Source organism: Micropterus salmoides, unplaced genomic scaffold, assembly GCF_014851395.1.
Source record: "Micropterus salmoides isolate LMB-PRFRI ecotype aquatic unplaced genomic scaffold, ASM1485139v1 Ms_hic_scaffold_1710, whole genome shotgun sequence".
In the NCBI taxonomy this organism is placed as follows: Eukaryota; Metazoa; Chordata; class Actinopteri; order Centrarchiformes; family Centrarchidae; genus Micropterus; species Micropterus salmoides.
Window position 1 is genome coordinate 1 of NW_024040830.1, and position 52,282 is coordinate 52,282.

At 38.2% G+C, this 52,282-nt stretch overlaps 2 protein-coding genes and 3 long non-coding RNA genes across 5 annotated transcripts; all 5 read right to left on the reverse strand.

Annotated features, from left to right (window-relative positions):
* Positions 1 to 2,704: 2,704 nt before the first annotated feature.
* On the reverse strand, positions 2,705 to 4,185 carry LOC119908254. Its single transcript, XR_005445249.1, has 4 exons — positions 3,878 to 4,185; positions 3,729 to 3,791; positions 3,560 to 3,622; positions 2,705 to 2,907 (listed from the first exon to the last, which is right to left on the reverse strand). It is a non-coding gene; the product is annotated as an uncharacterized LOC119908254 (long non-coding RNA).
* A 160-nt stretch (positions 4,186 to 4,345) lies between these two features.
* LOC119908252 lies at positions 4,346 to 8,757 on the reverse strand. The gene is made up of 7 exons (XM_038725970.1): positions 8,636 to 8,757; positions 8,161 to 8,196; positions 7,311 to 7,616; positions 6,589 to 6,852; positions 4,725 to 4,829; positions 4,596 to 4,611; positions 4,346 to 4,478 (listed from the first exon to the last, which is right to left on the reverse strand). The coding sequence occupies exons 1-7, from the start codon at positions 8,670 to 8,672 to the stop codon at positions 4,346 to 4,348; spliced, it is 897 nt and encodes a 298-aa protein (XP_038581898.1). The 5' UTR covers positions 8,673 to 8,757.
* Positions 8,758 to 19,804: 11,047 nt separating this feature from the next.
* LOC119908253 lies at positions 19,805 to 51,682 on the reverse strand. Its single transcript, XM_038725971.1, has 24 exons — positions 51,581 to 51,682; positions 51,381 to 51,416; positions 49,939 to 50,013; positions 48,046 to 48,320; positions 47,652 to 47,900; positions 47,230 to 47,529; positions 45,252 to 45,518; positions 41,287 to 41,391; positions 40,137 to 40,185; positions 31,603 to 31,778; positions 31,479 to 31,514; positions 31,080 to 31,349; positions 29,571 to 29,831; positions 29,153 to 29,428; positions 28,666 to 28,965; positions 26,450 to 26,716; positions 23,483 to 23,743; positions 22,833 to 22,940; positions 22,682 to 22,697; positions 22,491 to 22,582; positions 22,293 to 22,343; positions 22,120 to 22,176; positions 20,358 to 20,411; positions 19,805 to 19,965 (listed from the first exon to the last, which is right to left on the reverse strand). Exons 4-24 carry the CDS (start codon positions 48,047 to 48,049, stop codon positions 19,895 to 19,897), a joined length of 3,270 nt encoding a protein of 1,089 aa, XP_038581899.1. The 5' UTR covers positions 48,050 to 48,320; positions 49,939 to 50,013; positions 51,381 to 51,416; positions 51,581 to 51,682; the 3' UTR covers positions 19,805 to 19,894.
* LOC119908255 lies at positions 37,133 to 40,277 on the reverse strand. Its single transcript, XR_005445250.1, has 5 exons — positions 40,088 to 40,277; positions 39,885 to 39,935; positions 39,711 to 39,788; positions 39,477 to 39,539; positions 37,133 to 39,110 (listed from the first exon to the last, which is right to left on the reverse strand). It is a non-coding gene; the product is annotated as an uncharacterized LOC119908255 (long non-coding RNA).
* Positions 40,873 to 41,567, reverse strand: LOC119908256. The gene is made up of 3 exons (XR_005445251.1): positions 41,287 to 41,567; positions 41,133 to 41,148; positions 40,873 to 41,033 (listed from the first exon to the last, which is right to left on the reverse strand). It is a non-coding gene; the product is annotated as an uncharacterized LOC119908256 (long non-coding RNA).
* Positions 51,683 to 52,282: the final 600 nt, after the last annotated feature.

Genomic DNA, 52,282 nt, shown 5'->3' on the forward strand with positions numbered 1-52,282 from the left:
CAGATAGGCACCAAACCTCAGCCTTTTTTCGATGACACTTCACAGTCTTTTACAACTGCTTACACCAAAATCTTTACATCACATGTGGTTAAAACTTCTCACTCAAAGTGATTTTCAACTGCATAAAACTTTTATCAAAACACACACAATTCTCTATCTAAGACACAAAAAGTTGACCTTCTTCCTTTTCCAAACACAACCAAAGAAAATGCAACACTTAGTCACAAGATCAAACAGCCACTCCTCACATGTGCAAACACTAACTTCTGATCACAACTGCGTAGTATACAGCAGAACTATACATAGGTCAAAGGTCAAATTACCTGTTTTGAACATGGATGCCAACAATGGCAGAGAGCAAGGGGAGAAGGAGGGAGAGGCAGGGGCGACAACGAGGACAAGTTCGACACAACCGGAGGAGCCAGGGATTGAACCGCCGACTTCTGATTAATGGCCAACCCGCTCTACCTCCTGAGCCACAGCCGCCCCTATCATGTGATCAACCACAGGCTGACAGTGAGAGAAGCTGGACTGAGAGTCAAGCCCAATTTGAGTTGCTTTACAGTGGTGACCGTAATTTGAACCTAAAGAAATTAGAACAGGTTGCAACAATGTAATGGTTAATGTAAAATAAAAATTATTGTTTGGCAATAAAAGGATGATACAACACTGTGCAACTGTTACAACTGTAAGTTTTGCCAAATAAATATTTGCTGTTTTAACATTGCATTGGTGTTTACAGTGTATGTTTCAACCACTCTTAGCAGATTACTTTTACACTAGAACATTGTATGGAAATGTGAAAAAGAGCTTTAGATTTAGAAACAGTGTGTAAATGGTAATCCAATAATTACTGCCATCTGCTGCAGGTGCTTCATTTGGTTTTTATGTCATTTTTAATGCAGTGTTTCATTTTGAAGGAGATTTGAGGCATTTTGCATTTTATGTGAGCAGAATTGTGAGTACATTTGAAAAGGGAGACAAAGTATTGAAACGTGTGTAAGCAGTAGTAAAAAACAACAACTGTAAAAAACCAACCAATATAAACACTGGATGCTTATGGTGGACCAGCCCAAAATGTAACCAGTTCTTAACTGGTTAATATCATAAAACATACAACATACTGTTTACAAATAGACAAGCCATGACAATGCTTGTAAATTTGAGATAATTAAACTCACTTTCACTTCCTTTTCACACCTACAGAATGTGTTGCTGGATATATTTTAGGCAGTGTCATCATATGACACCAGATCTTATCTTTCAACACAACAAATTACTTTAGAAGAGACAGCAATGAAATAAATATCTAGTTATGCTGTCAGTTACAGTACACATCGTCAAGTGAAATAAAAACCGCACACATTATTGTGGTTTTAAATGCAACTATCTCTGGTGGAGTCAGTTTAAATGAATGAGGATGACGATGGCTAAAATCAATTACACTCTCTGTGGTTATATCCATACACCAGTACAGTACATTTATGAATATAAATCTCCATAGTAAACATATAGTAGTAGTTAGCATTCAATAAATTCATTTATTTACCATTTATACTAACCTAATTTCTGCCAAACATGAGCCTAACAACATCAATGAAGCAGCAACTTTGTCCCAAATCCACACTACATCATCATCATCAATTCTAAGCAGATGTGTTCACACTTGAAAAATGAAGAGATCAATTAAACTCAAAGCGGTTAGAAACCATATTAAAAAAACCTCAGTGTTTGTGTGAAGAACAATGCAGTGCACAAAGGAAATTGATGAGCTGCTCTCTGCTGGAAGTCAACCTGTGGATTGTGGAAGGTGACGAAACAGCTCCAGAATCAAAACGTTGCGTCAGAGGGCTTTGCAATCTGTACAACATACAAACTCTGTTACCTTAGACCGTGTTAGATCCCGAGTTACCCCTGTTCAGGAGGTACTGGACCAGCTCTCCATCTTAAAGGGTCCGATCCTCTAGGCCTATGGGTATTACCCTATAGGTATAACTGAGGACTGTTTAAGCTGGTGTCGAAGAGATTCGCCCTGCTTACTCTGAAATGGCACCTGACTGAATAGCCCTAGAGCCAAATACCAACACAGCCACGCCCGTTTACGACAGCTCTCTTCTCATTGATCAGTGCACTTGGTATAGCTGCTAGGATTGTATTTAGTGGCCAGGAAAATATGCCCCAAGGATAAGTTAATTTTAATGCTAAAACTCAGTTAGGAAAACTACCCAAAAAAATCTTCAACAGGAAAAAGGAATAAAACCTCAGAAACCAAAAAAACCCACAACAACTATTCACTGGCATCATCATTTAAAAGTTACAGTTTGGTTAACATCTGACAGAAGAATTGCATAATTGCCTATTTAAAAAAAGTAAAGAGGGTTGATTTCCTGTATACTCCAAAAATGAAAAAACTCCAAAAACAGAACAACAGATTACTTATAATACTTAATGTTTTGACATTTCTGGTTTTATGTCTGTCCATTTGTTTTCCCCAGCTGTGTAGCTATGAGCCACAAAAGTGTGCAGAGGAGATCACATAAAAATGACTAAAAAGCAATAAAGGACACAACATTTGGCTGCTGAAAAAGTTTTATTGCTGCATAAAATGATAAAATGTGACATAGCTTTCAAAACGGCAAAATAACATCCAGGTACAAATAAAGTACATACAGTATCAGTCCATTTTTAAAGGAATAAAGGTCATTACACATGAAAAAGTAATACTATTCTCGTTATGGAACTGGAAGAAAACCAGCAAAAGCAGAGATAAAAGGATATTTAAGATGTAGTCGCTTTAAAGACACAAATCACAACATGCACATTACATGGGAGCATTATTACCAAGAGCCGTTCCTATTTTGACTTCTGAATAAACAGTTTCCTCTGTTGCTGCAGGAGATGATCTTCCTATGAACGGAGAGATGATTAGTTTGTTTGTTTAATTTGTTTAAATGTTTAACAATAATAGATTTAATATACATTGAACTGCAGACAGATTATCTAGGTAAAGGTTAAATGACAGTATTGCAAAGCCCAAAGGTCAAACCAACACACAGCAGAGTATTGTGTTTTTCTTTATAGAATTTAATGATACATGAAAACTGTTTTCGTCAGAAATGCATATTTGCAGTATACATGCATAATAAAGACTATGCATGCATAATACAACAGGAGGAAAATAGTTACAGGTTACAACAATAGAGGGGATATCAATTAAGCAAGTTTAATTAGAATCAATAAAAATAAATATTAAAAAAATAAGAATGTTGTGCATTGTTAAGATTATTTAAAATCTTTTGAGTCAGAGAACAAACTCAAACCCAAGCAACAAACCAACAGCAATCATTTTACAGCAAAAATCAACAGTATTTTGTATTTTTTTTCTCTAGAACAGAATTTCCATTTACAGGCTAGTCTGCAACAACATGACCAGAGATTAAAAAACAAACAAAAATATAACAGGAAGTAAAATTAGAGTGATTTGAACTAGAGTTACTTTCAATAATATTTTGCATATTTCAAAACAAACTATTGGACAAACTGTTGCAAGTGACTGTACCTGCAGCTGATCTTGTCTTCACATTCGAGTAAAGGGAGCTCTCCTCTGGTTCATTATGCTGCCCTGTAAAGATGAGCAGATGCATCAAAAGATGAGTTAATACTGTCTTTTATTTAGAAATCACTGGCCTGATGAATATTTTGACTATAATATTTGTTTGTATACTCACCTTTATTACTACTGTGTTTAAGCTGAATCAACGAGTATGTGACATAGCTGGATTCATCTGCATCTGAAATATACATGTTCTTAACTTACAGGATTGTCAACTCTTTTCTAATATTCTTCTGTGTGTAAATAAATAAAAAATGTACCTACCATTTTCAGCATTTTCTGAGCCTCTGATTGATTCAGAGAGACAAGCATCACCTGAAAATCAAGTCACGGTAAAATTGATCATTTCAACTTTAGGATACAAACTAAGCTGCTTCTTTTCTGATGAATATACTCAAATATATTGTAAGATTGTCTTAAAGATATAAATATGGGCAAAAGACATTGATGTTTAGACTCTTTGAGTTATTTGAATTGGGTAATGTCAAAGGTGTAACTCAAATTGCATTAAATGTATTTTATACCATAAATTAATGATACTCTCTGTCTCATAGTTTAACATAATTTCAGCTAGAGACAATGTAAACAATGACTATAACCAATTTTCAGTTCTGATCTTTTCTGGTTGTAGTAGATGAGTTTATTATATTCCAATTGACTAACTGAAAAGTTCATTTGGTTTAAGTCTTGAAAATAAGCCTACCAGAAAGCAAGTGTTGTGATATGATAATGTCATAAACATGAAATGATAAATGGATCTGGATCATTTTTAAGGCTGACCATGCAGATGAGAGAGTGCACTGTAGTTTCATTCTGGTAAACCACTTGATCTGGAGCAGAGCCCGGATTGGTTCTCTGTGGGGTCCTAAAATATAATAAAATAAAACATATATATATAAACAATATATATATAAAATATAGTAAATTCAGTAAATTGAATAAGGAACATTTAGTGCCTAAGAGAGAAGAGAAGTCTACCCACCTGGCAAAATTTGAATCTGTAAAACAAAAATAAAATGTTGTTACATTATTTTGTTTTGGCACTGAATTCAATAATGACTTTGAATAGTCAGATTATAAACCATCAAGTATCAGCAGGAAAAGGTCTCACCCTTTGACTTTCTGTAGCAACACAACAGCAGCAGGAGAATAATCAGTAAACTTCCACAAACTGGCCCAACAATCAACTGCAGAAGAAATGAAGAGTCTTCAGGTCCTAATAAAAGGTAAGTATTAATAAATGTTATTTGTAGTTGAGTGCTTTCACAAACAAAAGAGGTCACAAGTTAGTAAATCTAAATTAGAAGAAACCATGTAAAAGACTTCACAAGTGAACCCACATCCAGGATCAAGTGGGCCACATGTTCAAAAACAGACCAGTTGCAGAAATTATATGTGGAAGGAAAAAAAAACTACACACACTATACACATGTGCGTACACATACATTAACACCTTATAGTTCACAAATAAATAATAATAATAAAAAACATACATGTACACATAACTATACAAGTGTATACTTAAGAGCACACATGCTTACACACAGTATACACATAGTATATATAGTATAAATTGTTCATAAATGAATGTTCAAATCAAATGTCCAAATGTACATCCATGCAAGTGCAGTACACAATTAACACTTATTGTACATACCTGCGCACATACGTAATTATTGTTAGACTGTGTGATATTAGACATTCACAGTACATTAGAACCTCCTGTTTTAGTTTTCTAATTAGAGTATTTGTATTAAGTAAGTATTTGACAACCTCTTTTTATCTCAGATTGTGACATAGCTTCTGAAAAAGGAAGTTTTAAAGAAACAGATGTGGTGACACATTTCCTGAGTATTTCCACTAAGCCTTCGTCTGACTTTGACACTGCAGCAATATTCAGCCCCTCTCCTGTCATTTTGGATGAGACATCCATTTCGGTAGAAAAATATATTAGAATCTGATGTCCCTGTCCTCAGTTTGCAGCCAAGACCAACAGACTGTCCCTCAGTCACAGGATGGACAGGATTCACCATCTTTATCTGTGAAACAGTCAAATAATATCAAGTCGTTGCAAACCTTTTCATCGCTCATACACTTCTGCTGTTACTCTTACATAACCAAAGGTGATGGAGGTTTATAGTCACTGTGGCGTCAATTAATGAAGTTGCAACTGATGCTCTGATCAGATCAGGTAAAATTGCAATATTAATTCATCATTTCAGATATTTACAAATAAGCAGCAATTGCTCTTTATTATTTGGTGTGCAATTCTGGAGAAATCCAACACCATGACACATCCATGCAATAGAGCGAACCATTACAAAGCAAGTAATGTAACTAATGTTAGCTTAGTTGTGGGTTAGCAAACTGTCGCTACAACTGCTGCTATGAAGCTAACGTGCACAGAGGACGAGGCAGTCCCAGAGCCAGCACAATAACTCCAGACAGATACAGCTAACATCACACCAACAGCTATGTTGGTGTACTAGAGAGTAAGTTGAATGTCCGTGGGCAGTTCAGAAATCATGGCTGGAACAGCTGGAAAAGTCTTGTGTGGCTCGGTCCAAGTCATTTTATTTGTTTCCCATTTACAGAACCTGGGCTGGGTACAAACACCAGGTTGTTTTTCAGCACACACATAGAACCGACAGCTAGTGGACCGTGAGGAGATATTTGTTGAATTTGACAAAAAGACTTGTATTGGATTAGAATCACATACCCAAAATTTAATTGGTTAATTTACACAAATGCCATTGAGGATCAATATGTCCTAATTCTTTGATAATAAGAGGTCTAATAATAAACACTGTGAAGGGCAGAAAAACTGATTTCATGGCGGGTTCCATGTCTCTCCTTAACGTTTCACTGCATTGGTTATATAATATAACCAAAAAATATAATCACCTATAAAATCTGAATATAAGATGTTAAATTATGTAATTGTGAAATAAGAATTAAAACAAAAAAGCAATTACTTTGTACGGTGATGTTGACCGCGTTACTGAATTGAGCTGATTCAGACTCACACCAGTACACTGCAGTTTTGTTTGGAAGTTCGTTGATGTTGCATGTGGATCCAGTCATTGTTCCCCACTTAGAACAGTTTGACAGATGGCCGGCTTTAGTGAACCTCCTCACTCTCCACTTAGAAGAGTTTCCCTCACAGCTCAGTGAGACAGGCTCAGAGGAAAAGTGCTGCTCTCTGTCAGGACTCACTCTGACTGTTGCTGGATGAAAATCTGAAAAAGAACTAATGAGGTGTCAAAACAAACACAGAGATATCATGACATTAACAGCAGCACAGTGGAAATCATCTTTTGACTGTCTTAATATTAATTACAGTGGTTGCTCTCCATCTTTTAACACATAGTTTCCTTTTAACTATCAGTTATTTTAATCTCCTAGTTGTACCCATATCTTGTCTCTTTACATGCCTGTTTATTTGTTGCAGGCGCCACATTTGCCACCTGTCCATGTGCCTGTCTGACCACAAATCAGTGTCTTTTAAACCTGCAGTGCAGAACTTTTGTTTTTCCTTTCCAGCAGTGAGAGTAACCCAAACACTGTTGATGAATGATGATGACGTATGCCTCTGCTATACTCTGTAACCTACTCCTTCGCTAGGTAGCTACATGACTAATTGTGGGGGCAGAATAGAGGAAAGAAAAGGAAGAAAGAAAGGCACTAACACACTGACCTTTAGACCAGACAAACATAGTGTTACTATAATTAGTGTAGTTCACTGGATCTCCTCTTCCAGCTCTGCACTTATATCCTGCTGTGTGTGTCTGTTCACGAACAATGAAGGAATCCTGTTCAGTCCCGTTGCTTCTGCCAGGTAGCAGCTCTTGGTCGTAGTAGTTGCCTGATAGTTTGGGAACAGCTTTATACCAGAAGAACCTCCATCCTGCAGATGGATCTTTAACACTGCAGCTCAGAGTTACTGAGGCTCCAGGACTCAGCCAGGATGGAGACACAGTGAGGACAGGTTTGGTTTTATTTGCTGGAAATAGATATCCCAGAATTAAAACTCTTTTCTTGTTTATGGATTGAGTGCAGTTTGGATCCTGCACATTTAACACATTTACCTCGAAACATTAAATGCATTCTTCATGTCCATTTACCCTCCTGGTTTACATCATTATCTGCGTGATAGAGTTTAGTTCCTTTTTTAACTTAGCCAGACTAGTTATCATGAGCAAAATGGGTGGCAATAAACCACTGCTAAATGTAATGTTTTCAAAGTATGAAATCATAATCACTACCACAATTAACACTGAGTTTAGAAAAAGTCTCACTTAATAATAATTTATATGTTTGCTAAATAAGTACATTTCCACATAATTTAAAAGCAGATCTATACTCACTAGCCTGTGTGTTTGCTACGTTGCTGGAATATGAAAGTTAACACTCTCAAGCACTTTATAGTCATATTCTCCTTTTTGTTGATACAAATGCACTAAAATGATGCACATGTTGATAATAAATGAATAAAGACAGATGATGTGATTCAGAGTGATGCAGAAAAAGGGAGATTGTGCAATCACCTTCAGCATGTCCAGAGTGGAGGAGTGTATTCAGCACTAAAATAAAGATTGATATTTCATCAGATATTTTCACACTCAAACTGTCAAAATGAGAATAAACAAAGTCATTTAAAACAAAAAACAACTGTGGTTAGATAATGTCTAATATCAAATCTCAATCAACATTATCACAACACAGTCTTCCACTTTAAAGTCAGTCACCAGCCAAGAAACAAAAAGACAAGACAATATTTAAAATATGTGTAGGTCTATAGTAAGCTAGAGTAACCAAATTTGCCCGCTGGAGATCAATAAAGGTTTATCTCATCTTATAAATACAGTATTAAATCATCATTGCTGACGAAACAACAGTGTCACAACTTTCCCCTGGCACATTAAAAAGAAACCTACAGTTTCTAGACAACCCGTGATGCTGTGAATGCAACATAAAGTGTTTTTAGTAAGCACGAAAAGAGTAAGTCAGTGATGTACTCACAGAATAACCCCAGCACACAGAACAAAGTATGTCCCATCTTCACATCCAAAACTGAAACACCACTTTAAAGCTTGAAAGCATACATTATGAGGAAGACTAAGAGGAAGCTGTGCCAGTAAAGAAGTTACAGCTCATATCAATATGATCTCACAGGCTGACAACAAATAATTTTTCTAAGAATAATCCACTCCTCCTTCCTTCCCCTTTTCACAAAGCTCACAGAAGTACAACCACTTCCTGCTCAGGCAAGACAATTTAACTTGAGTCTTGTACATAGCCCCTGCTAAAAATAGAACAGTCACTTTGCACTTTTCATATCATATTAAACAGAAAACAATGTTGGAATTGCACAGCTATATTTTATGAATGGCAGTATCATATTTTTGAATAAACAATAAAATGTATATATATAACTATGGATGTAAACACTCCGACGTACAGCTGATCACCTTCTGCCACATCATACAAATATACAGCCAATCACGTTATGTGACGTTACCAGCAGGCCCAGGCCCCCGTGCAGTTCTGACCACCCGATCACATCTGGTACCTACACCGGCTCCATCTAGCTCCGTGTGTCGTACAACATAGCTGCTGGTAGAAAAAGCTGTTCAAAATAGAGTGTTCAAAACAGGAGGAAATCTGATGTTCTCTCTCACACAGGCAACCAACATTGGAAACAGAGGCAGAGCCAGAGGAGGAAGAGGACGAGGACGAGGACGACAACGAGGACGGGGACGAGGACGAGGACAAGGAAGGCCAAGGACCGTAATCTCTGATGAGATACGAGCCACTTTGGTTGATCATGTGGTCAACCATGGTCTAACAATGAGGGAGGCTGGGCAAAGAGTACAGCCCAATCTGAGCAGGTACACTGTAGCATCCATCATCCGGACTTTCCGAAATGAGAACAGGTAAGAAATCTACTCTCACTAGCAAAATGCAGTAATGCATATCAATACAGTACTCAATGAGTACATTAGTACAGTATTGCCTGTGGACTGTTCTGTAGGACTGTAAAAATACTGTAAAGTATGTTTCAAGTATTTAGGAAATGTATACCCACTTTGTATTTACAGTATTTTACTATTTGTTTGGCAGAACTGAAAGATTACCAACACAAGGTGGTCGGGAACGTCTTCTGTCTTCTGAACAGGAAACTGAAATCATAAACATGGTCCTAGAAAACAACACCATAACATAACAAATAATGTTTCTAAGAATAATCCACTCCTCCTTCCTTCCCCTTTTCACAAAGCTCACAGAAGTACAACCACTTCCTTTGCTCAGGCAAGGCAATTTAACTTGCGTCTTGTACATAGTCCCTGCTAAAAATAGAACAGTCACTTTGCACTTTTCATATCATATTAAGCAGAAAACAATGTTGGAATTGCACAGCTATATTTTATGAATGGCAGTATCATATTTTTGAATAAACAATAAAATGTATATATATAACTATGGATGTAAACACTCCGACGTACAGCTGATCACCTTCTGCCACATCATACAAATATACAGCCAATCACGTTATGTGATTACCTGCAGGCCCAGGCCCCCGTGCAGTTCTGACCACCCGATCACATCTGGTACCTACACCGGCTCCATCTAGCTCCGTGTGTCGTACAACATAGCTGCTGGTAGAAAAAGCTGTTCAAAACAGGAGGAAATCTGATGTTCTCTCTCACACAGGCAACCAACATTGGAAACAGAGGCAGAGCCAGAGGAGGAAGAGGACGAGGACGAGGACGAGGACGGGGACGAGGACGAGGACAAGGAAGGCCAAGGACCGTAATCTCTGATGAGATACGAGCCACTTTGGTTGATCATGTGGTCAACCATGGTCTAACAATGAGGGAGGCTGGGCAAAGAGTACAGCCCAATATGAGCAGGTACACTGTAGCATCCATCATCCGGACTTTCCGAAATGAGAACAGGTAAGAAATCTACTCTCACTAGCAAATTGCAGTACTGCGTATCAATACAGTACTCAATGAGTACAGTAGTACAGTATTGCCTGTGGACTGTTCTGTAGGACTGTAAAAATACTGTAAAGTATGTTTCAAGTATTTAGGAAATGTATACCTACTTTGTATTTACAGTATTTTACTATTTGTTTGGCAGAACTGAAAGATTACCAACACAAGGTGGTCGGGAACGTCTTCTGTCTTCTGAACAGGAAACTGAAATCATAAACATGGTCCTAGAAAACAACACCATAACATTACAGCAAATACAAAGAAAAATAATAGAAAACAATGACATATTTCAAAATATTGATAGGGTAAGCTTATCAACACTGGACCGTGTCTTGCGCAGAAATCATCTCAGGATGAAGCAGGTCTACAGGGTGCCATTTGAACACAATTCAGAAAGAGTCAAAGATTTGCGATATAACTATGTGCAAGTGAGTCCCACAATTGATGCATACACTCAAAACTGTATACAGTAAATTATACATATTTCAATATTGTAATCATAATGATTGTGCTTCACAATAGTGACCACTCCATGTCTATTTCTGATATTGTCATGTGTGTTTCAGAGTCCTTGAGCTAGAGGTGGCTGCAGTGGAGCACCAGTTCATCTTCATTGATGAGGTTGGGTTCAACCACAAAAGATGAAAGAGGGAAGGAATGTCATCGGCCAGCGTGCCATTGTTGAAGTCCCTGGCCAGCGCGGAGGGAACATCACAATGTGTGCAGCGATTACCCACATCAGCCCATCTGATCACATTCCTGGACACCCTACACAACACACTCATTCCACCAGATCAGGTAGACGGCCCAGAGTAGCTCAGGTACGTTGTCATTTGGGACAACGTAAGATTCCACAGGGCTGCTTTGGTTCGTAACTGGTTCACTGTCCACCCACGCTTTTTAGTTTATCTCCCTCCATATTCTCCATTCCTCAATCCTATTGAGGAATTTTTTCCTGACTGGAGATGGAAAGTGTGTGACCGAAATCCACAAACACGTATACCTCTTCTCCAAGCTGTGGAGATACAGCAGCTGATGCTTTTCATGGCTGGAATCGCTATGCTAGGCGATATTTCCTGCGCTGCTTGGCCAGGGAAAACATTGCTTGTGATGTGGATGAGGTGCTGTGGCCAGACCGCAACAGAAGAGAGGATGCAGCATAGTTTGGTTTTTAGGTTGTTTTTTTTATACTGTAACTGTGTACAGTAAATTCTTCTTCTGTTGTTTTGTATGTAGTGTATGTGCAACTTTGTGTTGGTTGGGAATGGGATGTACACTGTGTACATTGTTTTTGTGGGACAAATAAAATATATTTGTTACCGTGTATTTGTGTGTTCTGAGTATAAAAACAATATTCTCAAATATTTTACAACACACTTGTGTACACGTGTAACACTGAACAAAAAAAAAGCCTAAGTCATTATGATGAATGGAGAAGAAGTGTTTTCCATTCATCATAGTGTTTTACATTGAGCACATCAGTGTTCAACTGGTTCTTATGAATGTCTATTCATATGATTTGTGTGTCATTTGAAAACAAAATACCATTTTGAGAAGAAAAAACATTGTTTTGAATGTAAAGTTTCATTTTGCAGGAGAATTGAGGGGTTTTGCCCATTGTGTGTTTTTTGATTTGTGTGTAGAGTTCTGAGAATATGAGGCATTCTTTCAGAAAATGTGTGTAAACAATCAGAAAAACTGTAAGTATATAACAATTAAGAAACAATTAACCTTCTAGTGTTTAATCTTGTTCTACTTGTTTTTATCTAAATGTTTAGAACTAAGTATTTTTCTAATGTTATATGTAATATTAGAGAGAGAGATTAAATGGAAAATACGCGCAATATATTTTTTCTTTATCCCACTAAAAGTTAACACTTTTGAGGCCAAAGGGTGACTCCCCTAGGGATACCCACTCCCAAAATGACGTCACCACGTCCCAAAAAAGGGGAACAGATGAAGACCTTGTTGTCTTTTGTTTCACTGTCTTGAAACTAAAACTCTTGTACTCTCTTGTATCTTTTTTTCTTTAAACTTCCTTCAGACGAACTGAGAAAGCTTCATGTTCTTGAAACCCCATTTTTCTTAGTGGGAGATTTTGACTTTTGTTTGGAGCTGCCTGGGATCAAACTATCCCCAGACTTTGTTTAAACTCAGCAACATTAAATAGCCTATATTCCCGGGTCCTCGCGAATCTATGTGTCTTATTTGATTTTGTTGTTTTAACGCTATTCGATCGTTCTAAGCAACTTTTGACCCAGATACCCAGAAGCCCTTTCAATTCTCGTCTCGAGTTGAACGAAGTCATGGCTCCAACGAGAGAGTCTGGAGTGTGTTCCGCCGAGCTATAGATGAGGGCCAACTAGAGGACACCAACGAGTCACAGCATGTGGTTTGTTTTGCCTTACTTTTGCCGAGTTTGGTGTCGCCAGTTGGCCGTTGCTGCAAGCGTTTTCCCGCAAAGGACTCCGGAGCAATTCCATCGGTTTGAACCCAACTTGAGACGCCACCGGGGTGCCACCCAACCTGGCCAGGACAACATCCACGAGCCCAACCGGCAGTGAGCCTTTGCTACGGGGAATTACGACATAAGTAAGGCAAAACAAACCACATGCTGTGACTCGTTGGTGTCCTCTAGTTGGCCCTCATCTATAGTTAAGAAACCCCTAGGTTATTCAAAATAAATTTGCAACATAATTTCCGAGCATTAGTGCCCTCATTCTCGTAGAATCCTCTCCCTCTACAATATCAAACTGAAATCCCATCGAGCCCAGTGTACTGATCTTGGCTTATTACATATTCTGTTCATTACCTTCTGTTTTTTTTCATGTTGACTGTTATTCCTGTAATATTCCCATATTTACTCCCACTGTTGTACTCCCTTTAGTTAGTCAGTAAATTTCACCTTGATCATAGTGATTTGTGTGTGTGTATTGTTTAAGCGTCCGGGGTCCCTGTATAGAGGATTCTCCCTCAGATTTGAGACTGACTGATTGATTGATTAAAATAAATGATTTTAGAATAACTGAACCATTAACAACTATCGAATTACCAAAAATTTGTTTAATTACTAAGCTATACTCAAGGACCTAAAGCCTCGACTGCAAATCTTAAGGTCGTGCCCGTAAAGTTTAATAAAAATCATACGCAGACCTGCTACAACCCTAAGGGCTCTAGCTTTGTGTCAGGTGCGGTAAAAATTACAAAAGGCACCTCTACATCCCAGTCCTTACACTTCTCATGACAGTGGTTCTTGAGCATGGATTTTAAGGTTTGGTGCCAGCGCTTCAGAACTCCCTGTGACTCGGGGTGACAGGCGCTAGACACCGAGTTGCCCAACAAGCTAAGGGTTTGTTTGAATACTTTGGAAAGGAAATTAGATCCCTGATTGGTTTGTGCTATCTTTGGCAAACCATATGTAGTAAAAAACTTGACTTGTGCTTTGGTTACTGACACGGCAGTGGTTCAACAGAAAGGAATGGCTTCTTTTAATCGATAGCAACACACATCATTGTAAGTGGGAACTGATTACCAACGTTGGTTTTAGGTAACCTGCCAACACAGTCAACCAGGATCTCTTCGACACACACCCCGCAGATAAAGGGTCGTAGACACTTCCACACTGGAATGGGTACGCACAGCTAATGGTGGGTCTGTTCCCGCCCCTGTCCAGGCTTGGGAGATTCACTCACAAAGCCAGCTGGCCTGGCTCTTCTCACTGAAACAAACGAACAGCCGACCAGTGCATCGAATGGGGGCTGTGTGCTCTACATAGGACATTAGCCTAGCACACATGGACACAACAGATGCACTCTCATCTCCCTGCACCCTAAGTGGGGTAGGGGGATAGAAAGCATCCAGATTTATTGTCCTGGACCTGAACATGCTCCTTATGTTCTAAAGAACAATGGAGGTGTGTTGTCTCAATCTGGCTGCACTGTGGGCACCAAGAACCAGCATGCAGCTGGGGTGAACCGACAGGCACACAGCTCACTCAACTTCGTAGAAGAGGTGGGAGCAAGGCGCAGGACTGTTCAAGAGATAGCAGGACTGCTCCAGGGGCTCATAAGGTGCAGATATTAGAGCCACCAACACAAGCAGCAAGTCCTACTGAGGCGCAGAGAGACACGTCACCGGTAGATGTCTTCTCACACCCTGCAGAAAGCGTATCACTAGGGAGTTGGTGAAGACTGTTCTGTCACCAAACCCCCTGTGACAGGGGAGATAGCTGCAGCACGACAGCCCCTTCTCCATCAGACCTTGCAGGAAAAACAGAAAACGGATCCCACCACACAGGTAGGCAGATCCGTCTCCTTCTCAATGCATCAACGCTGAAAGCCCAAACACGTAGCTTTGCAGCAAGATGGATGGTCTGTGCGACCTCAGCGAACAGACCAAGGAGGAACAGTTTACTCATTTTAACCTCTCTCCTATAAAGTAAAATAATCATCAAATTTCTACAAATGGCTCATCAGGCTACAAAAGGAGTGAACATTGGCCTTCTCATTGTTACAGAGGAAGTTGAAAGCAAGCAGGAGTTGCTGGTAAAAGAAATTGCGGATGTCGCTGTTGCCCTGGAGGAGCACATCATTATGTACAACCTCAAAGATGTTGCTAATACCTTTGCAATAGCATAGACTATCCCAAATAAGTATACATTTGCTTATACAAAAACCTTTCATGAACATCAGTTGCCGCAATTGTTCAGCCAAAGTTCAAGGAAACTAGATGCTTCAAGGAAAGTGCAGTGACAACTTGGCCAAGTTAATGGCAGCTATCACTGTTCTGTTTGTCTGCTTTGAACTTGTTTATACACTAAAACTACATCACACTCAATCTCACAAACCAAACATACCGCCATGCCCACATACACATCAAATCGTTAAATACTCAGCACAAGGCCTATTCTGACAAGACAAGGGCCTGTAAAACTCACACAAAAAATTAATACGATGTCAAAATATTATGAACAAGGTTGTATTATGTTTTGTTCGGTAAATAGTCTATATAATCTGCAATTTAACTACAGCACTTCAAGTTAGTTCAAAATTTCTGCTTATAGTCTAGTGTTTTTGTAGCACATTACATAAGGTTGGACCTCGTCTTTTATCAGGCAGCAAAAACTCAATTAATTGTGGGGTTTACCTATTTAAATATTACACTGAGTGTGTTTTTACATTTATGTAGACTATGTAGACTATGTAGACTATGGCTAAAACTTCAAAAATATAACTGGTAATATTTGGAATTTAATTGACTGGCCAATAGGCCATGAAATTATGTTACACTTCTGCATTATAGATATCATAGACAACTTGAACTTGAAGTTCAAGCTTCCCATCCTTCAATTGTTAACTGGGATATATTTCCACATATTTGATGTTACCAAAAATGTTTTGTTTTCAAATGTTAATTACAAAGACAGTGAGAGGCCCATTAACTGGCAGAGGGGTGGCGCTGCAAATTAAATCATGAGAACAAATGAAAACGCATCACAACAGCATCAGACTTTACTAAACAACTGTAGCTGGAAATGGCAATGGAAGACATCTCCACATAAAAAACACGCAATGCAACAAAATAAATATTATTCAACATATAGCTGAGCGACGGCAGGGAAGACTGCTCCTTCTCCTTCTCCTGGTAATCCTTGCTTTGGCACTATCCACTCACCATATACCAAGCAGGCTGTGTGATCCTGTGGTGAAGAAAGGTCTACCTGTGGAATGAAGACCCGCCTACTTCCTGGTTTCTGTGGAGCTCTGTCAGGCTGACTTCAGTCCACCCATTGGTCCCCTCTGTTCCAGGTCTAACAATCGCTCGTCACCACCTCAGCATTACCTCCTGCTCTTAAGGAGAGCCCTCCAGTAGCTCTTGGCAGCTTGTCACAGCCAGTTGACTTGTGTGCCTCATGTGTGTTGATTGTGTGCCATATTAGTGAAGTAAGTACTTTGTTAGTTAGCCTCTGCAGTTGTGTTTAGTGGAGTGATTCACTTGAGTTTGTCATTGCCACAGTACCTTTTGAGTGTTTGATTTTTATGTGCATTTACCAGCGTGTGGCTGGTAAGAAAACCTGCAATGCAATGTACATATAGAAGAAGCCTCCGCGTTGTTCAAAAGAATTTACTGAACAAAAAAGAGCTACTGATTATTGCATTATATTTATTTTTATATTGTGAAGTGCACCTGCAACCTGAATTTTGTGCTTTCCTTTACTGGTTTAAGCGGGATCTGAACGACTGAAGGTGAAAACAAACTACAACCTTTATGCTGGTTTGATTATTATGGAAGATTTATTTGGACTTTAATATTTGTAACCCACAGAAGACAAGCTACAAATGTGTACAATGATGCGCAATTGTGTAATTTTACACTGGTGATGTGTAAAATCATATCCACAAAAATACAGTGTGATTTGCAAATACACACAATTTAATCTGTACAAAGATCTTTTTATTTCACATGCCAATTTGTAGGTCACGTAGCATTTGTAACTTCCTTTTTACACATTTGTGGAATTTTGGTCCAGCTGCAGCCCACAGACAAATGTGACGGAAGTTGATGGAAGTTGAACTTCCATATATGGTTTGTCCCAGAAGCCACCACGCACAAAACGTGACGGGGTGACCCCCCCCACCACCCCGCTGTCATTCTGTGGGAAACACTGGAAAGTAATATAGTAACATAACTAGTTACTTTTATCACCCAGTAATAAGTGAAGTAATAATATTAATTTTTTAAGGAGTAATAAGTAACTGGTAATATATTACAATTTCTGAGTAACTTTCCCAACACTGGATGTCACTGCACTATGTTTCTGTTGTATGATTACGGGATTGACATGAAGAGGATTTCCTACAATAAATCACTGAGCATTTCCCTTTCTGTTTCCCCATTTTCTCAGCAGCACCTTGGCCCCCTCCTCTCCGAGCTGCTACTGGACTGCCAGCCTGCAGCACTGCTTTCTGAGCTACTTCTGCTGGCCCACTGGACACTACTACATCCAAACTTTTCTGTACAAGTGTACATATTTTATTGCTCTGACTACAATATCGTGAATCCAGATTCAACTGAAGGTACAAATATCAACACAGGCTATTTTCATTATAATTATTTTGTTTATTTAACATTGTTTTACATCATTATTCAATACACTAGAGGTAAATATAAGTGTAGGTCAGTATGCAGTTCAAATCTGACTGAAGTTATAGGGTTAATGTGTCATGTACATATTATTCACTTTCACGTATTTATTTTGTTTACCAGGTCCATAAAGAGAAGTGCTTCATCAACAATTACAATTCTAATATGTTGGATTTAATTCCCTGTTGAATGTACTTCTGTATTTATACTTCTGTATATTTTTATTGCAATTATTTAGTTATTCTGTAGGTGTGATGGCATAGGTCTATATATGTGTCTTTTCATGTCAGCATGGAGTTCTGCAGGGTGGTTTGTTGTCTCCAGTCTTTTTAAACTGGCAGTTAAATGTTTGTAACTAAAGTAGCATTTTTGGTAATGTCATTAATCTTTGTTTTATTTTGTCCCTGCAGTTCTGGGCTTCATCACTGAGTATGTTCACCATACTGTGCGTGCACTGAACTCATCTCTGCAGCTCACTTCATCTGCTGTTATCGAGACATAATCTATCTAGATGAGTAGCCTATATATTGGGACAAACTGACACAATGTTTTGACACAAGAATAAATAATTTGATGTATTATAGTTAATGCCGAATCTTTAAGCAGAGCATGAAGTTTGTTGTAGACAGTGTTACACAAAGTTTTCCAACGAAAGTTAAAGTCCAAGGGACTTCTTCAGTTCTGACTGACTGGTAGGGAAACTCAGCTATTTAACCTCAGTGGGGTCGTTTGCCAACATCGTCCATACTGCTGGTTCGGTAGTGTTCCTGGTTGTTGTAACGACAGTCGTTACGGTCGTTAGGACTACCCGTAGCCATGAACGACCATCGTTGTTAATAAATATTCTCCCAACTCACAAAACTGCAAAAAAAATTAATGAATGAAAATTTTACATATTTACTGCCAAGAAAATGCTGTCTTCTTTCATGAATTTGACCCTGCTCTGAATGCCTGCTACTTACTAACCCCAAACACCTGTTTTCCTAAAAAGCACACATACTTATAGATAAAAACTAAAGTATATATAATTTAGATATAAACATAAGCCTACATGGTCAGATTAGTGTTTTAGAGGCAATGCATCCCTCATGAAAAAAAATCACAACCATGGACAGCTACAGGAGGGGATCGAGAGAAAGAGTTTCTTTACTTAGTGCACCCAGTGTTCTGAAATTATCATTTCTTCACAAAGCCAACATCATACTTCCACACAAATGAGGAGAAACATCCCTAGTTATCAGGCTAAATTGTGGGTTAATTGTGTCTAAAATTCAAATAAAATAAAAGTGTCCATTAGGTGGGCTGGTGTGTTTTTTGTTTTGAATATCTTACTTAGTGGTAACATGATATTGCATATAACTTCAATGAAGAGCTGGAACGAGCTGATACACAATATATATGATATATATATGTCAGACACAACTTCAAAGTCATTAAGGTGGAATCTGAGGGTAAAATTAGGGTTTGTGCTGAATAATAACTATTGACAACTAGACGATTTCATTGATTTCAATTTCAGAAGTCTTAGAAACATATTGTCCAAACTACAGCCTAAACTGAGACACGTGACTGCAGTGTCATGTGTGAATGTGTTTTTGTGAAGGAAGCGCCATCTCATAGTGTCACTCTTCACTTAAATGAACAGCTGTGTTTACAGTAGAATGTAGTTGTCAGACTGCTTTATCACATCTAATAAATTAAATATTACTAATGTGCTTTTTTATCTTAAACTGAAAAGAAGTCGTCTACAGGAGCTTTAACAAAAAATGTGACCGTGTATTATAATATATTATATTATATATATAAATATAGGACATAAACACTCAGTGGGAACATGTAAATAATTATATGAGATAATCTGTAGTCATTTCACCAAGTTTCTTTTAAATTGTGTGCTATAAGTTGAAATTTACAAAATACTGCCTGACATTTGAAAGTCCGAGGTGCACCCACTGTTCCACTGGTTTTGTTGGTACAGATCTCTTTATTGATGTGGAGGAAAACCATAGGAGAAAGAGATTTAGGGTTATTTAAGAATTAAGGCTGCTTTATGGCATTTTACACCCATTTATAACCAATGTGACCATCTGTAAAATAAATCACTAAAGTGACTAATAACAATATGTACATTATAATGTCACTGAACAGTCGTTCCCAGTTTGACTTCAGAATAAACGGTTTCATCCGCTGCTGCAGGACTTGAGTTTCCTGTAAAAGGAGTCGTACCAGTTTGAAATGTCAATGTACTGATATATGTTTCTATACAGTTTTTTGCTTCAGCAATGCCTACATCCATAATGTAAAATAAATGTAGTGTACAAAAACAAAACACAAGAGAAAACATGTTACAATAGTACTCACAACAAAGATAGTTGAACACTGATAGTTGATAGAAAATCAAGGAAGGATTTAAGAATACGTAAAATAAATAACTAAATACAAAAATTATACAGAAAACAGAAAACATTTAAATTACGTCAAATCAGTAACAGCTACCATTGTATTGAAACATATTTGTGTTGGATGGACACAGAACTCACTGTGTCCAAGACAAACCTGTTGGACAGTAACAGCTGCAGGTGGATGTAAGCTTTACTTACCTTTGTCTTTCTTGGCTTTATCATAGGAGTGAACCTCTGCATACATCAGATTGTCTAAAACAGAAGCCACGTTTCAGGTTTAATTTGTACAGTAGTTATGAACTGATGGAAAAATTAAGATAAAAGGACTATGTCACGACCTGATGTTCATTCCATGACCTCATAACCTCAGATGTGTTCTGTTTGTTTTTTGAGTAAATCTTTTGTTTCCCGTCTTTGAGAATTTGGTCTGGGATAAGAACCATTGATGCTGTGTGCCTGTAAAGCCCACTGAGACATTGTACGTGATGCAGAGCGATACAAATAAACTATGCTTAAAGGAGTGGTTCATACCTTTTTTGAGATGTGTCTTAAAACAATAGTCACACGCCCATATGAACAGTAAACTGCTATAATCATCCCCCGTGGTCATGCTGGCCCTGATAACATCCCTTCCTTATTTGCTTTTAGTGGAAGTGATGGGGGACAAAATCCCCTAATAATAAATACATTTTTGCAAGAAGGAGGGAAGTGGATTACGTAGACAGACAATTTTTTTTAAATACAACTATCTATGGTGGAACCAACTCATTTGTCACCTATTAATTCTTTTTCAACAACGTGAGAGATTACATATCATATTTATTTAATCAAACATATACTATATGGACAAAAGTACCAGACACCCCTGTCCCAATACTTTTGGTAGGGATTGTTTTTTCATGGTGTGGTCTTTCTTACAATTTTCACAAACAGTTTGTTTTTTGTCTTTTCCTCTTTCAATATGGCAATGCCCCCGTGCACAAAGCCAGCTCCATAAAGAAATGGTTTTCCCCGTTTGGTGTGGAAGAACTTGACTGGCCCGCTCAGAGCACCTGACCTCTACCCTATCCAGCACTTTAGGGATAAACTAGAGCGGAGACTGCGAGCCAGGCCGTCGTGTCCAACATCAGTGTCTGACCTCACAAATGCTCTTCTGGATGAACAGGCAACAATTCCCACAGATAAACTCTAAAATCTTGTACAAAGCCTTCATAGAAGAGTGGAAGGTGTTATAGCTGCAAAGGGAGGACCATCTCTGTATTAATTCCTATGGAGTTAGAATGGGATGTTATAAATGTAATGTTTAGGTGTCCTAGTACTTTTTTCCATATAGAGTATCTGAAAATCAACATACCGCAAATCCAACAAGCCCTAAAGGTTCAGTGTGTAATATTTAAGAGGATCTATTGACAGAAAAGCAAAATAATATAATATAATGAATGGTTATGTTTTTATTACCTTAGAATCAGTGATTGAAGTGGGAAAAAATTCTGAGTAGAGAATCCCAGAACCTCACAACGTGTGTGATATTAACGCACACGAAGTCGAAATTAAAACTTCACAACTCAGGAAATGGGACCATCTGAGGAACACGTGAATGCCGCTGGTTGCAATTTGCACCCCTCACCACAAGATGCCACTAAATCACTGACCCTTTAAAGCTCTTATATATACAGTACATGGGGTTATAATATGACCACTGCTGCTCTTTAGTGGAAGTATTAAAATATTACACTGTGTCAGGTAGCAGCACCCAACAAAAACTTCAAAATGTCTGTTGTACTTGTCTACCTGCTGCTGATCCTGTCTTGCCATTTGAATAAACAGGGCTCACCTCTGGTGTATTACCAGATGGATGCATGAAAAGACAATTTACTGGGCTTAATTTAGGCAATGCTGTATACAAAAGCCATCTCACCTAATTGCTTGTAATTCTCACGACATAAAATAAACTACTCACCCTTCTTAGCAATGTTTTTCAGCTCAATCAAAGCATATGTGACCTCGCTGAATTCCTCTGAAATATACATATTGTTTAAAATTCAGGGGTTTTCCATCATTTCTATTTACCTTATATCATCTTATTCTAGTATTTCTAACTGCTCCGTGTTAAACAAAAAGTATATACTGTACCATTTTCAATTTCTTCAGGGCCTTTGATTGATTCATAGAGACGAGCATCATCTAAAGAGCAGAGAAAATAAAGCTAATGTCATATTAATCAGTGTTTCAATTACATTATATGAATTCCGTAATCTTCTAAAACAGATAACGTGAAATGTAAACATTAAGTTTAATGTAAGTGATTAGTTATAAAGGATTAAGGCTGACCATGGAGAGGAGAAGAGTATTTTTTGTGTTGAGTTTCATCCTGGTTGATCATGTGATCTGTAGCAGAGCCCTGATTGGTGCTCTGAGACCTGCTGGACCCCAAAACACAAAGTAAATACAGCAGATTTGATAAGGAACATGTGATGTACTGCTGTTGGATTCAGACGCAGAGGAGAGAGCGTTGTACCAACCTGATAAAGCATGAATCTGTAAAAAAAAAAAAAAAACAGACATTTGCTGTTACATGGTTTTATTACAGTGCAGGTAATGACATCAGACTACATCTGTGAGTTTGACTAATCAGTGTGAAATCAATCTAATATCAGAAGGAGAAGAACTGACCTTTTGACTTTCTGCAGCGATGCAGAAACAGCAGCAGGAGAATAATCAGTAAAACTCCACAAACCAGCCCAACAATCAACAACACAGGAAATGGAGAGCTTTCAGGCGCTGCCATGATAAATAATCTATATTAATATTAATTATATGACACTTTTCTTAAATACATTTACAAAAACAGAGTTATGGTCTCATCAAGCCTCACAAATGGTGACTTTCACCCTGGCCAGAGAAGAACAATAGAAAAATATATATAACAAACAAAATATATCACATACACACAAATGCAAATACACTTACACAGTAAATAAATGTATAAGATCAAATACACTTAAATAAACCCCTGATCATGTATCATTTATGTCTAGATATCACAGTATCACAATAAATCATCCTCCTGTTGCTTGATGAAACGTTTCTTCAGCTCAAAATAAATACTACTTTGTAATATAAACTAACACACCTTTCACTGCTAATCACATATTTACTTTTGTATTTTTATGTTTCATTATTGAATAACCAATGTAGAAAACATCTCTTACACAAACTAATAGGTTAAGTCTGCTGAAACAAGGCCAACTTACTTTTACTTTACTTTTTTACACTTACCTGTGATACAACTTACAAGAAAATTCTGTTTTAATCACACTCACATTTTACTGACATCCAACTCTCTGGTGATGATCGACTCAGCTGACCTTGTGACTCTCTTCCTTCACATTTATAAAAGCCTTCATCTGACTTTGACACTGCAGGGAGAGTCAGCTCCTTTCTGGTTTTATTTTGGATGAGTTTTCCATTTTTATAGAAATCTACATTAGAAAGAACATTTTCTGTCTTTAACTTGCAGCTCAGAGTAACAGACTCTCCCTCAGCCACAGGATGGACAGGGCTCACCAGGATCAAATCACTGCCTGTAAAAAGATCAAGGAATATGTGATCAGCTGGTGAAGGTTGAACAAGTTGATGTACAAAGATAAAAATGAATTAAATATTTTTAAACAAATGTTATAGATGCGTACAGTCGCTGAACAAATACCTGACATTTGGCTTGTGTGTTTGAAACTTTAACACGTCTTAATGTAAATATTCTTTTTGTTGAGAAATATTGTGAGCCAGGTTCAGGTGTGAAGAAGTTTCGGAGACTGATGAAGACTTAACATTGCTTGGTTTATTGAGCCCAACCGAGGAGATACAGTGCCAGCATACAACATGTGAACACGTCAAATGCCAACACCAAATCTGAAGGATAACATCTTGTGGTCCCTTTTATGTTTCTGTCTTCCCCCTAGTGCCTGTAGGTTTCTCTATTAGGTCACCTTACACCCAGAACTATCTATCTGATGTTTAGACTCCAATGCTGCGTCATATTGGAATCTCTCACTATCCATGAGTTAAACTCTAATCTGTGGAGCCAGTAAGTTCTTGTAAACATTCTTGCAGGATTCAACCTTCCCAGAGAACACTGATATCTGCTAGCCTGATGCCTGAGCTACTGTCTCTAACTAATCAGTCTATTGTTGTCTCCCTGACAAGGACAAGTACATGTGAGAAATACCTAAAGCTAGAATGTCAGAAAACACTTATGGGGTCAGCTAAATTATTCTAAGCTATACCTGATATACCTTTCCCTGTTACATCAACAAAGCCTCTTAAGAAATATTCTCAGAAACAGAATCAGAAGAAGCTTTATTGCCAAGTAGTGTTTTACACATACGAGGAATTTGCTGTGGTGATAAGGTGCTACACGTAGACAAACATACAGTCAACATAAATAAATGTGGAAATATATAAATATGGAATAGAAGAACGTTGCATTATTCTGGGTCTGTGCCGTGCAGAAGTAACGTAACGGAAGAGAATATTGTGTACATATAAATATATAAACTGACAACATAAAAATATACAACAACAAAGATCAACAATCAACAACAAATATGTGCGACGTGCCGGGTCTGTGCCCGACACAAGATGAAATAGTATTTACATGTGCAGAGACATTTGGGGGAGTGTCAGTGGGGGACCTGGGCCTTGTAAATGAGGCTAGTTGCAGAGGCGAGAGGTTTTGGTCCCGCAGCCTCCTGCCAGAGGGGAGGGTCTGAAACAGTTTGTAAATGCTCCGTATTTGTATAGCGCCTTTCTAGTCTTTTCGACCACTCAAAGCGCTTTTACACTACATCTGCATTCACCAGTCACACACATTCATACACTGAGCCTAAGTGCTCAAACGGAAACTAACATTCACACTCATTCATACACTGGCGGAACAGCCACTTCGACACGGAACCAGGGGGGAGCCAGGGATTGAACCGCCGACCTTCCGATTAACGGCCAACCCGCTCTAACTCCTGAGCCACAGCCACAGACCCCGACCCCGACCCCGACCCCACCCTGTGTCCGGGGTGGGAGGAGTCAGCTACAATCTTTCCTGCTCGCCTCAGAGTCCTCGAGGCGTACAGGTCCAGAAGAGAAGGAAGCTTGCAGCCAATCACCTTCTCTGCAGAGCGAATGATGCGCTGCAGCCTGCTCTTGTCCCTGGCAGTGGCAGCAGCGTACCAGATGGTGAAGGAGGAGGTGAGGACGGACTCAATGATGGCGGTGTAGAAGTGCACCAACATTGTCTTTGGCGGGCTGAACTTCTTCAGCTGCTGCAGGAAGTACATCCACTTCTAGGCCTTCTTGGTGAGGGAGGTGATGTTAAAAGCAGAGCGGAAATCCACAAACAGGATCCTGGGGAGTCCAGGTGCTGGAGGATGTAGTGAAGGGCCATGTTTACTGCATCATCTACAGACCTGTTGGCTCTGTAGTTGAACTGCAGGGGGTCCAGGAGTGGGTCTGTGATGAATTTTAGGTGGAACAACACAAGGCGTTCAAAGGACTTCATAACCACAGAGGTCAGGGCGACGGATCTGTAGTCGTTTAGTCCAGTGGTCCTTGGTTTCTTGGGGACAGGGATGATGGTGGAGGCTTTGAAGCAGGCTGGCACATGGCATGACTCTGACCCCCTCCAGACAGAAGTGGCGTCGTTTGCAGAGAACTTCTTTAGTCTCTCTGCATACAGTCGTTTAGCTTCTCGCACCTCCTTGCTAAACCTGTACTTTAACACCCTGCACCACTTTTTATCTTTCTGTCATGTTTACAGTGTGTACAAAGGTTGTAGTTTGTATCACCTTCACTTGTACAGCTCCCCCCTGAGGGAAAACTGTTCATTTTGATTGCAGGTTTAGCTGAGCAGCCAACCTTCATCATGTGTCACTATTTATATGGCACCTTGGTGGTGCACATGGGTAAATTTGAATGGTGAATGGGTTTACACATTAAGAACTATTATATTTGTTGTCAGCTAATGTGAACTTTGTGTTAGTGTGCTTGTTAGAAGAAATGTCAAGTTTAACTCTTTTTGAAATTAAAAAATCTGACAGGCAACAGAAATGAGTAATGCCACCATTCCTTTAAAAAGAATACACTATTCAATACTACTGATAATAGTCAAAACATAGACTGGATATAGTTTTATTTACAGGATGTTAAATAAATCAGTTTGGTCAACTTCAAATTTCTGATTGATTTAATGGAGTATTAAAATCATTCATGTTCAATAAAATGCAATGAAAACTCACCCTGCCCAGTGATGTTGACTGCATTGCTGAACTGTCCTGTTTCAGACTCACACCAGACCACTCCATCAATGTACTGTGATTTATTGGTGTTGCATGTGGATCCAGTCATTGTCCCCCAGGAAGAACAGTGTGGCAGGTGGCCAGATTTAGAAAACCTCCTCACTCTCCACTTAGTAGAGTTTCCTTCACAGCTCAGTGACACGGACTCTTCGGTGAAGTGCTGCACTCTGTCAGGACTCACTGTGAGAGACGCTGCTGGATGAAAATCTGAAAAACAAAAACATGTAATGAGGGCACAAACTAGGCATATGAAGTGATAAATGAGAAAATAGAAAATACCATAATTTTAATCAATCTTGTCTGATTTGTTTTTAATCTTTTTGATTGTTTGGTGAATAGAAACACAATATCACACATATAGAGGTTTATAATGAGATTAAAAACACCACATTGGAAATAAAGCTATGGGTTTTATTTATGTGCCTCTGATTAGTCCACTGACAGAGACATCTAGTTTGTAAAAGGTATGATTGGTTAGGGGGCGGGACTAGTAGTCAGAGGAACTGGAGGAGCAGGAAAACAAGGGAGACGTGCGACTGTATTTTGAGTGGCCAATAGCTACGAACCAAGACGAATATTAGAGGGTAGAGACCTTTATATACAGTCTATGTGTCTACAGTGTTAGCCTGACTCATTTAAGATAAGTGTGTTTTTGGCTAAGAGTCTGCTGTGGACATTACTGTGTATCTCTGAGCTGACCTTGGCCGGTAGGATAATTAGCATAGTATCTCACGGCTCGCTTGCCGTGTGTGTGTATGTGGACTTTGAGGCCCGGACAGAACTCACTGGTACCCTGCTCAGGGAGCGAAGGGACCATCCGCTCTACTGTAAACTGTCATTCAGCGCGCTCAAGCTGCAATCAGGCCTGCAACGGGGGTTGTTTATTTTAATGCCGGGTTTTATTTTTTTGGGCCCATTAGAGTAACTGAGTAGAGTGCTGTGGTTATCGATATATATGATTATTGTTTTATATGAAGTTATCTGAGGTATTTGCTGCTGAATGTTCATTAGCAGTTGAAATGTGAACAATATTGTTTGCTAAGGTACACTCAGATATTTGCAGCGGTTAGTGCAGAGAACTTTTAAGTTTCCATCAAGAGTTATAAAGGTACAGACTGACCTTGATCAGTTTTACAATATCTGGGGAACAAGTGGACGGTTGTATACTTTGATTGGTTAAGGTAATTGAGGGGACATCTCTCTTAACCCTAAAGGTCACTTTATTTAATAAAATTTTATTATTTTTAATTTTAAAAAAAAGTAAATAAATACTGCCTTGTCATAAGATTTACCTCTTTGTCATTGTTATAAATATACACATTTGAAGCAGAGGATTTTCAGTTTAAAAAGAGTTAAAAACTACACATCTGCACCATCTTTTGTAAAAATAGTTCTGTCAGAGTGTTCCTAAAGTAGTTAGTGGTTAAAAGTTGCAACTGACGCTATAGGGTGCAGATTACTGAAAAGAACCCAAGGTGCTGTAACTCATGCTAGATGATACTGAGAAAGCACTACATCAGCAATACCAGAATAGATAAAAAAACTAATTACAACTAAAGGTTCTGCATTTACATGTTTAGGGGAAAGAGAGAAAAAAAACAAGAAACACAGACTTTAATTTAAAAGAAATTAAGAAAGAAGGCCAGGTAAATGGAAAATTAAGGAAGAAGTGGACGGCAGGAAAGAAGACAAACAAAAAAGAAAGTACCAGTGCCTCAACCTTATATGCTACTAAAGTACATACACTTACTGAATGAATTTGTTATTTATATCCAGATTTGGGCATTAGTGGTTAGTTAAATGTGTCTTTAGCTGATTTTCGCTGAAATAAAACTCTTTCAAAAAGCATTTATGGTATCTAGTTAAACACGCAATGTACAGTAGTGGCCTTACACAGTGAGGTTATATGTTTCCAAAGTCAAAGGACACAGGTAGCTGCTGATTCCACTATTTGAGAAATTGTGTGTCAGGATGAAAGGGGGGTGAGGAGATTTTCTCATGTTAAAATTGAGTCCAGTCCAGAAGAAGAATCAAACAACTGTTTTAGAGAAGAGTTTGGAAAACTGAACATTTGACCTGAGTTAAAAAAAAAAAGGTCACAACAGTAAATACATTTCTTCTATTGTGTGAACATGGAAAGGTCTAATCAAACTGACCTCCAGACCAGACAAACTTTGCTATACTGTAAGAAGTGTAATACACTGGATCTCCTCTTCCAGCTCTGCACTTATATCCTGCTGTGTGTGTCTGTCCATGAACGATGTAGGAATCCTGTTCAGTCCCGTTGCTGCTGCCAGGTAGCAGCTCTTGGTCGTAGTAGTTGGCTGATAGTTTGGGAACAGCCTTAAACCAGAAGAACCTCCATCCTGCAGATGGATCTTTAACTCTGCAGCTCAGAGTTACTGAGGCTCCAGGACTCAGCCAGGATGGAGACACAGTGAGGACAGGCTGGGGCTCTGTTGGAGGGGGATTTTAAGAATAAAAACATGTTATGGTGGTGAATTACATGCACTGCTCGCATCCTACATATTTTCTCCATCTTTCTTCAAATATACAATACAAATATCAAGGTGCTTAATATATAGTAACCAAAATAGCAATTTTAATATCTTTTAGATTCAGCAAACTGATGACATGACTTACTGTAAGATAGTGTCAATGTGAAAGCATCACTCCAGTCTGTTGAAAACTTTCCACTTTTCATTCTGCCCAGACACCTGTACTCTCCAATGTGTGATGATGAAGCAGATCTGATGATGTATTGATTCTGTTTTTGAGGTTTGTATGAGCTCGTAGTTTTCCACTCATACTCCCACTCAGTGTCTCCTCCATCCTTGATCTCACATCTCAGAGTGATCGTCTCTCCTGAGTATATCTCAGGCCAGTTGGGTTGCAGAGTCACTACAGCCCTGTTTGTGACTGTTCAAAAAACAATAAATAATAAAATAACAAAAGCTTAAATGTTTTTAACCTTATTCGTAATTATTAATCATGTATGTACATTGTTTTCCTGCATTTTGTATTTTATTCTGTAATTCTAAATTGTCAGTTTTGTCAATACCGATTGCATCACTGTCCTCTGTGTAGTAAACTGGGTCTCCTCTTCCTCCTCTGCACCAGTAGAGTCGTCCCTGTGAGACACTGATTTGTCCATCTGAGATGAAGACAGCATCTTGTGTGTTCAGGGGTTCAGAGGTTTTCTCTCCTCTGTACCAGAAGTATTTCCAACCAGATGACGGGTTCACAGAGCAGCTCAGGGTCACACTGCCCCCTGCTGGAAAGTCTCTCCTGACAGCTCTCAGTTTGGCCTTTGGTCTCTGTGCTGTTTGATTTAGAACAAAGACATGATTAATGTAAAAAGATTATTAAAATGAGAAATATATAATCCAGCATTGTTGGTGGTGCAACAACTAATTGTTGATTGAAATCATTAGAAGATATTTTTATGTTTCACACTTATTAACGACTGAAGCTGTTGGCCACATTAACATAACAATGGTTAAAGTTCAAACACATCTTTAAAAATGAATGACCATTTAGACACAGCCTTCTCTTTGTGTCCAGTGTCTCTAAGATCATCACTCTGCTTCACTCTGGGAATGCTACATGTCTGCAGCTCATTCTGGCAAAATGTCCCTGAATGTTGAGACTTTAGTTTGAAAACTACTTACGTTCAGCTTTCAGTTAAAACAATCAGTTTTATTGGTTCTGATTCTTCGTCCTCATCAAATTTACACATGTAAGAGCTCCCGTCTGACAGTAGCTGAATGGTCATTTCAACTGTATTTGGTGATATTATTGATGACTGATGGTTTGTGTCCCTCTCAATAAGTGATCCGTTTTTATAGAAGACAGCGTTCTTCTCTTCTGTCTGAGTCCGATGTCTACAGCGCAGAGTCACTGATTCTCCTTCAGTGGATGCAGGATTTTCCAGGATCACATTCTTGTCTTAGTAACACATGTGGTTCTTTGTTTTACTAAGTCAGCTCAAATAAATGAACATATCAATAATATGAATAAATGTTGCAATGTATCAGTGATTTATGTTTCTCACATATTTTGAATTTAACAGTAAGTTGGAGACAGAAGAAAAGCTGCTGAAGTCACTCTCACTGGAATCAACAATAACAGCTTTAATAATTATGAATAAATAAAATCCCCCCTCCCATGAAAGAGGCTACACACTCAACAGCCCTGTATAATACATTACTGTTAATACATCACTTATAAACACTAAAAAGGGCTAATTTCTAAAATTTGTTCATTTTTCACAAAGAAAAAAAATGGGTTTGTTGGTAAATCCTTATGATCATTATGCAAATCTTTTAATGTGAACAGCTGAACCCAGCCCATCTTTCTTGTTCTGCTTTTAGTTGTCATAATTATGTGATAACAGTTCTACAGCTGCATAAACAGCATTAGTGGAGCTGGACAAACTTTAAGTTTTTTGAATCTTAAACTAGTTTTTACACTAAAATCCAAAGACATTTATACTTTATATTATCAACATGACTCATAAATCAGTGCTTTTATGTAACTTGGTCATCATAGTAAAACATTCATCACTTACCTGATACAGTTAGAGAGACTTTATTACTTTCCTTTGGCAAATATGTTGAGACCTTGAGACTTCCAAAGCACTGGTATTCACCACTGTGGCCTGTATCTAGTGGTTGTAATGTGTAGTTTTTATTTGTGTTGTAGTGGAGAAATTCTCGACCATCCTTGTTCATTCTGTAATACCAGTCAGTGTCTTTTCCTTCCCTCATGTCACATATGAAGGTCACAGACTCTCCAGTAAATAAAGGGGACCAGTTTGGCTCAATGGTTAGCAGAGAATCTAGAAACCAACGCAAGATTCATGGAGTGAAATGAGAAATACACTGACAGACAGAAAAAGGATGCGTTCAAGAGTGATGCGGATTCATCTCAAGTGAATACATGACAAGAAAGAAACTTGTTTAATTACCTTGAGCATGTCCACAGTAGAGGAGGATATTCAGCACTACAATAGAGTTTGAAACCTCATGAAACACATCAAACTGAAGATTCAAGAGTTAATAGATGAAATAAAGGAAGTCAGTGATACTCACAGAAAACCCCCAGCAAACAGAGCAAAGTGTGTCCCATACTCATATCCGGCACCGACTCTGTGACTCTGTTTCTGAGAAATCCTTCTAACTGTCTAAAGAAAAACCAGGAACAGAAGACACATTTCACTAAACCTATTCTTCTTCTGAGTTTAGAGTCTGTGTTTCCTTCCCCTTTACTAAAAACACACAACTAGACTGGGTTTGGCCACCGCATATTTTTGTCATATAAGACAAAGACTACTTTGTTGAATAATTTCGTCTCATAAACACATAAACCTGTAAGACTTTATGTTGTGTTTAGTTGTTTATTTAATACTTTATATGTCCACTGCTGTTAGAAACATAGTGAATGTTTTGTGGTGTGTGTGGTGTAGCCTGGCCAGAGTGGTTAGGAAGGTGGTAGGTAGGCAGACTCCAACATCATATGTTTGCAGAAGTGATTATTTTATTGACCATGGTCGGCAGTACATGGATAATTCAATCCAAAATAACAAAAGAAAAATAACACATCAAACTTATAGCAACACTAACACAAGGCACGTGTTCACAGCAGCACACCCTCACCTCCTTTTTTTTTTTTTTCCCCTGTTTATATAGGGTGGTCAATTCCCACCCAACTGCTTCAGCCCATCCCATTCTGATGCAGGTTGATACTCCACAACATCTATATCTAGAAATCTCTTAATATTTGGAACTTCGTTATCAGTTCACTCTGCTCCCACTGCCTAGAAAAACAGGTCAGGGTTATTCACACATTTATTCATAATAATCAAAAAACAACCAAAAGAAACATTCCTACAAAGAAAGAAAACCCTCTACTTGGTTTGGCCCAGTGATGTCATCCATGACCACCCGATTCCTATAAAACAGGAAATACTTACACCGGCCCCTCCGTAAAAAAAATATCCTGCATGGTGGAACTGAACAAAGGAACAAACAATTGTAAGTATTAACACAGGAAAACAACAATAACATAATAAAAAACACAAACAACCCGGAATAGTAAGTGGTGCACTTTTACACAAGCTATGGCAAATTACCAAAAAACATAAACATATATGTATAAACTAGAAAGTCATGGCCTGTATGGGACAAGTGGTGAGCAAACCCACTTCGTCACAGTGTGAGTCATGTGATCTTTGTATGCATGTACTGAACATCCTGTATGTGTCTCTAACACTCTCCATAGAGATATGAAATGTGGTCAAAACACATTTTATTTAGTGTTAGAAGCATATTGTCATTTAATCTGTCCAGCACATGACATCCTCTACCCTTAGACCGTCAATCCAGGATTATCAGGATAATGCTTTAAACCAGTAGGTTGGAGTGCATTTAATTGTGGCCAGAGAAAGCTCTGCATTTCAAATACAAGAATAACTGTCTAAAGGTCTTGACGTTTAAAAGCAACAACTAGTTCACAATGAATCGTTAGAGCCTGTTTGAAGCCATGAACAAACAGTGGCAGACATTTTCTGTTGGCTTTGCTTGCTTCTCATAAACTTCTTATGTTTGGTAGAATCATTAGCATTAGCAGCTAAATGTAGTGTTCTTCTGGATCACTGTAAAATCTCTTCCTCTTAAAACACAAACACAAATTTCTCTCTCTTGGTCAGTCGAATGTGATACATGACTGATGTGAGGATCAAACCTGTGACTTTTTTCACATTGAATTACTTAATATCACTTGTGGCGGACAAGCCTGGAATATAACCAGTTCTTAACTTGTTTATATTCTGGCAGATGTAGTTTGTAAACTGACATGGCAGAAAAAAATTATTGCTCGATATATTGATGAATAATGTCGGGAGGTCAGGTGATTTGTTAGACAGCAAAGAGACATTTATATATATATAAATATATTAAAAAATGATTCCTTCCAGAATAAATAAAGAGAGCTCAGATGAAATGACCTCAGGTGTCATTCTCACTTTCTCACCCAACTGGTAAAAGTTTATCTGAAAATGTATTCATTTTCAGCTTAAATCGCAAAGTTAAACTGCAGTACTGTAGAGAAAAGGATCCCATCCCCCCAACAAAGAAGATTTACATGTCCTCATGTTAAGGTGAAATCCTGATTTTAAGTTTGGTCATAACTTCACCCACAGGAAGTGACTGTGCTTGAGGAAGACAGAAATGGTCTCATGAACAGAAGTGAATGTGAAGAGAGCCAAAGCCCTGCCCCCTCTCCCAGCTAGCATCTTTTGCATTAGTTGCAGCTGTGACTCTTTGGGTTTTGTCTTAGAGGATACTGTTATTGTTTTATAGCATCAGGTGTTTTATATACAACCATCTCTGGTGGTGACGGTTAAAAGTGAAGGAAGGCAGTGGAGGACCAAATCTTGATTCAACCTAATCTGAAACGGAGGGAAGGAAGAAAAAAAAACTTCAAGACATTCAGTGGCAGAACATATTGCACTGCACGTGGAGACAAACATATTTTAAAACCTGCTTTTATACTGATGTAAGGACATGAATATTCCTCTTGTGATCTGTGCCTGGACTCCCCTGTTGCCTCTTTGTATTGTCCACCTCATGATATATGTATATGTCAGCATCACACTTAAAGTATCTTCATGATAACGTGACACAAGGTTTGTTTGTATTTGTTCAGGTTTTATCACATCTCTCTCTGAGATTTCTGCCTTCACCCTGATTCAATATAGATTAATTTAAATTAAATGAACAGAATTAGATGAACAGAATCCAACAACAACGTGTCTTTTCAGCAAATGTCTCAGTTACTGTGAATAATCCACATATCAATGAACAGTTTTTACTGGAAAAATGTTTTACCAAAAGAATAGTAACCAAAATCAAGTCTACTTCGTGGCTTTTGACAAGCTTGGGGGCCTTTCCGAAACTGCTTGCTACTCCCTCTCCCTACATACTTCCACTCTGTTTGAGCGTTTATGCGGAGGGTACGCCATATTGAGTGCCATCCTAAACCAATGAGGGCGCAGTAGTAGTGGGTTGTTAAACCTTCAAATGCCGAGTAAGCACCAATGCTGGCTTGTTGAAGGTGTGTAACACCCTTTGCTGCACGATGGGGGACCTTTCTTTCAATTTGCGTTCCGTGTGACTTCGCCGGTTAACATATGTTAACTACACTAACACCATTCGCAGGTTAACAACATAGCCCATATGATTTATATTGAAACGTTGTGTTTGTGAATGTAACATTTTTCATACAGGCTAAGTTAAAGTTATATAGGCTTTTCTTTACAATGAATATCAATCTTTTCATAAAAGAATATAATATTTATTTTTCGTAAATATATAAAGTCATGTTCTTAAAGAAATATTCGACATGAACAAACATTGAAATGAATGACAAATTCTTTCACTTTCGTTAATTTTCCTCAACATCAATCCTGAATCTTAATACCACTGTTGTTTATTTGATACTGTTTGATCTGTTGATTTTGATCAAGGAGAGAAGTCCAATGAAAATTAACAAAAGATTTAATTAAAAAAATTAGTGAATCAAAAGATAACATTATAGAACAAACAAAAACACTGCACTGAAGAAGCTTCTCTGTAAAGAGAACTTACACATTTTACTGCTGGAAAGAAAAGTTTATTCATACATAAAGTTATTTTTAATATTAATTAGTAAAAAAATATTAACCTACCTTTCAATATATTTTAAAAGCTAAGGAAAAGGTGTACATTACAAGGATATTTAGTTTGATAGCAGATCATTACATATAGGCCTACTAAAGTAATTGTTCACATCCATCCTCATCCAACTCTGAAAAAGATGCTGACTTTAAAGCTGCATTATCAGCTGGGTATTAAAGCTCAAATATACTTCAACAAACTGTTACCTGCTGCTGCTTTTCAGAACAGCTTACCTTTAAACTTTTCAACAAAAATGTTTAAAAAAATAACTGTAAAATAATAATAATAATGCAGTGCATAAATACTAAATGGGAATACACCTGAGCTGTCTTGTGCTTTGTGCTAAAAGAGAGTAATTTAATCCATATGACATCATTATTTTATATAATCTGTTAATTAAAAAAAAAATGAGACAAAAACAAATCAGTTTAAGCCATGTATGTGAAATGCAAATGTACTGTAAACAAATGTCACACACCACAATAACATTCACATATGAAACAGACAATGTTAAACTGTATAATGATAATGCATGTTAATCCAAACTCTGAGCTGCTGTGACTGAACTCAGGTTCCTATCGTCACCTCAGAGTGAACAGAGCTCTCTGTCAGAGGGTGGGTGTGCGGTTGGAGGTTTGAGGACCCAAACGCAGGTCACAAAAATAGTCAGGTACAGTTCAAAAGGTAAAAGCGAGCACACTTACAAGGAGTGGCTGAGTCCAGAGAATCCAAAATCATAAATAATTCAAACAAGCAAACAAAACAGACATCTGAAACAGGTACAGATCCAGAGAGCTGTTTCACAAAACCAAGTTGTGGATTAAGCCGGGATTTTCCAAATATACTGGCGGAAATTCGCCCTGACTCAGTTTCTCGAAAACATTAGTACTTACAGTCCCTTCCAAAAGTATTGGAACGGTAAAGCAAATTCCTTTTTTTTGTTGTTCACTGAAGACATTTGGGTTTAAGATCAAAAGATCAGAATTTCAGCTTTTATTTCCTGGTACTCACATCTAGATGTGTTAAACAACTCAGGACATATCACCGTTTGTATTAGACCACAGCATTCTTAGGTGAGCAAAAGTATTGGAACAAATAATCTTCAAGTAAATAACATTTAATATTTGGTGGCATAACTCTTGCTTGCAATAACTGCCTCAAGCCTGCGACCCATCGACATCACCAAACTGTTGCATTCTTCATTTGATGCTATTCCAGGCTTTTACCGCAGCTTCTTTCAGTTCTTGTTTGTTTCGGGGTTTTTCTCCCTTCAGTCTCCTCTTAAGGAGGTGAAATGCAGCTCTGTTGGGTTAAGGTCAGGTGATTGACTTGGCAGACAAAATGTTTCTGTCCACTTCTGAATTCATTCTGTTGCTACCATCATCAGTTACTTCATCAACAGATATTAATGAGCCTGTTCCAGAGGCAGCCATGCACGCCCAAGCCATGACATTACCTCCACCATGCTTCACAGATGAGCTTGTACGCATATTTTCTAGCTCTTTTTGTTATTTCTCAAGCTGCTCGTGTTCCTTTTCCTTAATGTTGCTGTTGCTTGAGATTGCCACATTTATCATCATTAGCATCCTTACACAGTCTGCACCTGGATCTTGTACTGAGTGCCTGTTCTTGTGCCGCCATGATTAGTGCTTCTGTGCTGTCCTTTAGTCGAGCCTTTTCCAGCCACTTCTTGTATGTGCCGGTGGTACATGCCGTGCAACATCTTGTCCTTTGAATTCCTTGTCCTCACCCTTGGGTTTCTGCTGCCTGAGGTATTCACTAAGCCCTTCATCTTTGTGGGCTATCTTCCTGATGTACTCTTGGCAGTGGTTTTGTCACTCACTAGCCCTCGGCCTCCCTCGCTCCACTTAGTGTACAGTCTCAGGGTGCTGGATTTGGGGTGAAACCCTCCATGCATTGTGATGAGCTTTCTTGTCTTGATGTCAGTAGCCTCTATCTCCTCTTTTGGCCAGTTTATTATACCTGATGACTGGCAGGGCGTATGTTTTTGATGGCTTGTATCTTGTTCTTCCCATTCAGCTGACTTTTCAGGACCTGCTTTACCCTTGTAAGTATTTGGCTGTGGTGGACTTCCTTGTTGCCTCCTCATGGTTTCTGTTTCCCTGTGGACCCCAAGGTATTTGTAGCTGTCCTGAACATCTGCAATATTACCTTCTTTCTAATATTATTTCTATTTCTTATGCCTTGATGTGCAATGTGTGCAACTGTAACACAAAAATTTCCCCTCGGGGATTAATGAAGTATTTCTGATTTCAGAATCAACCAGCTGGACAGCGTATCTCTCGGTTTGTCTGTGTTTTGGTTGTTTTGCCAGACTTGTCTGTTTTGTATACAGCGACAAGTAAAAGAGTAAAATACAACTATATACAGACATGGACAAAATTGTTGGTACCCTTCTGTTAAAGAAACACCCTGAAATAACATAATAAACTAAAATAATAATAAATAAAAAAATACTGAAAATGAAATTGTTTTTTAATTGTGGTTTAACAGAATCATTGTAAAAAAACAAACTTATGAAACTGGCCTGGACAAAAATGATGGTACCCCTAGAAAAGATTGGAAATAATTTGACCATAAGGACATGTTAAAAGAAAGATAATTATAGAAAAGCTTGTTAAAGGTAAAGGCTATAAGACCAGTTCCATGCAGCTTGGTGTTCCTGTGACTACAGTTGCACATATTGTTCAGAAGTTTAAGGTCCATGGACGTGGCCGCAAGAGGAAAATTCAGGACAAATCTAAGAGACGGATAATATGAATGGTAAGCAAAGAGCCCAAAACAACTTCCACTGACATTAGAGATGAACTCCAAGGTCAAGATACATCAGTGTCAGATCGCACCATCCGTCGCTGTTTGAGCCAAAGTGGACCGAGGAGGACACCACTGTTGAAAGCAAATCATAAAAAAGCGAGACTGAATGCATATTGACAAGCTAAAAAGCTTGTGGGAGAATGTCCTTTGGACAGATGAGACAAAACTGGCGCTGTTTGGCAAGTCACATCAGCTCTAAGTTCGCAGACGCAAAAATGAAGCATACAAAGAAAAGAACACTGAACCTACTGTGAAGCATGGAGGAGGCTCAGTTGTGTTTTGGGCTGCTTTGCATCTGGCACAGGGCGTCTTAAATCTGTACAGGGTTAATGAAATCTCAAGACTATCAAGTCATTCTGGAGCAAAATGTGCTGCCCAGTGTGAGGAATCTTGGTCTCAGTTACAGATCATGGGTCCTGCAACAGCTAAAACCACCCGAGAATGGCTAAGAGCAAAACATTGGACTATTATGAAGTGGCCCTCTATGAGCCCTGATCTAAATCCTACTGAACATCTGTGGAAGGAGCTGAAACATGCAGTTTGGAGAAGGTACCTTTCGTACCTGAAACAGCTGGAGCAGTTTGCTAATGAGGAGTGGGCCAAAATACCTGTTGACAAGTGCTGAAGCCTCATTAAGAGTTGATTGCAGTGCACAAAATATTAAGTTCAGGTTACCATCATTTTTGTCCAGGCTTGTTTCATTAGTTTGTTTTTTAAAATAATCCTGTTGAACCCTCAGTTCAAATTTCATCAGTTAATTTTCAGTTATTATTTTATCTATTAATACATTTTGTCAATTTCAACTTATTTCAGGCACCATTGTGGGTTTTTCTTTCTTTAAAGGAAGGGTACCAACAATTTTGTCCACGTCTGTATATAGTCCTCTGCCATCTAACCTATAGAATTACTACTTAATTGCAATAAAATATGTATAATAAGTATAAATACAAAAGCAAATTCAGCAGAAATCAACAGGAAAATTAAATCTAACATAACAGAATTGTAATTATTTCATATAATCCGATGATGATGCACTTCTCTTTATGGACCTGTAATTCAGAAAAAATATAAATGAAAAATAAATATTTGATACATTAACCCTATAACACCATCAGAACAATTAATGAAATTTTAAGTTACCTCAAATTAATTAAAACATTTACATTGACTGTAATTTCAAATGCATGCGGACCTAAAGTTATATGGTAAAGCTACTTCATTGTCACATACACGTAGCAATATTCATTCTCTGCATTTAACCCATCACTCCAGGGAGCGATGGGCAGCCGCTGTACACACAGGGACGCCTCTATTATTTGTACTTCTAATGTATTTAATGATGGCGATATGAAACAATTTTAGCAAAAATTGTGTTTAAATACAAATGACCCAGAAGCTAATGTTAATATTTGTACCTGCAGGTGTGTGTGGAATCACATTACAATAGTCAAGGCTCCTTGTGGGATGATTTCGTATTCCTGTTAAAACAATATGATAAAAAAAATTAAAACTGTCTTTTATAATACCCACAAGTATGTTAATACCAATGTGACCATTAGCAGGGGTACATACTTTTGGTATGTATTCTGGGATTTCTGTTTGAATTAACATTCAGTTTATTTTTGATGTTTCATATTTTGTGTACTCACTCCTCTTTCCAAGACCTTTGAGCTGAAACTCAGATACGACATGGCTGTATTCTGAATTCATGTCTGCAAGTCTGTCACCTGAAAATAGAAAGTTTTAACTGGCTTTAATTTTAATCACTCAATTAAAATCACATACTTGGGACTGCTCTGCATGAAGCACAATTTATACTGTACCACGCATATTCTTTCCAAAGCCACTGATTTTTTCATAGTCACAAACATGACCTACAGAAAAATCAGAAGTCAGATTAGTCAAATTTAGTTTACTGGCGTTAAATCTACTGCACAAAGAATACTGTTATTATTCAAAATATAATAACTGATATGTAGTAGTTTGTCAGCTGTAAAGGTAATTCAGGATTAGATGGAGGACTGACCATGGAGAAGAGAGGAGTATACTTGCTGCTCATTTTCATCTTGGTTTACCGTTTGGACGATAGCAGAGCTCTGATTGGTTCTCTGAGTCTGGATGAGCCTGAGACATGTACATGAGTAGAAAAATGTCAGGATTAGTAAACTTAAACAGTCTGTCGTGGTTTTCCTGCTTGTATGATTGTCTCCCTAATGATTTTCACCTGTGTCTTGTTATTCCACCTCTAGTCTGTGCTTGCGTCCCAGACCTTCCTCTGTGTTTTGATTTGCCTGATTCCCTGGACTTCCTTTGGACTGGACTGCTCACCTGTCTCTGACCCTGGCCTGCATCCACTTTCCATCAGTTTGTTCAACTTTTTGTTTAATTACTAATAAACATTATAAAACTGACCCTGCGAATGAAACTCACACATTCAAGCAGCACGTCTGTGAGGACCACTGAATACATAGATGTGATGGCACTGCTCAGTAGTGGCACTGACTGGGGAACCTAACATGTTTTTGAGGTGGGGGAGACCGAAGCACCCGAAGGAAACCCACGCAGACACGGGGAGAACATGCAAACTGCACACAGAAAGGCCGGGACAACCGGGTTTGAGAGAGGACTGTAGTGAGAGCACTGCGGTGTCAGGTGTGACTTTGCAGCAATGGCAAACTGATTACATGGCTCATGAGTCCAATAGGAGGGCCAGCATTAGTTACCATGGCTATGTACCCAGGTAAGAAGTGAACTGCCTTTAGGACTGAAAAAACAGGGTTAAACCAGAAGTTACCTTGCTCACCACAAATCCAGCTTGGAGTACAGGCCCCCAGATCCCTTGTTTCTGTGTCTGCGCTTGGCTCAATGTGACAGTTAATAAATCTTATGTTTAAGATGAGACAAGAGTGTTGACCAACCTGTGGCAACATGTATCTGTGAAAGACAGATTGGTCCTGTGAGACTGGATGAACCTGAAATAGGCAGTAAACAATGTACGTCAGTAGTGATATGTAAAAACTATTAAAAGTAAATAATTTATATTATGTTTAAGATGAGAGTGTTGCACCAACCTGTGACAACATGTATCTGTAAAAAGACAGTAATAATTCAGTTACATGATGTTTTGCAAACTGAGCCACTGATCCATGTCATGAAATCATAAATCCTCAGTATTTTTAATAAGCGGAGAGTAAATTATCTAAACTTAACGCTAAAAGGTCTCACCCTTGGACTTCTTGTACCAACACAGCAGCAGTGGCAGGGGAACAACCAGAAAGATGCCAATAACCAGCCCAACGATCAACAGCACAGGAAATGGAGAGCTGGACGCTGCAATAATAAAGAATATGTATGAAATGATTACACAAAAGGGGACCCCAATCAAGGGTCAGCATGACTGAAAGCAGAGAAAAATATATGCTTTTGGCATTATCAACAACACTGTGTGACTTTTGTGCTCTTTTCTGATTAATCCCAGTAAGGCAACATTGAGGAAGGTGTTTGTGTTTGTGAGGTCACTAAATGATGACTGACTTGCATGTGGTGTTACAGTGATTTAGACTGACTTGAGTCTGTAATTGCTGCCAAAGATGCTTCAACTAAGGACTGAGTTAAGGGTCTGAATACTTTTGACAATGTAATATTTCTGTTTATTTCTTTTTTAATACATTTGCAAACATTTCTAAAATCCTGGTTTGACTTTATCATCCTTGATTGTAGATTGAGGAGGGGACAATGAAAACATCTCCCAGCTGGAGGGCTTTAGAAATAAAGTATCTGAGGGTCTGAAAAGGTAGGCATCTGACTAAACTGTGAGGCATATGAGGGCGAGGACATGAACTTTCAGAACTTAACAAGTGCATTGGAGTAGAGCTCCAAATACATTGACAAGACACTGTTTTTAAGAGAACAGAAAATAGCTAGTTAACATGTCAATTTTGGTTTCTGAGGGGAATCTCTAATACAAAAAGAAATTAAATTCCTGCTCAACCTACCTTGTGTGAAATGAGGCTAAAAAGTAATACTGATTGGTTGAGACCACTGAGAGATATATGAGGGGGACATAATCTTTCAAAACTTGAAAAGCACACTCATAGTAAAGAACAAGAGCTGTTAACTGTTTGTGCACCAAGAAGCTGACAAACAACAGTCTTTATATTTATTTTTGATCAAAATTATTGCTAGGGACAATTCAGCAGTCGCTGGATATTGGTACAGGGACATGTTTTACCATAACTACTGAATTCTACTTCCTTCAACATAACAAAATGTGTGAAAGGGTCTGAATACTTTTGAATGCACTGTAAAGTAATACACATTTCACTGCTAATCATGTATTTACCTTGGACCTAATACACGTTATTAAATACCCTAATGTAGAACACCTTATTTTAGACAAACTAATAAGTTAAACTAAGCCTCTTCTAATGAATTACATTTCTTTCTCAGACTGTAACACAGCTTACAAATGCTGCAGAAACTGTTTTAATCACACTCACATTTTACTGACATCCAGCTCTCTGGTGATCGACTCAGCTGACCTGGTGTGAATATTTTCCTTCACATTTATAAAAGCCTTCATCTGACTTTGACACTGCAGGGAGAGTCAGCTCATTTCTGGTACAACTTTGGATGAGTTTTCCATTTTTGTAGAAATCCACAATAGAAAGAACGTTTTGTGTTTTAACTTGCAGCTCAGAGTAACAGAATCTCCCTCAGCCACAGGATGGACAGGGCTCACCAGGATCAAATCACTGTCTGTCAAAAAACATCAAAGAAAATGAGTTCAGCTGGTGCTGGTTAATTGACTTTAATGTGTCTTCCTAAATTATTCTTTCTTCCAGATATCTAAAAGTAAAACCAGCATAAAGAATATAGTGTTTGTTTGAATTTTGTTCATAGAGATTCCACTCAAACTAGGCATTTTATTTCAGTGGGTGGTAATGGCACTTTCAGCTTGCAGCCAACCTTCATTAGATAGGATTCAACTTCACTGTTCATGCAGAGGACAGGCAGAGTTGGGAGGATTACTTTAAAAATGTAATCTGGTACAATTACTAATTACTTGTTAAAAAATGTAATCAGTAACGTAATCCAAGTATCACAAAATAAAAATAATGTCATCTGATTACTTTTAGTTACTTTTGAAAACATCAATACCGAATAGGCAAATGAAGACAAGAGAATATCAATGATTGGTTGTCTGGGCTACGTTCAGACTGCAGGCCAATGTGACCCAGATCCGATTTTTTTGCCCATATGTGACCCAGGTCTGATCTTTTTATGACAGTGTGAACAGGCCAAGTCACATGGAAACTGATCTTTTCCAGTTTGGAATTGGGCCACTTCCATATGTGGTCTGAATCCGATACAGATCTTTTTAAATGCGACCCGAGTCTGGACCCTCAGGTCGGAATCGATGTGACTTTTTATTATTTGACATGGGCCACATTTAAACAGTAATGTGAATTGTCAAACAAAAAAAATCGGATCTGGGGGAAAAAAAACGGAATTGAGCATTAAGGCCTGCAGTCTGACCATAGCCATGTTTAAATGTTTTTATATGATATGCCTTGCACTACGTCATCACTCATCTCTCTTTGTACTCTCTTGGTTTTAGCTTAGTGCATTTAGTTAATTTCATCTTGGTGTGTTTTTTCTTTGACACTGAATTAGGTAATTCGCTTGTTTCAAGAGTGGTGCCCTGAGGTAGATATAACTTTAAGTTATATTCTATTATTAATTATTAAATAATAGTAATAATAGTAATTACTACATTATTTAATATAAATATAGATGTCATCTACACCCTAATCCCCAACAGCACCTAGCATTTTTAAGTATGCAGATTATAACGACGTATATGTAGTTGGTTATATGTACAGTAACATGAGCAAACAGTGTAGGGATTCAGTCTGTTTTCACCATTGACTGGAGTTATTTATGGCTAAAGTAGAGCAGTTGCCTTACCACGCTAAGATGTAGTTTGTTTCTTAAGTGTGAATTTACAACAACCTTGTTTAGTTCTGTTGAACAGAACCCCGAGCGTTTAACTACTTGGTGCAGTTCGTTTGGGCTGGTGTGAATGCCAGACTCAAATTCTGGTGAAGACCAAACAACCGCACCCTGGTCTGCCTTGAAGAGATGGTCACAGTGAATCAATATATTTGACCATCGCAACCCGAGAGAAATGACTCGTTTTGCTATCAGAATGTGATCCATTCGGTCGGTAACATTTTAAAGGGCTACACCAGCCGCACGTACTGTATACAGTTTTATCGCCATTTATGTTAGAGTCGCGCAAAACCGGAAGTTATTAGTTATACGGTTTGACATTTTTGTTAGAATAATGTTTAAGGTGTTTATTGAAAGTTACACTGAACTTTGGGGATGCAGTTTTCTTGCTCAGCTTTGTTGCTCTCAGGCTGCGCCCTTCACATTTTTGTAAAAACACCCACGTCATATTTTGCACACACACCCAGCCAGTCAAACATTGTTGCTAGGAGGCCGTATCAGAGGCTCAGACGAGGCTATAATTTAGAATAAATTGCATATCCGAATGAAGGAAAATGGGGCCTGCAACTGGGCCCAGGCCTGATAAGAAGAACAGATCTATGAACACAAGGGGTCTTTGCATGAGGACTGCAACTCTGAAGGGTGTGAAGGTCATCATGTAACGCAGCACACAGCACGCGAACTTGGAGTGCTGTTTTCCCAACTGTGTAATTGTTTTATGCATATACAATGATTTGCTAATATCAAGATTATTTCTTATTGATCAGTGTCACGTTTAAGTCTTATTTCTTTAAAAATGTTAAAGGTTGAATACACTACTGTTTTTATATTGAATATGTGTGGAAGAGGAGGTGGGTCTTAGCATATGTCCAACAAGAGGATGAACGAGACAGGATATATCAAACAATGTAATACAGAGTTGTAGGAGTTTGATGTATTTGTATTTGCACTTGTTTGAAATGAGTTGATTTGAACTTTACTGTAGTCATTATCTCACTGAAGATTATCATTACAACTGAAATCTGTGTGTCGTCTGCATAATTATGGTAACATATTTTGTTGTTTTTCATAATCGGAGCCAGAAGAAGCATGTAGATGTTAAACTAAGTCCAGAGTTATATAATGCAATAAAATTTAAATAATACAGATACAAAAATAATCTCATTAAAACTCACTCTGTACAGTGATGTTGACTGCGTTGCTGAACTGTCCTGTGTCAGACTCACACCAGACCACTCCATCAATGTACTGTGATTTATTGGCATTGCATGTGGATCCAGTCTTTATCCCCCAGGAAGAACAGTGTGTCAGGTGGCCAGATTTAGAAAAACTTCTCACTCTCCACTCAGCAGAGTTTCCTTCACAGCTCAGTGACACGGACTTTTCGATGAAGTGCTGCACTCTGTCAGGACTCACTGCGAGAGACGCTGCTGGATAAAAATCTGAAAAACAACACAATGAGGGGACAAACAAAGTATTATAAAGTAAATAGTAAAATTAAGATTAAAAAGAAATAAACTTTATTGTGGTTTATTTTGGACTTAATCGCTTTCATTGTTGAGGCTTAAACGGTTCTGGATCGTGCAACAGTGTAACACAGTGCACAATAAGGAGGAATCTGTAGTTAACAGAAGGTAGTAATGCAAAGATGCACGAATTGTGATACTGCTCTCTGGGTGTATAACTACCTCTACCCCCAAAAACAAGACAGTAAGAAGACAGCAAGCCAACATTAAAAAACTGTCAACACTGTCCTCTTTTTATGTCTTTTTATAATACAGACTACCCTTTACAAAGTTTTTAATTTTTGTGTTTCTCCTTAAATATTTGCATACTGTTCTGGGTAGTTCAGGGTTCCTACATGTCCTGGAAAACCTGAAAAATGAAAGAAAAAGTAAAATGTCCTAGAAAATAATTTTGCTGGCATGCAAACTCCTCGCTTTGAAACCAAAATTAGTCATCTACCTGATTTGTGTAGAACCTATGAGATTTTTTTGTTTAACTTTACATCTGGCTCTACCTAACCAATCGCCACTCCTAATGTCTAAACCTGACTGCCAATCAGAGGCAGAGTAAGGCAGGTTTTTTTTCTCCAAGTCTGCTACACTGCCGAGTCTGCTGAACACACTGCCAAAATGTTGAATTGCCTGTTGGAAACGACAGTCTCTTGTCGGAACGCACGCCTGAACGCAAGACATCAGTAAACTAGCTTACAATGTTAACTGTCCCGTCATATCCAATAATGTTCGATATTTTATAATTTAGCCCACTTTTATTAACCAACAGTGTTAGCTAAACAAAATTGTTCATTAATACCTGCGGCAGCAACGACAGTAGGCTGCATGGCATGTAAGCTATCATCAACAGGATAAAACATGTCAGCTTCGGTGTTATTTACACTGTGGACGATGGAAAGATTGAAAGCAATTGTTAAAAATGCTTTGAAAAATATCTTGTAAAAGAAATGTTAAATAACAAAAGAAAATGCTTTGAGAAAGGTTTATTATCACTTATTTAAATATTTAACTGATTTATACCACTGCTTGGTTTAATTTCCTATTGTGACACGATCTTTACAACATCAACTTTTTATATTTGCACACCTATAAAGTTGCCACAGTTATTTTTAAGACCAAGTTCGTTGTGAAGTGTGGTGCTATTCAGTTATGGGTGTTCAGACAGCAGTGTTCAGAAGATCAAAGATCAGTTTGTCATAATTTTGTTGCATGTAATAGTAATATAATAATGATGTATTGTAATAGTATGTATTGAATGTAGTGACGAAACATGCTCTGTAGATCAGTTGTGCGTTTGGGTTACAGTAGAAACATGGTGGCGCAACATGGTGACTTCCATGTATTCTCCTAAATATTACACACTGAACCTTTAAAACTTTTGGTTTCTAATTACAAATGTAAAGCTATGGCCTGAAGTTGTTGAGTCAAATGTTTAAACAAATGAAAAACAAATTATGTATCAGGATGAAAAGGAGGTCAGAAGATTCACTCATTCAGTCCAGTCCAGCAGAACTCAAATGACACAGTTGTGTTTTAGTGAACATTTTGTAAACCTGCACCTTTGACCTGATGCTGGTGTGAGGGAAAATTACATTTATTCCATTGTGTGAGTGCAGAAAAGTCAAAACAAACTGACCTCCAGACCAGACAAACTTTGGTTCACTGTAAGAAGTGTAATACACTGGATCTCCTCTTCCAGCTCTGCACTTATATCCTGCTGTGTGTGTCTGTCCATGAACGATGTAGGAATCCTGTTCAGTCCCGTTGCTGCTGCCAGGTAGCAGCTCTTGGTCGTAGGAGTAGTCTGATAGTTTGGGAACAGCCTTAAACCAGAAGAACCTCCATCCTGCAGATGGATCTTTAACTCTGCAGCTCAGAGTTACTGAGGCTCCAGGACTCAGCCAGGATGGAGACACAGTGAGGAAAGGCTGGGGCTCTGTTGGAGAGGGATTTTTACAAATAAAAACATGTAACAACCTTTAAATGAACTGTATAATATTCACTTTGAGAGAAATGTGATGTGACTCACTGTCTGATACTGTTAATTGACAGGATCACTCCAGTCTGTTGAAGTCTGCTGTGCACTTTTCATTCTGCCCTTACACCTGTAGTCTCCACTCAGGGCTGAGTAAGCAGATCTAATCCAGTGTTCATTTTGCTTTAAAGGTTTGTCTGAGCTGGATGTTTTCCACTCGTACTCCCACTCAGTGTCTCCTCCGTCCTTGATCTCACATCTCAGAGTGATCGTCTCTCCTGAGTATATTTCAGACCAGTTTGGTTGCAGAGTCACAACAGCCCTGTTTGTGACTGTTCATGATCATGAATTCATAGTGAGGATACAAAAATGACAACATGGTAAATCTACAGCAACATTTTTTTATCAATTAATAATTATGGATTCAAAACTGTTTTTAAATTATGTTTCAAAAACAAATCAACAAGTCAAACTCACTCATTTTATCGATGCTGACTGGATCACTGTACTTTGTGTAGTAAACTGGGTCTCCTCTTCCTCCTCTGCACCAGTAGAGTCCTCCCTGTGAGACACTGATTTGTCCATCTGAGATGAAGACAGCATCTTGTGTGTTCAGGGGTTCAGAGGTTTTTCTCCTCTGTACCAGAAGTATTTCCAACCAGATGACGGGTTCACAGAGCAGCTCAGGGTCACACTGCCCCCTGCTGGAAAGTCTCTCCTGTCAGAGCTCAGTTCAGCCTTTGGTTTCTGTGCTGTTTGATTTAGAACAGGGGTATTCAATTAGATTTCAAAGAGGTTTAGTTAGAGAAAATTTCCTGAAGCAAAGGTCCGGAACATCAAAACGACGAACTTGGGTTATCATTCAGTACTATAACCTATAGTTGTATCAACACATGTTTTTAGTCAACAACGGACTGTCAAATCAAATAATATTTCAGTCAGTTTTCACATCAAACTGGAGGGATAATAAATAATAACTATTCAAATAATAAATTCTAAATTTAAGTAAACTAAAGTGCCTAATTTTTAGAAAAAAAAATGTAATAAAAAGTGTAGCTTGAAGTGATGAAGTGTAGTCTTAACCAATTTTATAATAAACACTCAACACATCATAACAAATGAACAGCTGTAATGCCTCCTCTTCTCTTTCATTTCCTCTTACAGAGCTACCACTTTCCTACTTTCTGTTGTTCAGTGAGAAACGTGAGCTCCAGCTAGCATATTGCAGATCTATGAGATATTCTGGTTTTGAACTGCTCGTGGGAGGAATGTACATGTAAAAATCTGTACATTCTTGATTAAAAGTCATGTGAAATCTCTTTTATCTTTCGTCTCCTCAATTCGGGTGTGTTTCGAAAACGTCTCTGGTGAATCTCGCGGACTCGACTCGCAAGCCTCGGTATGCACAGATTTGATTGGTTGAGCAGCGTCACATGAGACGATTGGAGCACATGCGATTGGTCTGTGAGTTTTCTGGTCCTCTAAACCAGTACAGTAAATGCTAGAAACGCTGCGCGGGTTAAAATAGAAACGCTCCGTCACGAGGTAGTAGTCTCAATAATAAATGGGCTGTAGGTCGGCGGTCCGGAGAGGACGGCGGCTGGGTCCGGATCCGGACCGCGGTCTGCCTATTAGTGACCTCTGATTTAGAACAAAGACATCGGTTTGGAAGATTACTTTTTAGTCCAGTACAATGTAATCAGTAATGTAATCCAAGTACCACAATATAAAAATAATGTAACCTGTTTACTTTTAGCGGAGGTGGAAAGTAACGAATTACATTTACTCACATTACTGTAATTGAGTTTGTAGTTTTTTTATGTACTTAAGTCGTTTTTATAATCTGTAATTGTACTTTTAGTATTTTGTCTTAAGTATTGTACTTCGTTACCTTTTAAATCACAGTCCTTACTGAGAAAAAACAATTCACGTTTGCGGGTGGCTCAAAGACAAGACTGACTGTGACTCAGCTTGCTGCGGAGAGTCCCCAGCTGCAGAAGCACCGGGGCCCACCTGTGGCGCTGAACCCAACGGCCGGCGCAGCGCAAATCGCTTCATATCTGAAAGGGCCATCTCATATAGGGCGCAAAATGTACATACTGCTCCGCCAGAGGTTTTTCACTCAGCGCGAATGAACTCCGGCCAGCTGATGCAACACCGGCGATTTTAACTTCGCGCATTGAGTCCAGACAGTAACGTAATTGTTAGGCAACAGTTTTGCAATATAAACATCATAAAACGACAGCCTTTTTTTCATCAATGTAACTTTAACTTAAGTCCATTATTTTAGTACTCTTTCCACCTCTGACTTTTAGTTACTTTTGGATTACTTCATTGCCAATTACACAAATAAAAACAACTTGAGCTCACATCTGACAGTGGACGTCTCACCACTGAAGATCTGAGTCCAGTTGGGTTGAAGAGTCACAACGGCCCTGTTGGGAACTGTTAACACAAAAAATACCCAGTTAGGATACAAATAAAAATGTACAATTAAAAAAAACTGTCAACTGGCAACAATTTGACAATTGTATGAAAGTTAAACAAACATGACTTAATAGCCATGAAAACAAAAACAGTTCATAAACAAAATAAACTAGACTCCATGGCTTCGAAAAGTGTTTTGGTTCAATTCTTGTTTAAATGTAGCAAACCTACACTTTGTTAATAAAATCATGAATAGTAATACTTTTTAATAATTTTAATATAATGAGCACTCATTCAAGGGGCACCACCTAAAATTGCTGTCCGCCCAAGGTTTTATTAATCCTTGGGTACAGCTTAATAATTACAACAATTAGTTACTAGTCATCAGTTAGTTATTAATTGTTCAATCAGTTTTCATCAGTTAGTTTAATCCAGTGTTTCTCAACGGGGCGGTTGCGCAATATTTTGGAAGGGGTGATGCTGAGCTGCTTTTTTGACTTCTATACTTTGCAAATACAATAGTCTATGTGACCCATACCAACTGTAAAATTGAACACATGATGGTACTTTAGACTGCTGTGGCGCAGGCAGCATAGCCGCGGCAGCGTATATGTATGTTGGAGAGAGAGGCACATAAAGAGAACTCTTCAATATAATATGTTAATACGGAAAACTATTGTATATATATATAATTATTTTAGGAACTTTAAAATAAGAAATTAGGTATTTACTGTATCTAATATTATCTGTTGTTAAATTGTGCACAGTGAAGACACACAGTGTGCCATTATAGACCTGAGCATAATGTTTGTGTGTGTGTGTGTATGTGTGCTTCGTAATTAAAAAGGAAACTGCGACATCTGGTTCACATCATGCGTTTAGATCATTAAAATAGGGCCGTTTGTCTTTTTAAATAACCCATCTGTTAATAATTTGCTGTATAAATTACATTTAAAACTAAAATATTTGATAATTTTGAGTTGCTTTTAAATTGTACTAGACATTATAAATCTTAGTGGAAGAGGTTAATTTAAATTTGTGATAAACAATTTTCATTCATGTTATCCATACATGTGATGCAGAGAAGACGTATTGAGTACTATAGTATGAACAGTCTGTTGGTAATGGCATACTTATTAATTGTTAATTTAGTTTGCAATATGATATAATACCGATTTAGTATACTGTATGCTGTAGTTAGTAAAGACGTTAAACACACTCCAACATACTTATAACAGAAAATGGCTGGAAGTAAATGAAATGACTCTAATGTTGCTAAATGGTAATGAATTATACAAATATGACCAAAGTTGTGCACAGTAGGTGGAGAATTATCTTGATTGAATAAACACAAAAACAGGAAAGAAAGAAAAATGTTAAATCACCTTGAGCGTGTCCACAGCAGAGGAGTGTATTCAGCACTATAATGAAGATCGATAGTATCATCAGACATTATCAAAATGGCACAAATATCAAATAGTTAATAAATAAAGGCATTTAAAACAGCTGGAGTTTCACCAACAGCAGTTTGCAGCAAGTGGACAAACATCAGATATATATCTGAACCAGTTGCTGATGTACTCACAGAATAATGGCAGCATCAAAGTGTGCTCCATCCTCACATCCAGCACTGAAAGTCTGCCGCTCTGCTACTGAGGAAAAGAGAGACTGAAACTGCAGCTGGAAGACAAAAAGAGAACTGTGAAGAAAATAAGTTACATTTCATATAAATACAGTGTGAGATCAGAGGTTTTCTACAACGTCTTTATCTAAGTTTAGCCCATTTCTTCACTTGGTTTGACCACATCTTTGGATGTTTACACTTCCTGTCTAGCCTCTGCAGATAGCATGCAGAGAAGACATTGCATGATTTCTGCATATTTCAATTAAGAGAGAGAGACTTCATTTGAGTGAATAATAAGGATTTATTTACTTTTGCACAATGAAAATGAAAAATGTGAAAAAGGCAAAAAGGTCTTTGGCAACTCGACCCCATCATGAGACATGTTATCTAAAGGGGGTAAAGAAGCAGATAGGCCCAGACCTGGAACTTTTTGATGATAACAAAAAATACTTTATGGTGAACTAGCCCAAAATCTAACCAGTTCTTAACTGGTTCATGGTTTTTACAGTGTATTTTTCCTGCAGGTAATAATCTCAGATTAATGTGCTGACGAAACTCAAACAATACAGACATTCACTGAGATCAAAATAGAACACAAGTAACTCTAAAGAAAGTTGAAACGTGTTGCTGACAAGATTTTATCAGAAAATACACCTGTGTCAT

Excerpts from the sequence above, each read along its gene's own strand:
- LOC119908252 (XM_038725970.1), bottom strand. The coding sequence starts at position 8,672 with ATGGGACATACTTTGTTCTGTGTGCTGGGGTTATTCT. Across the intron at positions 8,197-8,635 it reads CTGTGTGCTGGGGTTATTCT|TGCTGAATACACTCCTCCAC; the intron begins GTGAGTACATCA and ends TCTTTATTTTAG. Across the intron at positions 4,830-6,588 it reads GGTCAACATCACCGTACAAA|GACCTGAAGACTCTTCATTT; the intron begins GTAATTGCTTTT and ends ACCTTTTATTAG.
- LOC119908253 (XM_038725971.1), bottom strand. Across the intron at positions 40,186-41,286 it reads TTGGTACAAGAAGTCCAAGG|GCTCATCCAGACTCAGAGAA; the intron begins GTGAGACCTTTT and ends TACATGTCTCAG. Across the intron at positions 29,832-31,079 it reads AGTCTCTCTAACTGTATCAG|CACAGAGACCAAAGGCCAAA; the intron begins GTAAGTGATGAA and ends TAAATCAAACAG.